This window comes from Capsicum annuum, chromosome 1 (genome assembly GCF_002878395.1).
Source record: "Capsicum annuum cultivar UCD-10X-F1 chromosome 1, UCD10Xv1.1, whole genome shotgun sequence".
NCBI lineage: Eukaryota > Viridiplantae > Streptophyta > Magnoliopsida > Solanales > Solanaceae > Capsicum > Capsicum annuum.
Genome location: NC_061111.1, coordinates 695,826 through 760,829, shown reverse-complemented (window position 1 = coordinate 760,829; position 65,004 = coordinate 695,826). Strand labels below are relative to the sequence as shown.

Here is a 65,004-nt window from a genome sequence, read left to right as displayed (position 1 = left end):
CAATTTTATTTGAAATGATTCAAATTAAGATATTATTAGTAATATCTTAATTTGAATCATTTCAAATAAAATTGGTCAATTAACACTTTACTCAAGACGAATACACTTAGATGATCATGTAATTACTAACTATGAGATTAATTGAAATTGTAATTAAAATTATCAATTTATCTTTAATTTTAGTTAAATTAATTTAATTATTACTAATAATTGCTTGATTTTAATTATTTCAAATAAAATTGGTCAATTGATCATTCTACTTAAGACGAAACACTTAATTGATTATGTAATTACTATAAAATTAATTAAAATTATAAGTCAACTTACTAATTCATCTTTAATTTTAGTTAAATCAATGTAGTTATTTCTAATTATGGTTTGGTTATAATCATTTCAAATAAAATTGGTCAATTGATCACTCTACTCAGGACGAACACACTTAGTTGATAGTGTAATTACCATGAGATTAATTGAAACTGTAATTGAACTTATTAATTCATGTTTAATTCTAGTTAAATAAATTTAGTTATTACTAATATAATGGCTTAATATGAATCAATAGATGACTAACATATTGCAAAAGATGAGTAATCTGTTGAAAATGACTAAACAGATAAAGACATCTGTTGGAAATGACCAAACAGATAAAGACATTTGTTGGAAATGACCAAAAAAATATAGATATATGTTGCAATATTTGACTAAAATATTGCAATAAATGACTCATCTATTGACAATTATCAAACAAATATAGACATCTGTTACAATAGAGGACTAAGTTATTGCAACGGATGACTCATTTATTGAAAATTATCAAACATATAGGATATATGTTGGAAAATAATTTAAAATACTGAAGTTCAGATGTTTTTAAGAAAACTCAAATGTTTGTCCCCTTGTCTAAGGTCTTGTCTTTAATTTTAGTTAAATTAATTTAGTTATTACTAATAATTGCTTAATTTGAATCATTTTAAATAAAATTTATCAATTGATTATTCTATTAAAGACGAATACATTAATTGAAATTGTAAATGGACTTATCAATTCATCTTTAATTTAGTCAAAATCAATTTATTTATTACTAATAATAGCTTAATTTGAATCATTTGAAATAAAATTAGTCGATTGATCACTCTTCTCGAGACGAATACACATAGTTGATCATGTAATTACTATAAGATTAATTGAAATTATAAGCGAACTTATCAATTCTTCTTTAATTTTAGTTATATCAATTTAGTTATTACAAATAATGACTTAATTTGATTCATTTCAAATAAAATTGGTCAATTGATCACTCTAATCATGACGAATACACTTAGTTGATAATTTAATTACTATGAGATTAATTGAAATTGTAAGTTTATCTTTAATTTCAGTTAAATCAATTTAGTTATTACTAATAATATCTTAATTTGAATTATTTCATATAAAATTGGTCGATTGATCACTCTATTCGGGACGAATACACTTAGTTAATCATGTAATTACGATGAGATTAATTGAAATTGTAAGTAAACTCATTAATTCATGTTTAATTTTAGTTAAATCAACATAGTTATTACTAATAATGGCTTAATTTGAATCATTTAAAATAAAATTGGTCAATTAATTATTCTACTAAGGATGAAACACTTAATTGATCATTTAATTACTAAGATTAATTGAAATCGTAATTTAATTTACTAATTCATCTTTAATTTTAGTTAAATCAATGTAGTTATTTCTAATAATGGTTTAATTTGAATTATTTCACATAAAATTTGTCAATTAATCATTCTACTCAGTAAAAAAAACTTAATTGATCATGTAATTACTATGAAATTAATTAAAATCGTAATTGAACTTACTAATTCACCTTTAGTTTTAGTTGAATCAATATAGTTATTTCTAATGATGACTTAGTTTGAATCATTTGAAAGAAAATTGGTCAATTGACCACTCTACTCAGGACGAACATACTTTGTTGATCGTGTAATTACCATGAGATTAATTGAAACTGTAATTGAACTTATTAATTCATATTTTATTTTAGTAATCAATTTAGTTATTACTAATAATGACTTAATGTGAATCAATAGATGACTAACATGTTACAACAGATGAGTAATCTGTTGGAAATGACCAAACAAATAAAAATATCTATTGAAAATGATCAAATAGATATAGACATCTGTTGCAACAAATGACTCACTTGGTGCAACAACTAATTCATCTATTGAAAATTATCAAACAGATATAGACATCTATTGCAACAGATGACTAAGTTATTGCAACATATGACTCATCTGTTGAAAATTACTAAGTAGACAAAATATGTGTTGAAAAGCAATTTAAAATACTAAAGCTCAAATGTTTTTTAGAAGAACTCAAACGTTTTCCCTCCTGTCTAAGGTCTTGTCTTCAATTTTAGTTAAATCAATTTAATTATTATTAATAATTGCTTAATTTGAATTAACAAATGACTAACCTGTTATAAACATTTATTGTAACGGATGACTAACTTGTTGCAACAAATAGGTGATCTGTTGGAAAATAATTAAAATACTAGGAAACTCAAATGTTTGTCCCATTGTCTTAAAGACTTGTCTTTAATTTTAGCTAAATCAAATTTAGTTATTACTAATAATTGCTTAATTTGAATCAACAGATGACTAACATGTTGCAGCAGATGATTCATCTGTTGGAAATTATCAAATAGATAGAAAATTTGTTATAATAGATGGGTTATTCATTAGAAAGCAATTAAAATACTATGAACTTAAATGTTTTTATGAGAACTCAAACGTTTGTCCCATCGATCCTTTTGCATTTGATGTATGATACGCTATTTTTGTCTTCTTTACTTGTTTCATGAAATTTTTCATGTGTTTCACTTATCTGTTGTGCCCTTGTTGAAATTTTTAAAAATTTTTTAGGTCAAATTTTGTTCGTGTATCACTTGGACATTACTTCATAGGTGATTTTGTAAGTATAATTATGGTTTTTGTTGATTTTTTTATTTAGTATATTTGCTATTACTACAATGGATAAAACCTGCAACATGAATCCAATTTATGAGTCATTTATTGCAACGAGTGAATAATCTGTTGCAACATATGACTAATCTGTTACAATAGATCACCCATATGTTGAATTCATGTTACAACACTATAATACAAATTCAACAGATGAATAATCTGTTGCAACAGATTAGTCATATATGTTGCAACAGATTAGTCAATATGTTACTCATCTGTTAGATTCACGTGACATGTTTTATCTATTGTTGAAAAACAGCAGTAGCAGATACACCCAGATGAGAAATTCAACTAAAAATTATAATTTTACTTACTAAAATCACCTATAAGTAATTCCCAAGTGATATACGAATAAAATTTGACCTAAAAAAATTTGATTAAGTAGCAATAGTAGCGGTAACAACAATATTCAACAACAAGAAGATGATGATGATGAAAAAGAAGAGATGATAATGAAGAATAAGATGATGATAATGAAGAAGATGATGAATAAAGCAACAACAACAATGAACAACAAAAATCACGAAGAGAGAAAACTCCAATAAATGAGAAGAGAGAGAAACGTGCCTTTTTCCCTCCATTTCTAATTATATTAGGTTTTACATTGAATCAAAGTGTAAATTAAAAAATTTGTGGGTTATTTTCAAACTTTTTTTACTTTCTTAATCCTAACTGTCACCCCCACTCAATTATCAAGACTTGTGTCACCCACACTTCATTTTAAAATTCTTTTGTCACCTAAAGCCCAAAGCCCCAAGATATTCTTATTAATGCAATTTATGATTTATACTTAATTACAAAATCTACCATTAAAAACATTTATGCATTTGCACCACTTAATTAGATTATTAATCAACTTAATAGAGAAAAAGAACCTCTCTTCACAATTTAGATTTATTTTTCCATCTTTTGTAAATTTTGTCAAAATAATTTATCCTATCCAAATAAAAAAATATACATATTAATTTCACCTTCTTATTAAAAAAATAAATAAATTAAAATGTATAATTTAAATGTTTTTAAAAAAATAAGTTTTAGGAGTATTTTTTAGGAGGGGCTCTAACACTACAAATATAACCAATATTTCAAGCAGTGGTTTCTCAATATATGCATTATTTCTAAAAATAAAATATAATCTTCATATTGTTGTTCTATTTACAAGCAATGAACAAATTCAATGCATAACATTTTGAAGATCTATTTCTGTTGTGGTTTTTTCTTGACTCTCTAAATAACTCTTATTATGAAAAGATTTGAGATGATGTTTGTGATAAGTTGTTGGTGAATTTAGAGTAGTAATTAATTTGTCTAATGTAAAAAAAAGGATAAAAAACAGCTCGTGCATTAAAGCTATTGTTATCTATAGAAAGGAAACATATCCTTTTTATCTTCATTCGAACCACTGTTGGTCATATTGCTCTTTATCGAGAAATCGAAGAAGCTATACAGGAGTTTTCTCGGGCCTATTCATATGATACCTAACGTAAATCTATGACACCGTGGGACTTCGGGGCTCTCCGGTTCAGCTAGGTACATAGTTTCGGAATTTATACGCGAATCAAGATCAATAAAAGGAAGTTTTACGATCACCGACTCAAACCCATTGTCGAAACCTACTCAGCGGAATATGGAGGTACTTATGGCAGAACGGGTTAGTCAATCTGGTCTTTCACGAATCACAAGAGTCTACGCAGTCTTACTCTACATTTCTGTTGTACTATTTCCACAGCTTGAACCCGTGAGCTCGTAATCACATGACAACTTTACCTATTACACCAAAACTCCCTTTGTATAAAAGATGAATACAAAAAGACAGTTGAGTGCACTAAAACTCTAACTATGCGCGTATTTTGGAAAAGAGTTGAACCACGTATAAGAATCTATTGACACGACCCTACTTTGTTTCTAATCTATTTTTGTAGCTTGATTCGGTGAGCTCATAATCATCTGACAATAACTTTACATGGAGTCCAGAGTGCAGAAGAAGAAAAAAAAAAAAGTAGAAAAGACAAAACAAAAGCAAACATAGTAAATGCTTAGCAATAAAAAGGAATGTGTGTGTTCCTTTGTATCTTCAAATAGTTTCTAATTTGGTCTCTTTATATTTACACTTTTTGCATAGACAAGAGTCAAGATTAGTCCCCTCTTTGCCCCCTCAACCACCTTCTTCTTCTCTCCAATTTTCTATTAAACTAAAAATATATAGTAGTACTATAACAACAAACCCCAACTATCTTACTATCTCATTAGTCCCACCACAATTCTTCTCTTTTAGCTCCAAGATTGCTACTTTTTTGCTGTTTAAAATTGAAAAAAATAATACCCAAAATTTGTTTTTGCTGCAAAGCTGCATTCTTGGAGTTCTTTTTTTGGCTTCAAGATTGTTGCTTTTTTGCTAGAGAATGAAGTTTTTGCTGTTTAAATAGTGAAAAAACACACACCCAAGATTTGCTTTTGTTGCAAAGTTGCATTCTTGGAGTTATATTTGGCTTCAAGATTGTTGCTTTTTTGCTGTTTATATAGTGAAAAAAAAAGAACACCCAAGATTTGTTTTTGCAGCAAAGTTGAATTTTTGGTTTTGCTTTTTTGTGTTTGAAGAAGTAAAATGTGTGATACTATGGTAAAAGAGACACTTAAGAGTCTTTGTAGAAGCCATGGATGGTCTTATGGAGCTTTATGGGGTTTTGATCAGACAAATTCTTTGTGAGTTTTTGTTTTTTACTTTATCTTTGTGTCATAGTTTTTCTTTTTTACTTTTTTTTTCCCTTCTATATTGTTGTGATGAAGTTCGTTTTTCCTCACTCTTTTACCTTTAAAGGATTAAGTAGTGAAAGTACTTTTTTTTTGTTTTTCCAAAGGGAGCTTTTTATATGTGTGTGAAATTTTTGATTTTTTTTATCATGTCATGTTTATATGTTATACAAATACTACATTATGGTACTACTCACCTCCTGTTTGGCCCTAGATTTTGAAGTTGAAACTTGAAAAATTGAGTTTTTGAAGATGTAATTGTTGGAATTTATAGTTTTGTTTGAACGTGCAGTTTACTTGAATTTTTTTGAAGTTTCATAAATGAAAGTCTAAAAATCCAAAAACTAGTTCGAGTTGTTTTTGATAACTTGAAAATATTTGAAAAAAAAAATTGTATTCAAAATTGATACTATGGCCAAACAGATATTTGAAGATAACTTTTTTAGAATTAGTTTCAAAATCTATGGTCAAACGCTAGCTTTGTTTTCCGTTCACTATTTTTTTTTAATTTCCAAATAGAAAATGACATGAATGTCTTGGATCAAAAGATTTAATATTTAATTCTTGATCCTCTTTTTGACTATATTCCCTTTTATTGTCCTTGTTCATATGTTGAGGAAATTATATTATCTCAAATTCAAACTGATTTTGTGATGTTCAGCAGATTTGATGAAATTACATCAATATAACTTCATTTCCATATGTTAAATTGAACAAAAAAAAAAGAATCTTGAAAGCAAAAAAAAGTTTACTTTGTTCCTTTAATTGGTGTATTGTAACTTCTTTTGAATATGGTTGTTATACTTTCTATTTCTATTTGATGTTCTTGAATATATTTTAAGGAAAAAAAAGGAACTTCCATTTGCAAAAGTTCTAATGAAATCTTCTGCATGACAGATTATTAACTTTGCAAGATGCATACTATGAGGAACAAATGGGATCTGTGATTGATGAAATGCTTCTGCAAGTCCATATTCTTGGTGGAGGGTATGATGCTAAATGAAATCTTTCTTGAGAAAATTCAGTTAGTATATTTGTAGTACTCCCTCCGTTTCAATATGTTTGTCTTGTTTTGACTTGACACGGGCTTTAAGAAAGTAAAGACGATTTTGAATCACGTGGTCTTAAACTATATATATGCCAAATTTACCAAAATATCTTTTAATTTTGTGGTCTCGAAAGAGTAGCTATACGAACTTAAAAAGAAATTAAGACAAACAAATTGAAAGAAAGGGAGTAATTCTTTTGTGATATATTTCAATGGCTTAAAGAATCTTTACAAGTTTTCAATTATGATGTTGATGATATGATTTTTTTACAGGATAATTGGCCAAACAGCATTTAATAAGAAGCACAAATGGATGTTTTCAGAAGCTAATCATGAAAAGCAGATGCCCATTGGATCCTCTAATAATTCCAACTTATTCCTGGTAATAATTTGTTTCCTTGCTTCCACAGCAGACTTGTTGGAACTTTTTATTGAGGAAAGTTGTGAGTTAATAAGAGGTTTTACTAACTTTAAACCTGGCAATTGCATCTTCATTTTGTAGGATGATAATGAGTTTCAACAACAATTTTCAACTGGGATAAAGGTACTTTCTTGTAGTTCTTAGCTCGCCTTTTTTCGATTCCACCACCTGCTAATGTTGGTTTCACTCTGTAACAAATGATTTTCTTATTGTTTTGCAGACAATTGCTGTAATCTCTGTCGAACCATTGGGTGTTCTGCAATTTGGTTCTACTAATAAGGTTAGCAATAATTTCTATATTTGAATAACCCGAGCATATAACACAATAAAAAATGTTCATATTAAGGCCCTCTCTTCTTTGTGAGACGCGTTTGACACATTCTTTCACTGATTTGTTAGTCTTGTGAAGGGAAAACTACTTAGAAAATTACAGTATATAGTTGTAGGCATTTACTATTATCGTAAGCTCACCGATCTGTGCTAATTTAGTCAACTTTTGAAACTTAAGCTTATATTTTCTTGAATCGGATAGTTCCTAATCATGTTCATCCACGTACTGATGTATATATAAAGTAACTGAATGCTCAAGATGTTGGCAGAGCATCTCGAGTACTCCTTTACTGATCTGACGACCAGATCACATCATCAGACTTTGATTGCTTCAAGTCCATGTTCAAACAGTTTTTGTATGTGTACTTATTTCTTTATGTTTCTGCAGCTTCAAGAGAGGACGTGTTTTGTGGATCAAGCAAGAAAACTTTTCCAGGGGATAGGAGGATCACCGACTTCATCTATCTGCGAGAATCTGCATTTTGTGAATTCCAAAGTTTTGCCAACTGCAAACAATGAAAGTTTAATGAAGGAATCTTGTTTTCTAGAAGATCTCATTCAGTCGGTAACATGCAATGCGGAAAATCAGATTATGGCTTCTGATGTAGCTATAACGTTTTTGAGTGAAAACCAGTTTGAGAATGTGAATCAGTTCAATTATTGCAGCAGCCAATTTGATACTCAACTACAGCAAGGAATGTTCCCATCTGCTGATTTCTTTACCGGCTCCCACGGCTTCCAAGATTCCTTTCTTACATCAACGTGGGAAGATCTACCATCAGATATGAGCATACAAGATTTCAATTATGTCCTTCCCACGGTGCCAAACCTTTTTGAATATGGCACAGGGGCAGCTCAAAGCTTTCATGAGGGCACAGCATTCGGTTCCTTAGGTGGATTTGGAGTATTTGCTAATGAGGATAAGACAACCGAGCAGTATTGCACAACGTTGCTGAACCAGGATACTACTGGCCCTCTAAATGGATATATAGTTCAATGTCCTGTCAACCAGAGGAATGATGGAGCAGTTAGTACTATCAACGATAACTTCTTAGATACGATGGGGATCTTCTCAGCCTCTGCTAGTCTAAATGAGCAGCTTAGGTTTAATGCAGACAGTGATGCTTCTGTTTCAATTCAAAGTTCGATCACCAATGCCTTTGAAACTGTTGAAAAAGCGAACTGTTCAAACATGTCTCCCCTTGAGAAAATGACTAATTTAGTTGGTGTAAAGCATGAATCTAAAAATCCATGTAACTGGGGTGATCTTTTGAACCCTGTTATAAGCACTTCCAACTCTGGATTGACCTATAGTAATGCTAGTGAATTCAGATCTAGGCCAGCTAACAGGTTATTCTCCAAACTGGGATTAGACCAGCTTCTGGATGGCACCTTGAGCGGCTCTTGTTCGTTTGCTGGATCTGTTTCCAATGATCAGTTGTCAGAAACAAGTAAGAGAAGAAGAGTAGGAAGTTCTTCGGGATGCAACTATCTTCCAAAGGCCCTTGGTTTTTCTAGCTTTGATAGAAATACAAAGTTGGTGCAGCCTGAATGTGATCTAGATAGGACAAGCAACCTCGAAACCAAGAGTGAGGTCATCACAAAATTGGATGCAAGTACATTAATTGGAGATAGATGCAGCATCAATGCCCGCAATACCATTTTACCAGTTAAGGGCAATGAAAAAACCTCAAAGCCTACCAAGAAGAAAGCTAAACCAGGAACTCGGCCTATTCCTAAGGATCGGCAGCTGATCTATGAACGTCTTTCAGAGTTGCGAGGGCTCATCCCCAATGGCGAGAAGGTATTGTCTCCAAACTCCCTATGTTTCGCTTAGTGGACTAAAAAAGAAATAAATTTGAAAGAGTGCTTCTACTCTTAATAATTCTACAAAGAACTCATGTTTCAGTTGTTTCTTTGACAGATGAGCATTGATCGCTTATTACACAGAACTGTAAAGCACTTGCTTTTCTTGCAAGGCGTCACTAAACATGCTGAAGGACTCAAAAAGACTGAAGGTTTGAAGGTAATAATCAATCACTTTGATTTATTTGATATCTTTGAGTAGTTAAAAAGATAGACATGCTTCTCAGTACTAATTAACAAGTTTATCAACCAGCAGGATTCAAAAACTCCGTTCAACTCCAAGGCTAATGGCACTGGAGTTACATGGGCATGTGAAATTGGCGAGCAAACAATGGTTTGTCCACTGATAGTTGAGGACCTTAGTACACCTGGTCAAATGCTTATAGAAGTAAGTAATGGTTTTTTTGTTACCTATAAACCTAGTCATTTAGCCGAGTCTTGATAAAACCTTTATCTAACATATGATTAACCTTGTGCTATATGTACTCTTTTGCTCAGATACTCTGCAATGAACAAGGTTTCTTTCTGGAGATGGTCGATATAATCCGAGGCTTTGGCTTGAACATATTGAAGGGAGTGATGGAGTCTCGTGAGACAAAGATGTGGGCGCACTTTGTTGTTGAGGCCGAGGTACATACTTAACTGGAAAATGGCAGCAACAAATAAAACCACTTTACTTTTCCTTTGAGCTGTTTTCATCAATTAAACTTCCGATTTTCTTGCAGGGTAACAGGCTAGTAACAAGACACGAGCTTTTTTCATCCCTTGTTCAGTTTTTACAATTGACGAGTGCAAATGAAGTCGGTATGAATAATCAGCTTCAGAATGTATCCGGTCCAAGGAATGCTCTAATAAACGATTGCCCAAATTCTTCTGCACCCATGTCTGGCATCTTACCTGAAACAGTTCGTTGTGTAAGATAGCGAACACTGCAATTACTATTCTTTCTAAAAAGGCAACAAGCCGACACTTCCAGACAAGGAAATGTGCACAAGTAGATGCCATTTTCTGATTTCATCTTCGATGCATAGTGAAGTAAAAACTTGTTCGGGTGCATCGGTGTTTGTGCAAACAACTTAAGGGATGTTGAGAAGGAGCATACTGAGAAGAAGGTGTCTCAAAGAGTTTTTCCCTTCTCAAGATTGCTCCTTTTTCCCTTTAGGATTATCTTCTTTTTTCTCTCTTGTCAGAGTTTGTTTATATGTTGAAGCTGACTGACTAGCTAGGTAGTTAAGGGTTACTTTCTGATTTTACTTTTTCAATTTCTGTTGTTTCTTCTGTAACTAACTATGAAACATGAATTACTGAGAAATGTTATTAGTCTTTGCTTCTGAGTTCTGAACATCCATCATGATCTTTGTTTTGCATTTTTCTATCTTTCTAGTTCTTCAAACATGAAGTACTGAGAAATAGTTCATGGTTATGTTCCACTAATGAAATAGTGACACATCTACAACTCTTTTTTCTCAAATAAGAGCAATAATAGTGGAGATAACTGATGTTCCATTTCAAAGTTAAAGCAGAAAAAAACAATTAAAACCTGCATTATAAAATTATAAGTTATTAACTTAACTAACATACATAAGTCATTCATGGCCTAATTTTGACCCAACTTTGGTAGAACCCCCAATACCAAAAGAGTTTTTGATTCACTATAGAATATTCTATAATGTAAATATATTAGTGATGCCAGGTCAACTTATATGCACCTCAACCATTCCATTAAATACCCACTACCTACCACCAGCACAAGCATCGGATAACTCAGTGCGTCTAGACTTAGACAGATGGCAAGAAGTAACCCTAGTATTTTTTGTCTTCTATGATTTTAACTCATTTTATTGACCGCTAGTCCACCCGTTAGATGCTATAATGTCAATAGAAAAATGACTTTGCTAGGTAAGTTTAATGTAAAAAACTGATAGAAGAGGATTCTGATGAGAGAAGCACTAATCAGAAAGGATTACTATAATTAGACAATGAGATGACCTAAACCATACTCTAAAGTAAGGATTAGTTAGTGACAACCAGCTGTTATGATAAAAACCAAACTGATGACACTTAGTTTGTTTATGAAATTTAATTTTTAATTTGGACCACTTATCAGCCAAACTGTAGTGGTACTTGTGGTTTTCTTTAGACCTGATATGTTGGAAGAAATTTATTATTAAATACTCACTGGTTTATGAATATGTGATTGATTAGTTTATTGGCATAATAAATAAATCCTTAGCTGACATCTATGCCCTCCGATTTTGGGTATGCACTTGTACGAACTTAAACTATCATACAGTTTAACAAGTAGACAGACACACACGTAGAATGCGTGTGTCTACTTGTTCAACTTTATGATAGCTAGTTTAAGTGCCTAATCGTGTACACTCAGAGTTGGAGGGTATACATGTCAGCCGAGATCTAGTTAAATGACACGTTTATATATTATGCCTAGTTTATTCATGTGCAATATGAGTGACATAGAAATTTGCAACTGAGTCATGACTAGGGGTGGACATCTTTTGGTTTAAACCGAAAAAACCGAGAAACCAAACTGAAATTTAATTTTGGTTTCGTTTTTTCTGATTGGATTCGATTTGTAATTTTAAAATTTTGATTTTTCGGTTCGGTTTTCTGTTTAAAAAAAATAAAATTGATTAAACTGAAAAACCAAAAACCGAAATTTTATAAATAAATAATATATATATATATATATGATATTTAGTAATTCGTATTCACAATTAACATTTAACAGCAAATTCGCATACGCCGCAGGCTGTTTATGAATTGTTTTAGTAACTTAAATATTTTATGGACTATTTTGGTGACTTTGGACTTATATATATATAAAATATTATATTATATATATATAATATATGAATGTGAATGATATTTAGTAATTCACATTCACAATTAACATTTAACAGCAAATTCGCATACGCCGTAGGCTGTTTATGAATTATTTTAGTGATTAAATATATTATGGACTATTTTGGTGACTTTGGACTGTTTTATGGACTATTTATGCAGAAAGTATATTGTTTCATGGACTATTTTTATGAGTTTTGTGTTGTTTTGTAGATTATTTATGCAAAGTTATATTATATGTAATGATTAATGACGTTATGTATTATGTTAAACTTATGATTATTTCATTTCGTTTCATCCATGTTGAGTTATTTATATTTGGGAATGAAAAACAGGTTTGAAAAAAATATTTTTTATAAAAAATCCATCAATTTTAAATGCTCAGTTATGAAAAAAAGAGGCTAACTACTTTAATATTTCAAACCGAAATAAAAATCCGAAATAACCTAACCGAATTTGTAAAAATCGAACCAAACCGAATTTATTTTTGTTTGGTTACGGATGTCATTTTTGTCAATCCGAAAACCGATAAACCGAACCGATATTAAACAATCAGACCGAACCAACGAAACGCCCACCCTACTCAAATAAATGAATTATGTGGCCTAAGTTTTACATCTTTATATACAAGTGATTGACAAAGTTGAGGTCAATTCTTAGTAGTGCATGGCATTAAGCTCTTAAAGAAGTAACATTCACAGTATTTTGTACCTATATACTTGTTTTTTTTCTAACATGAATGCCATCAACAGTGCTGCTGGTGCAGTAGAGTGGAGGATCAGGATGGCTGATGGCTCGTCCGAAAATTTGGCACCAGAATCAATTTTTGTCACAAGAATGTACCTTTCATTCGAACGATTCTTGAAAAATATAATCTTGTTAGTTCGGAGATTCTTCGAGAAAGCCTGGAACATAGGGAGGAATGATCCAAGAAAGGTGATCCACGGTCTTAAAGTCGGAATAGCGCTAAGCGTTGTGTCGTTGTTTTATTATATGAGACCTCTGTATAATGGTGTTGGAGGTACTGCAATGTGGGCTGTTATGACTGTTGTGGTTGTTTTTGAGTACACTGTAGGTAGGTACTTTTCGATCCCAGTAAGAAAAGTTCATTCCTTTTTACAGGCTGAAAATTTGAAGAAAATTGCAGGTGCAACACTCTACAAGTGCTTAAACAGAGCTACTGGTACTTTTTGTGCTGGATTTCTTGCAATAGGGATCCATTGGATTGCTAATCAATCAAGCAAAAAGTTTGAGCCTGTAATTATGGGAGTTTCCATTTTCATATTAGGTGAGTGATGTTTGTAACTAAAGATTACTATTTGCATATGGGATATGGCCGTGTTGTTTGGACTCTCCAAAAATACTACTGGTGCACTACTTTGGGAGGATCCGACATGCACACGTCCACATTATTTAAGACTCCGAACAGCATAGGGATATGAATCATCTGTTCTAACTTTTTTTTTCTTAATTTCTTCACTTAATTTAGCCTCAGCAGCAACCTTTACAAGGTTCATTCCAGCAGTGAAAGCGCGGTTTGATTATGGCACTATGATCTTCATCCTAACTTTCACTTTGGTTTCAATATCTGGATATCGCGTTGCAAATTTGTTGAACATGGCTCACGAGAGAGTATCAACGATCATCATCGGTGCTTCCTTGTGCGTTATTACAAGCATTCTCATATTTCCTATATGGGCTGGTGAAGAACTTCATAAACTTGTCATTAGTAACCTGGAAAAGCTAGCAGAGTCCTTAGATTGTAAGTATTTTTTTTTTCCCTAAACTTTAGATATAAGTACTAAAATTTCATTATATATTGTCTTTAAAGTTGATCCTCAATTGTCCTTTTAGGTTGTGTAGCTGAATATTTTAGTGACAGTGAAGACACAACAGCAAATACTAAGAAAATGCTATCTTTCAAGTGTGTGTTGAATTCAAAGGCCTCAGAAGAAGCAATGGTAAGTTTTCGTCAGGAGTTCTGGTCAAATCCTGATCGATCACCACAATTTTTTCAGCATTTGTGGTTAAAATCCTGGCGATCCATCAGGATTTGAGTCACTGACTCGTTTTTGGCTTCAAAAGATTGATCCGAATTCAACTCAATACGACTTCAACTTTTACTGATATAACATGGAATGATCTGCTAGGCAAACTTTGCTCGATGGGAGCCAGCACATGGACTGTTCAACTTTCAACATCCATGGGGAAAGTACCTTAAGATCAGCGCGTCAATGCGCAGTTGTGCCTGCTGCATTGAGGCACTAACAAGCTGCATCAGTCAAAAAGATCAGGTCATCTAAATTCTACTAAACTTTTATCAAACTCTACAACCATTATCGTTCATCTAGATAACTAAAAGGCGAAAATTTTCATCGTGTTGTAGGCTTCCGAGCTCTTGAAGAATCAACTTACTAACACTTGCCAACAAGTAAGTTCGAGTACAACTGAGATACTGAAAGAGTTAGCATTAAACATGAAGACAATGAGGAAATCCTCCAGGACGGATATGTTAATCCAAGAAAAGAACAGTGCGATTCAAGAACTAGAAACTCTGATGGAACAACTTTCAGGATTACTTATTCAGCCAAAAGTGGCTGAGAATGAGAAGGATGATCAAGAAAAGTCAGTTATAAGAACAAGTAGTAATGTTATAGCTCTGGCTGAACTCATACCAACTGCTACATTTGCTTCATTAGTGATCGAAATTGCTACGAGGATCGAAGGGGTTGTTGATGCTGTTGAGGAATTATCCAAAATGGCAAAATTCAAAGCTGAGGATGCTGAGATGATCAAACAAAACAAACCAGTTGCTAGTTCATGATTTCATATGTCTTGGAAACAGCCTCTGGCAGAAATGCAAGTTAAGGCTGCGTACAATACATCCTTGTGGTGTGGTGGGGCCTTCTCGAACCCTTCGCATAGCGGGAGCTTTAATGCACCGGGCTGCCGCGTTTTTTTTTAGTTATGTTCAGGTGACCAAATGCTTTTGTTGTACTATAATGAATGGTACCATTTGACTAAGAAAGTATAAAATATCTCCAATTTGCTAATTATCCATTTTTACATAATTCCTACATTCATATTTTCATTATATTTTAACTTCGTTCGCTAAAATACATAAATAAATGTATCTCATTTATAAAACTTTTAGACGAAAGAGTCACACACTTTGCTAGATAAAGATAAGTAAACAGCTAGCAAGAACCCTATTTATAGTAGTGCAAAACCTATTTTAGTTAAGAAATAGAAAACTTATTTCTGATTTATTTTACACTAAAAATGAATTAAATAAATATCAAATCTTACACAAATTTGATTTTCTACCCCAACTCCTTAAAATAAATAAAAGAAAAATAACATAAACATACACATTAACTTACCATATTTACACAAATTCTCATTCTTGCAAAATAATTACAAAAATCCTAGCTACTTATGCATCTTCGTTGGATGTATCAGAGAGCTAATTATGTATCCCGACAAACCTAAAATCGGAAAAAAATATATCGGAAGCTACTTATTTATCGTTTACAAGGAAAAAATATATCTCCGTTGGATGTATTATGTATCTCGACAGACCCAAAATTAAAAAACATATATCACGAGCTAATTATGTATCTATACAAATAAAAAAAGTATCTTCGTTAGACGTATCAGAAACTAATTATGTGTCTCGACAGATCCAAAATTGAGATTTTCAATAGTTATGTAAAATGTCAATTTTTTCTGTAATTAAGCTCCAAACTGTAGGGGCGTGCAAAAATCGAATTGACCGATAAACCGAACCGATAAAAATATTATTGGTTTATTGTTATTGGGTTAACGATTTGTTAATGGTTTTATAAAAAAAATTATTGGGTTATTGATTCGGTTTTTTCTTATTAGGTTATTGGGTAAACCCAATTATTTTGTTGTTGTTGTATGTAGGATTTTTGGTTGAAACTAAGATTCGTTTTTTTTCTTTTCATGTTAGTTACTACTATTTCTATTTTATGAGTATTTTCTTATCAGTTAAACTGAAAACCGAACAGTTAAGGACTAAAAACCGATAAATTGAAAACCGATAAAAAATATCTTATTGGTTTGGTTATTGATTTAGCATATTTAAAAAACTGAAAATCGATTAATCGAACCGATAATATATAAAACCGAACCGAACCGATCGATGCACACCCCTACCAAACTATTGGGAATTATGTTTTTTTTTTTTCCCAAGGTATCCCCACAGCCGGCAGCCGTGAGACTAATCCTCCGTTCCTCTGTCAGTACACTAAGCGGTAGGAAATTGGCCACAGAATTTGGCCCATTCGCGAGAGGCGGGGAATTATGTTGTTAGGCCAATAAATAAATTATAGGAACAAGAATGAAAATAGGAACAAAGCCATTTGCGTAAATGTTTACCCAACTATTTCGTGGCCCAACCCAATTAAACTTTGAGCCCGTTTTGCATACTTGGAGCTCCGGGAACGTAAAAGAAAGCCCGTTGCCCGTCGTCCTCTTCCTTGTATGAAAAAGAAAACTTCGCGGGGTTTCCAGAGTGAAACTTTTTGCTCCCAAGTAAAAGTTTTCTTTTCTTTTTTTTGATTAATTAATTGCTTCAGTATTTTTGTATGGACGAGACGATTATAACATCGGAGGCAGCTTCAGGTTCCTCTCAGCTCAACTTCTCATCCCGTATAATATGTCGAGTGTAAGTATTTTAAATAAATTTTAGTTTTTATTTTAATTTATATATATATATATATATATATAAGTGCACCGACCCTTACATAGCAGGAGCTTTAATGCATCAGGCCGCCCTTTATATATATAAGTTTTTTTCTTGTTTTAATAACCGTGGTGTACAGTACAGGCCAGCTTTCTTGCACCTCAGACTAAATCCGGGGAATAATGTATATATATATGTATAGTGTTTCTTATGCTTGCTTTGGTTGATTTACTTTTTCAGTTTTTCAGTAATTTGTGATTTTGCCTGTTCATCCCTCAATTTGGGTGTTTCTGATTCTGTTTGCGTTGTCTAGTTTTTTTTTCTTATTTTTTTTAAAAAGGAAATGGCGATTTTGTTACAAGTTATTAGCTTTTGTAATTAAATGGACGAATAGAGATGAATGGATGAAAAATATTCATATAGCTGAACCTGTAATGGTGGCTGAGTTGGTTGAGCAAGGATTTCCTTGGGGGTGGGGGTGGGTGGGGGGTGTTCTGAGATTTGAAACCTGGTACATGCTTTCTCAGTCGAGCTAGTCGCACGGGGCTTGCTTAGTGTGGTTTTCAGGCTATTACATTGGAGCAGGTTTACACTGTTTGCACTGGAAGGTAGTGGTTGCGGGTTCCCTTGTCTTAAAAAATAGAATTCATATAGTTGAACCAAACTAATTTAGGATTGAGAGGCAGTTGCTTAATTTCTTTGTTGATTTTCACTTTTTTGTTCAGTTTTAGTTTGTTGAGTGTATGCCACTTTGAATCCAGTGATTGGGCTGATTGTATAAATTAGTAATAGTAATATAATGCTTTGACAACAGTGTGGAGTTCATTTCAATAAGAAAATAATTTTTTTGAGATAATACATTGGTAAAGTTTCATTGCACTAAAAGCACACATTCTAGGATCAGTGTAATGATACCAAATTCTCAACTCGACAATCAATACACAGAGTGAACGGAACTAATAAACTTTGATTAATATGGAAAGGAGAAATTACAATATGAAGAAGAGGAACAGTAGTAGAAGGGGATGAGAGGACTAGAGAGAATTGGGGATGAGAAGCAAAGCTTTTGCCTAAGCAATTATTACAATTTTCATAACTTATTTTGCTTCCACAAGTGTTATTTATCAACCCGGATCCCACACATAGCCACTTAATATGCTCTTGGGCTGTTTTGCCAGTGCGGGTCTAGGCCCATTCATAACAATCAGAATGGACGCTGGTAATTACGGTTACCTGCTGGGTTCAAAAGATGATTTTTCTTATTGTTAACCTGTGTGAACGTTCACTGAGAGGAACTTATCCCGAAGGATCTTAGATGAACTTCCTGTTGTGCCGAAGCAGCTTGTTTCATGGTAGTTCTCCATTCTAGGATATTAGAGCACCGACACGATGGCTATCTTAGATACGTATTATGTTTGCACAATCATGGACGGAGACAGACTTGATGTATGAGACAGTATGAGCAGTCGAAGTGACAATCAGACATGTTACAGAATAGTCTAGCTGAAAGTTAACCAAGGTACCGGTACTTTCCCTACAAAGAATAGTCTCTCCTCACAGCCGGGGTATTCAAATCTCTCCTTACAAAGAATTAAAAACTTCATTTCAGGATATATGAAGGTTGAAAAGGTTTTCAGGTGGGAACGACTTCAACGTTATGCTTGAAGAATCAATCCCTGGAATTGAACTCACTTAAATGGAAGTTTTACCTACATATTTCTTCTATTCTGTAGTTCCTACCTATTCTACATTCTGGACATATGAGAAGCTTTTCACCAAGACGAATATGTTAACTCCATCATCGTTTATGATCTTGGCCTGCCTATTTTGCATTCTACCAATGCTAATTGCTAGGCACGTGAGAAGTCTAGGTTTATGTGAGGTCATCTCTTTTTTAATTATTTGATGAGTAAGGGTTACATTTTAAAGATGAATATGAATAGCAGTAAGATAGTACATCAAAAGTTACAGATTCTGCAAATTTCGGATCATTTCTATCATAGAATCTACATCACTTACGATTACCAGGTTGCACCAAAAAGCTAGCAAAAAAATACAGATGGGCTTAAGGTTTCTAAATTAGACTTGGTAAGACCAAAAGAAAAGTTGTATTTAGATGGTTGAAACCATAGTGAGTTCATGTATACATGTGGTTGCATTGATTCCTACACTATATATCCTGCCCCTTAATCAATATAATGAAGAAACTGAAAATCTTATAATTTCTTGTTTGCAAGTTGCTTTGTCTATAAAATTGTGAGTGGAATGTGGCTAAAATAATAGCAATGCTTGTTTTTTGTGCAGTTGTCAAAAGCAATTTTCACAGTATACCTGCCCTCGATGTAATACCCGTTATTGCTCTCTTCCTTGCTACAAGGTGAGTGAAAAATCCGTTCCTTGTGTATAAGCTCAAAAAAGATGATCTTTTGTAGTTCCTTGTTCCTTTTCTAGTCTGCCTATGCTTATAGTCGTTATTATTAGCCTCAGGTGGCTATAAGTCCAATATATTGTGGAGAATCTTTTGATCCATGTTACTGATTTTCTTAATGGTATTGGTGGCAGTCTCATAGTCTTCGTTGCACTGAATCCTTTATGAAAGAGAATGTCATGGCGGAACTACAACATTTGCGACCAGATGAAGGAAGTAAACAAAAAATGTTGGACATACTCAAACGCTTGCACTCAGAAGATGAAGCAGACATCATGGATGAAGATGGTAACCATTACTTTGTTGTCTGCAATAATGAATTTATTCCTACTTGATGCATTACCTACTTGTGTGATATCTCGTGACTTGAGCCGGGGGTCTTTCGGAAACAGCCTTTCTACTTCATCAGAGGTAGAGGTATGGACTGCGTACATCTTACCCCCCCCAGACCCCACTAAGTGGGAATACACTGGGTTTGTTGTTGTTGTTGTTGTTGATGCATTACCTAAGAATGACAGTTCATTAATTATTAGTTGTTGAGAGTAGTAATATGAATCTTGTTTTGGTTTCTAACAATAAAAGAAGAAATTTTATTGATACAATTTTTGTTGTACTTTACCATAAGGATGTTTGATTTGCTCAACAAGTTTTGTTTCATGGGATTCTTGTTTGTATCCATGTATCATGTTGCTTTGAGATGTGGTTGTTCGAATGAATCCTATATAATACTCACTCTACCTTATCATATTTCCACAAAATTAGTAAAATTGTTGAACTGACATAACATGCTACTGTAGAAGACAAAATGAGTTACATTTTTTTATTGCTACAATTCTTAACCATAACTTCCTCTGATTGATCTCGTTGCATCAGATTCCCTGTTGTCTGAGGAAACTCTTCAAAAAGTTCTATCTGGTATGTTCCTGAAATTTCAGATTTTGATGCTATTTTTCTCCTTTCATTTTGGGCTGGGGGATAGGACGTAGCTTGGTTCTAAGCTAATTTTTTTTTTGTTTTGGTTTGCGAGTTGGTTATCGTGTTGGCTTTCTTTTGTAAACAGGAAACCAGATAAGTTTCGAAGATTTATCTGCTGAAGAAAAGAAACACTTTCAAAGGGCTGTTGCCTCAGGTGAGTTGAGCAAATTGATTAAGCCCTGGGAGCCATGGTGGTTGAAGACTTCTGCCAAGGACATATCTCTTGGTCAGGATGGAAGTCAGCTAATCCATCCACTTGTGAGGGAAGATACAGCTGTGTCATCGGAAGATGGAATTGAAGTTGACCCTTTGCACGACATTCCACTTGGCCCCGACTCTCCATTACCCTCAGTTAGTAAGCTCAGAGCATCAGGGCCATCCCCTTTATTGGCTGTTCACCTTGTTGACATCATATACAGTTATTGCTTTACTCTTCGCCTCTATAACGGTGACTGGCAATCAGATCCCATAGGATCAGCCACGGTTTTGTTGAGCATCTCTTCTGTTCTTGGTCAAGGGGGGCAGCCACAGACGGTGCTGGAAGCTCTATCGTTTTGCATGGAGCAAACATGTTCACCAACCTTCAGACACATGGGTGGCCTGCAATTCGCATTGGGGCTAATTAACGACACAATAGCCCTTCTTCATCTTGGAGGTCCAGCCTTAGTTTGCTTGCTTTGTGATCTTAGGAAGCTAATCCAACTCGCGGAGAAGGATTTGAAGTCAGAGAAGCCCCGCAAGTCCAAAAGTTCTGAAATCAAAACAAAGCTCAAGTCTGCTGAAAGGAAGATTTATTTTATGATGTGTTGGGCTCACGAGCAGCTACGAGAAGCATGGTCTTCCTTAGCAGCCATTGTCGAGGCAGAGAAGAACCGACTAGTGGACTTTATAGGGAGTAAGACGAGTATTCCGGAAATGAAGAAAGTACAGAATGAGGGTAAGCCTCTAATTAAGGAGGTTGAATAACTGTCTGTTCCTTCTGAATGACAAGCTGCAGCAAGAAACACTAGAATCAGTGATGCTTGTAAAGATGTTAAGCTCAGATCATTGAGTGTTTAAGACTTTTTCTCACTGCCTGAATATTTATATTTACTTTCTCCTTGGAACTTCATTCATGAGTACCTGAAACAATTTAAGAAAAAAAGAAAAGCTTTATATTACTGGTGATTTTTCTAGTGTACACACTCTAGTCCATATCGTTTTTAGTTGTTTATCTGGTTTTTAAAAACATAAGAGGCAAGGCAAGTTTTGACTTATTAGTTTTTAATTTATTCTTTTTATTAACTATAATCATGTTTCAAAATATTGAATTTATATATTGAAGGAGCCATGCAAGTAGTGTGTCAAGTTAAAAATGGATAAATAAAATAGCGTGAAAAATGAATGTTCTTTTTGATGTGTATGTTATTGTTTTTTTCTTTGTATCTGAATTTGCTGCACTTGAGTCGAGAGTCATTCGAAAGCGACTCTCTATTTTTTTGAGGTAGTGATGCGGTATGCATGTATACTTTATCCTTTTTCAGATCTCACTTATGGGATTTCAATTGGTATGTTATTGTTATTGGTTACGTGGCTTTGTGAGATTAACTCTCAAGTAGTGTTATACTTTGCTCACTTTGATTTGTCATATATCACTTTCTGAGTGTCGGTTCAATCAATTTTTAGAATTAGATTCATGTAGTATGTTAAATTAGAATTTAAATATTTAAAATTTTCATAATAAAATAATACTATTACAAGATATTAATATGTCGAAAATCATAATTTTAAAATAGTGATCAAATTAAATGTAGTTTGACACTCCAAATGCTTAACAAGTGGCAGATTTGTAATTTGGAGGTAATGAGAGTCCCATTTCTGGCAATAAAATAGAATCAATGATTCACACGTTTATCTTCTATCGACTCGACGTCACGTAAAACTGATAAATCCCAACAACCCATAAAGTCCATTTTAAACTACAAGAAGTTTCTGGATTTGTTTCGTTGGCATTTCATCAAACACTTTCTAAGCAATCATCTATGAACGTATATTGAGCAAAAAATCGAAGAGAAATGGGCGATGTAGCTGATAAAATAGCGTATTTTCAAGCGATAACAGGTGTAGAAGACGCCGATTTATGTACTGAAATCCTCGCCGCACATGGTTGGGATCTCGAACTTGCGATCTCTGTTTTCACCTCACAAAATGACCATTCTGCCCCTGATAATCCCGCCTTCGAACCCCCTACCACCTCCAATCTTACGCCGCCGGTAGAAACAACTGGTCTAATTGCCGGCGGTAACGGCGGAGCTGCTGCTGCCACCGGACCGCCGGGGATAGCGTGGAAGATTATTACGCTTCCGTTTTCGATTATCTCCGGTGGTCTAGGGTTAATTTCAGGTGCGGTAGGGTTGGGTGTATGGGCAGCAGGTGGTGTACTTTCGTATTCGATGAGAATGATAGGTCTGAATTCGGGGCGTAATGGTGAATCCTCTTCGGCTTTGGTATCTGTATCTGCAGCAACAGCGGAGGCGATGAGTTTCGTGGATGGTTTTGATAGGGATTTTGGGAGTATAAGGCCACATTTTACTGCTGAAGGTTTTATGGATGCTTTACAGAGGTCTAAGCATGAATTTAAGCTGCTTTTCGTGTATTTACATTCGCCTGAACATCCTGATACGCCTATCTTTTGTGAAAGGACTTTGTGTAATGAAGCATTAGTAGCGTTTATTAACGAGAATTTTGTTGCTTGGGGAGGGAGTATTAGAGCTAGTGAAGGTTTTAAGATGAGTAATAGCTTGAAGGCGTCAAAGTTTCCTTTTTGTGCTGTTGTAATGGCTGCGACGAACCAAAGGATTGCTCTGCTTCAGCAGGTAAACAAAGTGTTATATGATTGTTTTGTTTGTTCACTAGTTAGAGTCTTAGTGTAGTTTATATCTCGAAAGGGGGTGTGTATGCTGTATATAATATGGTGCAGGAACTATTTTGGTTGAAGCAGATGCGATACTAAATCCAGGCCTAATGGTTGCTCTATTTAGTTAAAAACTAGCTTTATGTTATGCGCTAAGAGACTATGATTCTAGATTGAATATGGATCACTAACTCAAAGCAGCCAGCATAATCTTTTGGACAAACTTGGGATCGCATGAGAAATAAATAATTGAAGCTTGTGCTTTTAACATGTTCAAGCATATGCATCTTTTTAGTGTGATAGAGCCCTCTATAACGTATTAACAGTCTTTTATATTGGTTAGCCCTGTATAGAAGTATCCTGTATGATATGTTAGTAGGAGGCTATGCATCTCAAAATACGATTTTGTTATGGATTGTAATTTTATCTAAGCTCTTCGGTTGATATTATTGGATTGTGACAAAGCAGTGATGACATTAAACAGTTTGTTGACCTATCTAATTAAGAAAGAAACACTCTTGAATATGTCAAGCACTCAAGCCTCTATCATGAGGCCTGCTCTTTGTTTTGTTATCTACTTAAAAGAAAATAGTAGCACGCGTCTATAATGGATTGGCTAGAATGTATTTGCTTACTCACAGTGCGTATGCGCTGTTTCTCATGTCACTAACGAAGTATTAGCATATGAGACTTTTTGTAGTAGAAACATTAGTTCAAGAGGATCAAATTGATTATGGGATATAAGATGAGGTGGTTGCTTATCTAACTCCAAGTAGGTTTGTCTGGCTATTTATTTTAACTTGGTCATATGGTTATACTAGTAAGTATCTGGAAGTTACTTTTGAATTACGTATTATAGTGTATCTTGAGTATTGTTGTATTCTTAACTAAGATGATGTTCTGAGATTTGGATATTATGATGGCTTATGGATGGCGTGTCCCTCTTTTTGTTACTTAATGGTAACCTTGGATGAAATAGAGAGAAATATGGCTGATCCTATGACCCTGTCACCTTGTCTCTACCCAGAGTTAAACCTTGTGCTTCCTGCATAGATCTCATATCAGTGGATATATACTTCAACGACAACAACATACCGTGTAGTCCCACAAAGTGGGGTCTGGGGAGTATGCAAACCATACCTCTACCTCAGAGGTGAGGTTAGAGAGGCTGTTTCTGAAAAATCCTCGGCTTAAGACAAAAACTGTCTAAAGAAAGATGTAATGGAAGTACAAGAGACAATAGATAGTAAACGGAAATGACAGATAATAGCAGAAGAGTACTACGACAAAATAATACTGCAACCAAACTACACGAAACAATAGATTGTACGAGAAATCGAAGAGTAAGAAACTACAAGAGTAGTCCTACGACTACTAGTAAAGGCAACAAGACCATGCACTCGTACCTACTAGTATGGACGCACTCCTACCTACTCCTAACAGAAATCATTGCATATATACTTAAAACTAAAAAATTAAAATCGGGGCATATATGTATCGAGAAGTAATCTGTTTTATATCTTGCTGGTTTCTACAAATTTGACACCTTAAAGAAAAGAGAAAAAGAAACTGTCACAAAATTTTCATTATTTTGGAACCAAGTTCTAGTATTTTTTGATAACTAAAAAGAGTGAGCGCTTGGTATGACTAATATGATTGTCTTTAGAAGCAGAGTGATTACCTCTTTTGCAGACTACATTGTCCCCAATTTTCTTTTTTTCTTTTTGGTCGACCCCTAATTATCTTTTATGCTTCATTGTTTCTTGCAAGCTCAAAGTTTATTTGGCCTCCTTGTTCTCTGTTAATTGGTATATGTTCATGATGTTAGAACTTATAGTTTTGAAACCAAACACCCCTTTGGGGTGTGGTCTGGGCATCTCTGTTTCTGTCTCTTGTAAGTGTCTTAAAAGACATTTCATTGATTAGTACTGGCTATCTTTCAAGCCTTGCTTTATTTTGTGTTTAACGGTTTGGCCTAGTCAATTCGATTTAATAGGAAATTTTTGTGATGTTGTCATTCAATGGGTACATATCACGTGCAGAGTTTCGTGTTGTTTTATGTTAGATCTGTCCTTTCTATTGTCTTAATCCTTCTTAGCTATCTACTCTAAGGGAGGCTTTTGGCTTTTGTTGCCAAAAGCTAATTAAATGTTTTTTTGCCTCGTTATATATCAAAGGAACTGCAAATTCATACCGGATACTATCTGATGTTTTAGTGTAGCAGCAAAGGACTGGCTTTTTCTATCAAGAGCTGCTTCATTGACGATTGACCTCGCCTTTACTTTGATGTCTTCTTGTATATCATAGTCTGATGAGTACTTTGCAGGTTGAGGGGCCAAAATCTCCTGAAGAACTGCTAACTGCACTGCAAAGGGTGCTCGAGGAAAGTGCACCTGTGCTTGTTTCTGCCAGGCTTGAAGCAGAAGAAAGAAGAAATAACATCCGATTAAGGGAGGAACAGGATGCCGCTTATCGTGCTGCATTAGAGGCTGATCAGGTATGTACTTTAGGTTTTAAAATATCCTTTATAAGTTCAATTTTGAGAGAGCGTAATTTGTGTGTTGCTGAACTGTTTATCCTATACCAGGCTAGAGAGCGCCAGAGAATAGAAGAGCAAGAGCGGCAGGAAAGAGAAGCTGCTGAAGCTGAAAGGAAAAGAAAGGAAGAAGAAGAGGCACGTGAAAGAGCAGCCCGTGAAGCTGCTGAAAGAGAAGCTGCATTGGCTAAATCGCGCGAGGAGAAATTGCAGTCGCTGGGCCCTGAACCTGAAAAGGGTCCTGATGTTACACAAGTAATCATCTTGTTCTTGATTCCTTTATTTTAATGTGCATTTCTTTGTCATAACTGTAGAAACATGGTTGTTTCTTTTGGTTTTGAGGAAGCAACAAGGACAACTCAGAGCACAATGCACATATTAAATGCAGTACTTCTACTTTTCAAATGATTAAATTCTTTGTTGGTTTCTTGTATCCCCTGCAGGTTTTGGTTAGGTTTCCTACTGGTGAGCGCAAAGAGAGAAGATTTCAATGTAGTACTACTATACAATCTCTGTATGACTATGTTGATTCTCTTGGATGCCTGGAGGTTGAAAAGTACAGCCTCGTGTCCAACTTCCCTCGCACCGTCTATGGCTCAGAGAAGCTCGCTCTGTCCCTTAAAGATACTGGATTACACCCTCAGGCCAGTCTTTTCGTTGAGTTGAACTCATGAGAACGACTTGCTGAACGATGGGATGTCTTGAGCTTGAGATAATAACTTTTGTTGAAAATGTTTGCATGTCAACTAGAATTGGGAAATGAATTCAATAGATGCACTTTTGTCTGTTGTACCCTAGTTAATTTTCTATTACTTTCTCGTTAAGTTTCTGCGAATAGATAATTGAATACCATGATATATAGTTCACAAGTGCAAAAGCTAAGGCCATTGACATCTTAGAGTTTCTCTCTTGAAGTTGTTATCATTCTTAGCTCATCAAATATATATTTTCTGATATGCCAAAGATCCATATATGTGAATATGAATGAATTGGTGAAGGTGAAAGAATGATGTTCTCTTATTTGTTCACCATTATCTTTATGCAGTCCAGTGGCAGGCACAGTGTCTACACCAACCTATGAAATACATGACGCATGTCTCAGCGTACACTCTTGTCACTAAAATGTACATTCTCACCTTAATTTATGACTTACCATGGTAAGTTAGCATGGTTTGACGTAAACGACAAGTGCAGATAAGTATTTATCAAACAGAGACTCCATCGAGTCAAGTGGGATTGTAAATCTTGGAGTGAATCACAGAGAAATGTTTTCAAATCTTACTCACCATAAAGGTGCTCAGCACCCAACCACTTGCTGACAGTACTCTTGAAATATTGAAAAGGAGAAAAGTATACTAAATCACTTGGAAGGTCCCCAAATCTTTAATCATGAACAGACATCAAACAAGCGAGCAGTGAAATTGGTCATGGCTGAAAGTTCATCCAAACAATATTGCCATAAAAGAATGATGCAAAATTATGTACCAATGAAATTAGTCAAGACACATACAAGCTCGTTTGGACATCGCTATCATGAAAAAAAAAAAAAATAGTCATGCCAAAGGACAAAAGCGCAATATAGGATGTACGCCCAAACCTTAACACACATAAAAAAATGGCTTCGCCCGGACTCGAACCGGAGACCTTCAGTGTGTTAGACTGACGTGATAACCAACTACACCACGAAACCCCGCTGTCAAACCTACAAAATTGAATATACATAACCATAAATATTTCATCCATTAATTACGTTTTAGATTTCATACGTTCCTAATTACACGTTAAATCAACGGCAATTAGCAGCTTAATTATCTAAAAAGCAAATTATTAGTTGTCGAAAAAGTCGACTTAATCATCAACCCTTAATTCGAACTCCCATTTTCCAGCTGCTTTTTTTTCTCCTCCTTCTAACCTCTTCAATTACAATCTTCCCATTAAGCTTTCCCTAAATTCCCAATTAACAAATTACGATTTTGGTATTTTAGGGATTTTCCGATTTAGGGTTTTAAATCTGTCTGCCCTATATGCATTTCAATACCGGGATTTTCTTGTTTGTGTGGTTAATTACTTGAATTTTGCAAATGGGGTTGCTCATTTTTTCTTTAATTTTGCTGAAAGTTGAGTTCTTTCAACTCCAATTCAGATTTGGAAGGGTTATTGATTCCTATTCCGTTGCTTGTGAAGCTTTTTCTGAACCCTTTCTTTGATTTTTGACAATTTCTTTCTTTTCTAGGATTTAGGGTTTAGTTGATTTTTTTCTTCTTTTTTATTGTTTGGTTGTGGAGAGATGAATTGTGCAATTGAACAAGTGAGATCGAAAGGTAAATTTGATGATCCTGAGGTTGTTGAAGAATCACCAGACAACAGATATATTCGGGTACAATGTTTTTGTCTTTTTGTTGTCTGTGTATATTTGCCAAGTTTCTATTTTTAGGATTATCTGATTGACCAACTGATGAGTCTGCTTGTTGTACTTTGTTCATTTCATTCATTTTATAAGTTAATGCTAATGAAGGGGAGCCTTGGAGTCAGTGGCGGAGCCAAGATATTAAGGGGTTCATAAGTGAACATACGAACTAACCGAAGGGAGTTCAACATCTAATATATATGCATAAAAAATAATTTTAACCAGGCATATATAGCATAATTTTTCGCTGAAGCGGGTTCGGATGAACCCCCTCGGCAAAGGGCAGCTCCGCCCCTGCTTGGAGTAACGGGTAAAGTTGTTGCCATGTGACCAGGAGGTCATGGGTTCAAGCTGCGGAAACAGCCCCTTTGAGAAATGTAAGGTGAGGCTGCGTACAATAGATCCTTGTGGTCCGGCTCTTCTTAGGACCCCACATGTAGCGGGAGTTTTAGTGCACCAGGCTGCGCTTTATAAGTTACTGCCAATAAATTGTGGTGTATGTATGCACCCTAGGGCGTGGCCTAGTGGTCAATAAAGTGGGTTGAGGACTATGAGGTCTCACGTTCAAATTCCAGCATCCGACCGAAAAAAAATCTAGGTGATTTCTTCCTCTGTCTTAGCCTGGACAAAGTTACCTAGTAGGTGTTCGGGTACTTTCTGTTTTTCTCTTTATGTATGTTTGTTAAGTTTCTATTTTTAGGATTATCTGATTAACCAACTAACATCTACTTGTTTTTACTTTTCCATGTATTCCTGCTTGTTGTACTTTGTTCATTTCATTGATTTTATAAGTTACAGTGACAACCGGAGTTACCTAGTACCTATTGTTGGTGGGAGGTGACAGGTATCCCATGGAATTAGTCGAGGTGTGCACAAGCTGGCCCGGACACCATGGTTATAAAAAAAATAATGGAAAAAAAAAGTTACAACAACAACATACCCGGTATAAACCTTACCCCTACCTCATAGGCTGTTTCCTATCAACCCTCAGGTCAAGATTCATTTTATAAGTTAATAAATGTTAATAATTTGAACTAAAGAGGATTCTCTATCTTGAGCCAGGGGTCTATCGGAAACAGCCTCTCTACTTCTTTGGTGGTAGCGGTATGGACTGCGTACATTCTACCCTCCCCAGACCCCACTTTGTGGGAATACACTGGGTTTGTTGTTGTTGTTGTTGTAATTTGAACTAAAGAGGGGCTTTCTGTTGATGCAATAGTGTAATGGGAAGAGATATTGAGTTGGGGTTTCAGTTTCATTATGATTTTATTTTGCTCTTATGCAGTATTATATTTTGTGTTGAAAAATGATGATTTGTGATATTAATTTTTTTTTCTTTCATTTATGTAATTTTGTGGGTTTTGGTGGTATTATCACCTTCTTTTTGTTTCTCTTCTTCCAGTATAATGAAATCTTGGGAAGGGGAGCATTTAAGACTGTGTATGGCTCTTACACCCATCTCATTTTTATTTTCTTGCACTTTAAGTATTACGTCATAATCATTTTTCATTTTCAAATTTTTAGTGATTTTCACGTTTTCACATGTAGCTATAAGGCGTTTGACAAAATTGACGGAACAGAAGTTGCTTGGAATCAAATTTGCATAGATGATGCTGTGCAATCACCTGAATATTTGGAGAGGATACATTCAGAGGTTCATTTGTTGAGGATGTTGAAGCATGAAAACATTATGAAATTATATTCTTCGTGGGTGGATTATGTGAACAAAAGTATTAATATGATCACTGAATTATTTAGTTCAGGGAGCTTAAGACGGTGAGTTCTAATTTTCTTGCATATTTCCTCTTCTTATTTGCCTTCCATGCAACCTCCGGATCCTTTTAATCTCATACATCTTTTGCCTCCTATACCTTTTAGATATCGAAGAAAGCACAAGACAGTTGACACAAAAGCTATTAAACATTGGTCTAGACAAATTCTCCAAGGTTTACATTATCTCCATAGTCATAATCCACCTGTTATACATAGAGACTTGAAATGTGACAATATATTCATCAATGGAAACCACGGAGAAGTTAAACTTGGAGATTTTGGATTGGCGACAATTATGTGGCAGTCTACAGCTCATAGTGTTATTGGTAGTTATTTGACTTGGACTGGCTGTTTCTTGGCTCCATCGAAACTAATATAATATATAAACCCCTCGTATCATATTTTCTTTGTGTTTTCTCTTCTTTAGGTACCCCTGAATTTATGGCACCAGAGCTATATGATGAAGAATATAATGAACTTGTTGACATTTATTCTTTTGGCATGTGTATCTTGGAGCTAATAACGTGTGAATATCCGTATAATGAGTGTAGAAATCAAGCACAAATTTATAAAAAAGTCACGTCGGTGAGTTTTAGTTGTTTTAAGCTTTACAACTATTACTTTATTTTACTTGAAGTAATTGCAATGATTAGGAAAAATGCTTGATTTCAGGGAATAAAGCCAGCGTCTTTAGCGAAAGTTACAGATGCTCATGTGAAGGAATTTGTGGAGAAATGTTTGGCTCCAGCATCCATTAGATTAAGTGCAGCTGAACTTTTGGAAGACCCATTTCTTTCTTCTGAAAGCTTGAAAAGCCCCCCATGTGATCATTTGCCGCTCTCAAATTTTGTGTCTGAAGCACAAAGCTTGCCAAAGTCAATTGTCATGGATGTAGGCCTGGCACAGAAGTTACATAGTGATATGTGCATAGAAAGCAAGATTGGATCTCATTTTTCCAATTTAGATTTTGTGAGACGAAATGAGAGAAACGAATTTAGCTTACAAGGTGCCAAGAAAGATGATCGTTCAATTGCCTTTTCACTGCGAATTGCTGAGTTTACTGGTATTTGATCATTCTAATGGAATAATACATGGAGTATCTGCTAGCAAATATTTGACTCTTTTCTTTGTTCTTAACAGGTCGGGTCAGGCATGTGCACTTTGCATTTTGTATTGATGTTGATACTGTGATGTCAATAGCTAGTGAGATGGCAGGGGAACTTGAGCTGTCGAACAATGATGCGGCAACAATAGCTGAATTGATTGCCGACTTTATTTTCAAACTTTCAATAAGCCAGAAATATTCTTTTGGGAGTTCCGCTGCACTGAATGACTCATCCAATGATACAGCTTTAATGGTAGAAGATCATATTCCTGCTGAAGGCAGTACATCTTTGAATCAAGGGAGAACATCAGCCTCAGATGTGGAGTATAACAACGTTTTAAGAACGCTTGGCAATGAGTCCGAATGCGTCAAAGGCCCCAATATCCATACTCTAAGCAACAATAAGGCTAGTGTTGGTGATGTTGTAATGAGTGATTGTACCAAAAAATCAGGGATCTCCTTTGACAGCTTGCGGAATGTTGTATCTAATGATTTCTTTACTAAATTCTCTTCTCTGTCTCTTACCAACGCGGCAAATGACAAAAATCAGTTGCAGGATCTCAAAGTGGAGCTTGATGCCATCAATGTGCAGTATCAACAATCTTGCCGAGAACTCTTGAGAATGAGAGTGGAGGCAATTGAAAATGCTAGAAAGAAGTGGACCGCCAAAAAGAGAATGTGTACATAGCTTATCAACAGAAGTTCCACTCTTTTTTTTTTTTTGTGGATGATGTGTGTGAAGGGGGTTGTTTAGGGAATGGTTTGTTCTCGATTTTGGTTTTATTTCCTTATCAAACTGCCTGGCAGTGTTAGTGAAATGAATTGTTTGGATACATGCTCCTAGTTGGTGCCTCTGCAAGCTTAGTTTTTGCTTTTGGCTTGTGAGTTGCTCACCGGAACATGGTGTCTTTTAACTTCTTACTTATTGCGATTCTGTTCTGGGACATTCATTTTCTTGCATGTTCTTCTTAATGTTATTTCTTCTTCTTGGATTGTTGATTGAAGCTTGAGTGACTATATAGTCATCGCAAACACATGAGAATGAGATTGTGTTCCTTGGTGTGATTTTGTTGATTTGCTAGTGTGTATCCTCTTTGGCTGTAATCAGCAAATTTCCATGAGTTGAAGTGGTGATCAAGGCTATTGGCATCATTGAATTTCCATACACTTTGGTTACTACGTGGTGGGCTACTAGTTTTCCATGACAATCTTGGACTTGTCAAGTATGAATTTGCCTGCCTGCTACTCGTGTCTCTCCTCATGAGCTCATTCGTATTTCCACCCCATAAGTGAGGTCTAGGTAGGGTAGTGTGATACAGGCAGGATCAAGTGTAGCATTCAATGTCCCAGATCATATTCCAAAGGAAACAGAAGAAAGAGCCAGTTTTACTCACTTGAAATGCTTTAGAAACAACATCATTCCTACAATTGCAGCAACCATATAATCTTGGACAGTAGGATCATAGCAAACAGAATTTCATCGGACAAAACCGAATAAATCACAACTACAAAAAATAACGAACAAAGCTTCTTTGTGTTAAGATTCACTGAGTAAGTAAAGATGATTCAATCGAGAAACCAATAAGCCTTTTTTAGACTTCAGAATCCATGAACTCAAAATTCTGGCGGAAAACACCACGTGTACGCGGCTTAAACAGTGAATAACCAAAAGATTGCACCTCAAACATCTAACACTCCACAATCTCTACAATATTTTAATCTATATAGTCTTTTTCCTTGCACCTGATATGAGACACTGTTCAATACTTCAACATATATAACCATTTTGCACCGATCTTCTATAAGCTAAGATGCCAAGGGAATAGAAGAGATTTAACAGGAAACTTATATGAGGGACCTGCTACCTTCCACGTACAGGTACTCAAACATTATCCACCACTAGGCCATACTCATAGGTGCAACCGTGCAAGAAGGCAACTACATTTTTAACAGAAAAAAAAAAAAAAAAGGAAAGAACTTTTCACCTCACCTCAACTCAAGAAGTTAGCTAGAAATGAAATTTTGCTGGCAATCAAAAGTTAAAAAAAAAAAAAAAAAAAAAAAAAAAAAAAAAAAAAAAAAAAAAAAAGCAAAAGAACTAAGCTGAACTGAAAGTATGAGGATTAGAAAATGACATCATATTATTGAGTACATTATCAGAGCTTAGCTATCTTTTCCTGAATGTGGAGCATACACGTACCAAAAATTCCGCGGCCGCTATCTTTCGGATACACATTAGGTAAAATATTTTTATGTAAATTGTAATAGCTTGTAAATCACACGATAAAAATGCAAATTGTACTATGTAAGTTTGGCGCGACGAACTCGACTTAGAAGATGTTGGTGGAGGTGGTGGATCATGTTACACCAACTAGTCACCTTTATTAATTATCCTGGATCTCAATTTATGTATCATTGTTTGGACTAGACATGTTTTCTTTTCAAAAATTAAAAATAAATTTAATCTAAAATAAGCATGTTTTTTAACCCTCTCATATTTTTGCTTTCTTAAAAATAAAGTGTGTGGACAAAAGGCCAAAATTCCCAAAAACAATACGTTTGCTTAAGAAAGGAGTATCCAAATAGTATACAACTTTTTAGTCAATATTGTATATCACTACACACATTAGACGATAATCTAATAATATTTTGTCAATAAAGTTTGAATAATATATATATATGAGAACATATTAGCCTTGAGTGTAATGTCGATCGAAAACATAATTTTTCACCGATTTAGGAAGTGAAATTTATGTAAATCAATGACATGTTCCTCAGAGTTTGATCGTTGTTGAATGATTATATTTTTGAAAATCCGTCTTGAATTTTGTCATGAAATTCAAAGCTAATTTATAATTGTTGGTGGGACTTGTTTCTTCCATTGTGTATAAACTTTTAATGACGTTGTTTGATCTGGCACGACTTTTAAATATTAAAGAATATTATGTGACATGCAAAAGATACATAATATTATTTTCCAATAGTAACGATAAGAGTTTAACTCTTTTTTAAAAAAAGAATGATGGTAAAGATCTCAACAAATCATATCAAAATTAAATAATTTAAATACTGGAATATTTTTTAAAAAACTAGAATAAAAAGTAAAGCATGTCTTCACGTTGGGATGATGGAAGAAGCTAGAAGAAATTTTGAATATTTAAATATAGACTATTCTACACCTTAAGGCTTAATTATTGACAAAATATTCTGCCTAATTCCCACTGTGAATGCATTTGCAGTTTCAATTAATTAGCACATGATTAAGATTGCAATAAGTTTGACTTTCAACATAACATAATTATTACTCCATCTAATTCGAGATTGAGAAATACTATATAACTCTTCTTGAATTTTATTTCTTAATAGATCGTAAAATAAGAATATTCATTTAGTCGATCCGTTTAATTCAAGATTGAGAAATATATAACTCTTCATGCACTGCGTTTTTTCAGGACGTTTCAGCCTTTCTTTCTTTTTTCTGATTAGTCTTTTTAAAATAACTTCAATGACAAAATTGACTTGTAATCAACAAATAACCTTGTTTAGGTTCATACAATTAAAATTTCAGGATATTAATTATCATGACTTTTATTTGTGGAATTTGAAATTCCATAATATATAGTACTTGTTTTCAAATTAGGAGACTAAAAAATGGCTAGTTCTTTGAGTATACACATTTCCTAATATAGAATACTATTCTATGCTTTTTATATACGTTCGTTAAGTCTGTTTTTTTTCTTTTGCTAAATAGGGTGCACTTAAATAGACATAAGGTATTTAGAAATTTACATAGTCAGGGTCAGTTAGCCTGAATTAATTACAAAAGAGGAATAGTTTTGCTCAGTTAGTGATTGAGCATTTGCTTTAATGGATCTTTCAAAAAAAGTTCCTCGCATGTCTGCTTCCAATTTTTGAAGAGCATACACAGGTGGAACTTGCAAAAGATGAGTTTCCTCGAAGATGTTTGAGGTTGCTACATGCTTGGCTAATTTATCAGCAACTTGGTTTTGTTCCCTAAAGCAATGTTGGACTATTGGAGACCCTGCTTCAGCTTTGACCTGCACAGATTAACAATGCCATCAAGTTATCTTTATACATAGACATATTAATATATCGTTGTAAGAAATTTTATGTAAGTCGTCGTTTTCACCTAGAGATAGTCGTCGTTTTCACCTAGAGATTCATGTCACTATATAATACAAACTACAAGTTGTTTAAGTTATTATGATGGACCACATCAGTCACTATTCACATGCATGGGGGACTAATAGATGCGAATTCATAATTTAAATTAGATGAATTTAATTTTTAAAGTTCTTATATATATTAGACTGTTTGCAATTATAATAAGAATATGAGTTCAGATTTATTATTTATTGTAATTTTAGTAAATTTTTATATGTGATAATGTTCTTTGCGGTATAAATATTGAATTCAGATGAATTTGATGTCACGTTACATCCGCCGCCGGCTGTGTCAGATATATTTTAAAGATAATGAAGAGAAATTGGACGTGGATGTTTTCGAATTCTGTTGAATAATTATGACGTGGCACAACTTGATCCAAAAATACAATATTCTTGAATCTATTATCTACTCACAATTTTTTACTTTTAGTTGACGAAAAATTCATGCATCTTTTCAAAGAAAAGGATAGGACTCTTCTTGTATTATCAATAATCAATCTACTATATAACAATGTAAATAAACTTTTTACGCTATCAACGTACTTTATATGTTATTTGATTTTCTATGAAATAATCGATAATTAAAAGTTATGTCATTTTCAAAATTCAAACTCAAAACATTTTGATAAAAAGGAGGAGTACCAAATTCAACCACAATATTTGATGGTTGTAATTTACTATGTTATAAAAAATCGCTCGTCTTTATATTTTCGAAGTTACTAATTAATTATCTTTAATTACTTTTACTGTGACCTAATAATATAAGAAAAAAACTTTTGTACGTGATTATAACTTTTCTGGTATATATACGTTGTTAGGTGGAAAGATTCCTCCATGTTTAAATGAAGTATAGGCCATAGGGTTCTAAAGAATCTAAAACACCATTGGACGTCCATATATTGGCTCCTCTCTCTTTCCTATTTTCCCTTTTTACTACGTAAAAATTTCACCTAATCCAAAAATATAGAAGGAGGAAAACATATAGGTAGAGGTAATAATAATACACAGCCATACCATAAAAGTAGCTCAAAAATACAGAAACAAATTCAACCAATAATGGTAGAATCTTCAGCTGAAATCAAGACTCCTCTTTGTAAGTACCTCTCCAACTCAATTCAAAAAAGTGTACTCATTTTTTAAGGATCCGGTACGTAAGCATGACATTTCTGAAGGATCCGAGCAACATAACTTAGTTATTATAGATCTTGAAACTTTCTCTCTATTTTGCAGTATCCAATCTTGATCATCATGGCAATATTGCATCAAGTTCAGAATCGAAAGTCAACTATGTAGAAGAGATAGAAGAAGAAAATTCACCTGTTGAACAAGTGGCTGTTACAGTTCCAATAACAGATGATCCTTCCTTACCAGTTCTCACATTTCGAATGTGGTTTTTAGGGACACTTTCATGTGCTCTTTTATCATTTTTGAACCAATTTTTTTGGTACAGAACTGAGCCATTAACAATTACAGCAATTTCAGCTCAAATTGCTGTGGTTCCTTTGGGTCAACTCATGGCTGCAAAGATAACAAAGAGGGTATTCTTTCAAGGTTCTAAATGGGAATTCACTTTGAATCCAGGACCTTTTAATGTCAAAGAACATGTTCTCATCACCATTTTTGCAAACTCTGGTGCTGGCACTGTTTATGCAATTCATATTGTCACTGCTGTGAAAGTCTTCTACAAGAAAGACATTACTTTCTTTGTTTCTCTTATCGTCGTTATCACAACACAGGTAATTTTCAAAGCTTGTATACATCGTCACGATATAAATATTTTTGTATACTTACGAACTGTGTATATAACTTTTAACTGTAATTGGTGGATAAGATAATTTGAGATATTTGAATGGTAGGTGCTGGGATTTGGATGGGCAGGAATTTTCAGAAAGTACTTGGTTGAACCAGCAGCCATGTGGTGGCCTTCCAATCTTGTTCAAGTTTCATTATTCAGGCAAGTTTCTTAATTACTGTATAAAATAATTTTTACACTATTAAATTAAACGTTCATATTAGTAACATAGAAAACAAGTTATCACATTACATGTTAAAATCTCTTGGTAAAATTTTTTACTTCGCTGTCAATGAAAAGAACCATTACAGGTCGAAGTATTTATATATAGTTAAATTTTAATAATATTTTCACATGAAATCTGCATTGCCATGATTATAGATTTTTGATTGATTTTTTTGTCCCCCCAAGCCCTCATTATTCTTTTGGGTAGGTGGGGCTGATGAATAGTAAGTATGACAGTTCCACTTGGACCCACACAAGCTTTTTTTTTTTTATGAAAATAATATATTTCTGAATTAAGAAGAAAATAAAATACATTTAGAAGAGATTATACTCCCTCCGTTTAAAAATAATGAGCTTTTTTTTTTAAAGAAAAAAAATCCATTTTAAAATTTAAGATTATTAGAAGATATTTTAATATATTTGATATAATTTTAATTTAAGATCACAAAATTCAAGAATTTCTTTATTTTTTTAACCATGCAACGTCAAAATAGTTTTTTTTTTTACATAGAGGGAGTACAGGAATATCAAATACAAGTTTCATTATGTTAGTTAGATAAAGATATCAATTTCCTTTCTCTTGAAAAAAAATATATTTAATTACTTATAAACGTAACTGCAGCTTAGATTTCTAAAAAAAAAAAAAAAGATCCATTTACCGATAGGATTTCACCTATTTATTCTATAATGTATAATAATTCACCTCAAGTGTAAAGTTTTTTCCACGTTCTTCACGCAGTCAAAGGATAGCGAGGTACTCTTATATTAAAAAATAATTGTTCAAACTTTTACTTATACGATTTGAAAAATTAATTAGAGATAATATTGTATTTTGTGTTTATTTTATTTTTGTTACTAAGTACTACATTCATCTTTCAATATTTAATTTAGATGACTTATACTTAGTAGGGGTGATGTAGTAAAATTATATATCCTTTTATTTATTAGCATTTGTTAAGAGGTGTGTCAAGTCAAGCATGAATAAGAAAAGATAAACTGATCGGGAGTAACTTTAATCTTTAGGAGAAGTCTTTGTATTTGAACTAGAAAGAGTGCTTAATTAATATATTTTTGCAGCAACACTTTAAACGTATTAATGAGCCATACACTAATTCTCTTTTGCTCTATTAGGAACAATCTAGTTAGTATTGGTTGAGTTTAATACATGATTTAAATTTGATGAGTCCAACATATCGAGTTCTTTGAAAACATAGTTCAATAGTTCACTCTTCTTTAATTTAACTATTTCACCTATTTAAAGCAACTTCCTTTCATATTATTGCCAAATATTAGAGAATGTTGCGAACTAACTGATCAATAGTAAGATTCAAACTCGTAACACTATGATTCAAATTATAACCTGAGGAAGACCTCCCTGATTCACTGCCTATTTTTTCTAGTTAGTATTCAAAGACCATACACATATTTTTTTGGTGATCAGATTATACATATATTATACATTCGACAGCTATTTTTAGTTTAACATAGTGTTTCATCTTCAGGGCTTTACACGAGAAAGAAGAACGTCCAAAGGGAGGGCTAACGCGTACTCAGTTCTTCGTAGTAGCCTTCATCTGCAGTTTCGCGTACTATGTTTTCCCAGGCTATCTCTTCTCAATGTTGACATCTTTGTCATGGATATGTTGGATCTTTCCCAAATCAGTGCTAGCCCAGCAACTCGGTTCGGGTCTAAAGGGGCTTGGCATTGGAGCTATAGGACTTGACTGGTCCTCAGTTTCGTCTTACCTTGGAAGCCCATTAGCTAGCCCGTGGTTTGCTACAGCTAATGTTGCTGCTGGATTCATATTTGTTATGTATGTTGTGACTCCAATATGTTACTGGCTAGATTTATTCAAAGCCAAAACATTCCCTATTTTCTCTTCTGGGATGTTCACTTCGACTGGCCAAGTTTACAATATATCAAGTATCGTTGACTCTAATTTCCATCTCGACATTGATGCATACGAGCGACAAGGACATCTTTATCTTAGTACTTTTTTCGTGATGACTTATGGAGTTGGCTTCGCTGCTCTCAGTGCTACTGTCATGCACGTTCTCTTATTTCACGGAAGGTATGAAACAATGTTTGATTTATTAGTTGTTGTACTAATTCAATGTTGCACTGTCTCTTCCAATCCAATCAAACATAGAAAAGCAATGTTTATGCCGGAGATTATATGCCAAGCAAAAATGGTGAACTTCTGATACTTTTTTCATGTTGTAGAACACTTGGTTTGAAGCGTGCTTAACTAGAGGATATGGGACACCAACTTGCTTGGAACTGAAGCGCAATTGTTGTTATTTTACTAATTCGACATGCTATATATACGTGTTTAGAAACCGATGCCATGTCTATATAGTAGGAGCACAACGGGAATTGTTGTCTGTTTTAGGTCCTATGTGTCTTTTAGTCCTCATTTTATAGAATATTGGGTTTGAGACGAGCTTAAATAGAGGATATGGGACCCCAACTTGCTTGGAACTGAAGCGTAGTTATACTTATAGTTGTTGTTGTGTTAATTCGACATGCTATACATCAAGAGGGAAATTTGTTACAATGAAGTTTTTCAATTGCAGGGAGATATGGGAGCAGAGCAAATCAAGCTTCCAAGATAAGAAAATGGACATACACACTAAACTAATGAGCAAGTATAACGAAGTACCTGAGTGGTGGTTTTGGTGCATTCTTGTCGCAAACATTACACTCACTGTATTTGCCTGTGAATATTACAACGAGCAACTTCAGTTACCTTGGTGGGGAGTTATTCTAGCTTGTGTCATTGCCATTTTCTTTACCCTTCCTATAGGAATCATCACCGCCATTACCAACCAGGTAAATATGCATGGACTTGGACATACATCTATCGTTTTGTGTATGCCAGTGGCGGAGCCAGGAATTCAAACAAGGGGATTCCGAAAAAAAAAAATATATGTTCTTATTCAACAACTTATATATATGCCAAAACAAAACATCTTTTTTGCCTATATACATAGTATAAATTTCCAACTACGGGTTCAACTGAACCCCCTTGCACCCCTCTTCCTCTGCCCTCGTATAATGCTAATAATCTAATTTCCATTTGTTTTGGACACTGTAGACACCAGGGTTGAATGTTATTACGGAATATATCATAGGATATCTTTATCCAGGATATCCGGTCGCTAACATGTGCTTCAAGGTTTATGGTTACATTAGTATGAACCAAGCTATAACTTTCCTCCAAGATTTCAAGCTCGGCCATTACATGAAAATTCCTCCAAGAACAATGTTTATGGCTCAGGTAAGCTACTCAGTGCGTTGTTTTTTTTAGTATAGTATACTGGATATTCATGTAGCCGATCCATATACTAACTCTGCCTAATTGATTAATTAACTTCACGTTCGTTGCACATTAAGCGTCTTTATATATGCTTACCATCATAGAAAATGGACAATGCAGATTGTAGGGACTCTAATAGCAGGGTTCGTGTATTTGGGAACAGCGTGGTGGTTAATGGAATCGATTCCAGACATATGCAACAAAACATTGTCCAACACTGTGTGGACTTGTCCTTCGGATCGTGTGTTCTATGATGCATCAGTGATTTGGGGTTTGATTGCACCAAGAAGGATTTTCGGAGATTTAGGACTTTACGGGATGGTTAACTGGTTCTTCTTATTTGGCGCGATAGCGCCAGTACTTGTGTGGTTAGCAGCGAGGGCTTTCCCTAAGCAAGAATGGATCAAACTCATCAACATGCCAGTTTTAATAGGAGCCACAGGGATGATGCCACCTGCCACGGCTGTGAACTACACGACCTGGATCATCGTAGGGTTCTTGTCGGGCTTTGTTGTTTATCGATATAGGCCAGATTGGTGGCAGCGTCATAACTACGTTCTTTCGGGTGCACTTGATGCTGGTTTGGCATTTATGGCAGTTCTTATTTATTTGTGCTTGGGCTTGGAGAACGTAACAGTTAACTGGTGGGGAAATGATCTCGATGGATGTCCTTATGCTTCATGTCCAACAGCTAGAGGGATTTTTAAAGAGGGTTGCCCTGTTGTTTATTAAATTGTGTTGTGGTATGAAGAAGAACCACAAATTTGCTTGAACTATTTTTTATTTATTAATGTGAATTTCTGTAAATCATGCTACAATATCTTTCTTTCTTTTTTTTTTTTTTTTTAACATGATATCCATATTATTCGATGGCTTACTCATACTCATATAGGGACAGGTCGTGTATCTTTTCCATTTTCACCTTACTCAAAAGGGTAACTGGCTTTCGCCTCAAGATTTGGCAACAAAGATTCAACTGTTGCAATTCAAATGCGTCCTCACACTGTCAATTTGCAACTAAATGTTCATCGCCTCGTCTCGTATGATGTAAGGACACAGAAAACGAGGTATCATGGATTTCATCACCCCGGCCCGACACAGACGGTGGCTATTTGGCTCATTATTATAAAGAGAGATTAGTGACAACTAAAGGAGGGAATAGAGAGCTAGACCCTTGCAGTTTAGCTGACATATATTGGTACAATTTGGAATTTATCATATATATATACATACACACACATTGTCCATTGGCTTTTCTCTCTCGTTCTCCTACTTGACCTTTTTACTGTTCACAAGAGTTCGCATAATCCAAAAATGTAGAAAAGAAAAAACAAGAAATAAAAAGTTGTTGACATTTAAGTGCAAAAATATAGGTAGAGGTAATAATATCACAAGAGTAACTCAATAAAATATTCAACCAATGGAAGAATCTACAGCTGAAATCAAGACTCCTCTTTGTAAGCATCTATCTCTTTCTCCAACTCAATTCCTCTGTTATTCGGATCCTCCAAAAATGTCCGTTCACCAGTATCATCGAAATCTAAGACAAAATAAACAACACGACATTTCTGAAGGATTCGAGCAACATAGCTTAATTATATTTCAGATGTTGGAATCTTGAGCTGTCCGTTTTGCAGTATCCAATCTTGATCATCATGGCAATATTGCATCAAGTTCAGAATCGAAAGTCAACTATGTAGAAGAGATAGAAGAAGAAAATTCACCTGTTGAACAAGTGGCTGTTACAGTTCCAATAACAGATGATCCTTCCTTACCAGTTCTCACATTTCGAATGTGGTTTTTAGGGACACTTTCATGTGCTCTTTTATCATTTTTGAACCAATTTTTTTGGTACAGAACTGAGCCATTAACAATTACAGCAATTTCAGCTCAAATTGCTGTGGTTCCTTTGGGTCAACTCATGGCTGCAAAGATAACAAAGAGGGTATTCTTTCAAGGTTCTAAATGGGAATTCACTTTGAATCCAGGACCTTTTAATGTCAAAGAACATGTTCTCATCACCATTTTTGCAAACTCTGGTGCTGGCAGTGTTGAGGCAATTCATCTTGTCACTGCTGTTAAAGTCTTCTATAAGAAAGACATCACTTTCTTTGTTTCTCTTATCGTCGTTATCACTACACAGGTAATATTTTTTTTCTATACTGACGATGTATGTAATTTAAACTGTAATTGGTTATTGAGATTTTGAACGGTAGGTGCTCGGGTTTGGATGGGCTGGAATTTTCAGAAAGTACTTGGTTGAGCCAGCAGCTATGTGGTGGCCTGCCAATCTTGTTCAAGTCTCATTATTCAGGCAAGTTTACACTATTAAAAGATACAACAAAATTACACTATTAAAAGATTTTTTACACTATGAAATCATTTAATTAACAACGAGAGGTAACCATTCATATGAGTAACATACAGAATAAGTTACGTTATGTTAAAATTGAAAGGATTTTTATGACGAAAAATTACATGGTACAATTGATATTACAACAAAGTATAAATTGGACATCACAAGTTACTTTTGGGTATTTGAGATGTGGCACCGTAACTTGGACTTCACAAGTTGCTTTTGGTGAAAATAATATCTTTGGGAATTAGGAAGAAAATGAAGTACTTTTAGAAGATACCTATTTATATTATCTCTCTCCATTTTTATTTGCTTATTATGCTAAATATAGATATTCATTTTTATTTTACTAGTTTAAAAATTAACAGGTAATTTAATATTTAGTTCTTAATTTATCTTTATTAGTAACTATAGTTATTTTTTAAAATATTAAACTTATTATATTCTTAATATATTAATATTGTTTGTGGTAAATCAAACTTTGATAAGTAAAAATATCAAATGCAATTTTCATAATGTTAGGTAACCAGAGATATCAATTTTCTTTTTCTTGAAAAAAAAAACAATTATTTAGCGTTAATTGACATACCTACCCAAAAAAAACTCATACAGACATGATTGCTGATTTCAGCAATTTGTTCTTTACACTTTTACCCTTTTCCCCCTTTAAATTGTGTACTACTTATATTATTACTAGAAGTGCAAGGCCCGTGTCAGCACGGACCCAACAATAAAACATGTGGATTATAATTTTTAAATTTTAGAATTTATGTTGGAGTAGGAAGTTTGAGCAGTAGAATGTTTTCATTGATACGATAAAATATACTTATAAAATATACTTCTGTAAATTTTTTATCAAACTTTTCTTTTGTATATATTCCTTCCATTGAAACGTAGGAGTCGTTTGTTATAGTGTATAAATTTTTTTTTTGAATAAAATATATTAGTAATGTTTGTATTAGTAATGCTTCTATTAGTAAATGCTGATATTATTTATGTTAACATTAGTTCTATACATTGTTTAACTGTTGCATTAAAATTTACCTTTTCGATTTTGATATATTTAAATAAAAGTTTTTTTTAAAAAAAAAATAATTGCATATACATTTTAAGATTCACTCGAGATCTAGCACGGGTTCAATATATTAATTTTTATCTTAATTTATGTGACACAAATAGATTTTAAATAATCAATCATACTTTTAATAGGTATTTAGATAATTTAATTTGTTAACTATTGTAGTTTATAATATTTTTTATGTAATTTTCAAATAATATGTATTATTTTTCTTGTCCAAACTTTTGTAGCATGGATAGTCAATTATATTTTAAAAATAATTTAAGTTTTTAATTATTGTGATTTATAATACTTTTCTTCTATTCCAATTTCAGTGACACTAATATAATTTCAAGAGTCGACCAAATATTTTATATCTTTTAAATCTTTTAAGTGGTTAATTATTGTGATTTCTAGTATTTTTCATGTAATTTTTTTGAAATGTATAACATATTAAATTATTTTTAGATATTTTAAGTTGTTAACTATTGTGATTTATAATAATTTTTATATAATTTTTTTTAATAATATATGCTGCTCTCCTTGTCCAAAGTTTTGTGTCGACGATAGCCAATTATATTTTTTAAATAATTTAAAATTTTTATCATTGTAATTTATAATATTTTTTTATTTCAACTTATATGGCGCAATGCTTAAATGACCATAATAATTAATTAGGGGTGATATAGTAAAATATAATTATTATTATTTATTATTTTTATTATGTATATGTGTTGATTCAAGAAGAATTTGAAAACATTTAGAAATGTGTTGAATGTTACAAATGTTAATAATCCATTTGGTGCTTCTTGATTTCTCTACATTTATCTCTTGTGTATTTTTATTCTTTTGCCCTTTAAATACGGTACTCTTCTTGTCCAAATTTCTGTGGCATTGATAGTCAGTTATATTTTAAATATAATTTAAATTTTTAATTATTGTGATTTATAATACTTTTCTTTTATTCCAATTTCAGTGACACTAATGTAATTTTAAGAGTCGACCAAATATTTTATATCTTTTAAATCTTTTAAGTTGTTAATTATTGTGATTTCTAGTATTTTTTATGTAATTTTTTTGAAATATATAACATATTAAATTGTTTTTAGATATTTTAAGTTGTTAACTATTGTAATTTATAATATTTTTTATATAGTTTTTTTTGAATAATATATGCTACTCTCCTTGTCCAGAGTTTTGTGTCGACGATAGCCAGTTATATCTTTTAAATAATTTAAATTTTTAATCATTGTAATTTATAATTTTTTTTCTATTTCAATTATGTGGCACAATAATTAAATGACCATAATAATTAATTAGGGGTGATATAGTAAAATGTAATTATTATTTATTATGTGTATATGTTGATTCAAGAAGAATTTGGAAATATTTAGAAATGTGTTGAATGTTACAAATGTTAATAATCCATTTGTAACATTTGGTGCTTCTTGATTTCTCTACATTTACCTCTTATGTGTTTTTACTCTTTTACCCTTTGAGTATATGTAGCAATTTTTATTTTTTTAAAAAAATATCATGAACATTTTATTCTTTTGCCCTTTGAATACGTTACTCTTCTTATCCAAATTTTTGTGGCATTGATAGTTAATTATATTTAAAAATAATTTAAGTTTTTAATTATTGTGATTTATAATACTTTTCTTCTATTCCAATTTCAGTGAAACTAATATAATTTCAAGAGTCGATCGAATATTTTATATCTTTTAAATCTTTTAAATTGTTAATTATTGTGATTTCTAGTATTTTTCATGTAATTTTTTTGAAATATATAACATATTAATTTTTTTTTTCTATTTCAACTTATTTCGGACAATACTTAAATGACCATAAATAATTAATTAGGGGTGATATAGTAAAATTACGATTGAAGAAGAAATGTCATAAATGTCTATTTTATTTTTTACTTAAATATTATTAATTTTTTAATGTATAAATAACTTATAATAATTAATTAGGAGCAGTATAATAATTAATTAGGAGTAATATGGTACAATTACGATTGAATCGGACATGTCATAAATATCTATTGTATTTTTAAATTAAATATTATTAAATTTTTAATATATAAATAACTTATAATAATTAATTAGGTGTGATATAATAATTAATTATGGGTAATATAGTACAATTACGGTTGAAGCATACATGTCATAAATATTTATTTAATTTTTAAATTAAATATTAATTTTTCATATATAAATAATTTATATTAATTAATTATATGTGGGCCCCATTATATTCAATAGGAGTAGCATCAATGGCAAAGTGGTAATTTATTGAAATGGCATGAGTTGTAATTAATTCAAAATGAAAGGACTTTTCTTATATTTGTTGATAAGGTCCAAACATTAAAACACAAAATACAATAATTAATTATTGCAATTTATAATACTTTTTATGAATAATATATCTTACTCTCCTTATTTTATAATACTTATAATAATTAATCAGGGGTGATATAATAAAATCACGATTGACCAGCGAAGCATAAATGTCTTAAATGATTTACAACGACTAATTAGAAGTGACATAGCAAAATTACTATAAAAATACCCATGAATTTTTTTTAAGTGGATTTCATATAAGACGTTAAGTTAATTAAAAACATCAAGAGTTAATTTGTCATTTTTATATCTATTTTACCTTTTTATTAGATATTATTAATTTTTGAATATTTAAATGACTTATAATAATTAATTTGGGGTAAACAGATATGTTATAAATGTTTATTTTACCTTTTATAATTAAATATTACTCCCTCCGTTTCAAAAAGAATGACCTATTTTGACTTGATGCAGAGTTTAAGAAAATAAAAAAGACTTTTAAATCGTGTGGCCCTAAATTAAAGTTGAGTCAAATATACCAAAATGTCGTTTAATCTTGTGGTCTTAAACATGTTATATGGAAAGTTGAAATTAAAGTATTATCAAAAAAAGGAAAGGGATCATTTTTTCTAACAGGCTAAAAAGGAAAACAAGTCATTCCTTTTTAAATAAAGAGAGCACTAATTTTTTTAATACATAAATGACTTATAATAATTAATTAGGGATGATATAATAAAATTATGAATTGGATATTATTAATTTTTTAATATATAAATGATTTATAATAATTAATTAGAGGTTATACTGTAAAATTACGATTGAACCAAACATGTCATAAATGTCTATTTTATTTTTAATTAAATATTATTAATTTTTAAATATATAAATGAATTATAATAATTAATCAATGATGATATAGGAATATTGGTGAATTTTTAAAAATCAAAAAAACACTAATTATTAGATTTATTTAGTTAAAATCATAATTCGGCAGGTTTTAGATAAATCGAGAAAATATCAATTTAATCAAATAAGTTATATGAGTAAAATATATTTTATATATTAATTTTAGAAATAAAATATTAAAACTTTTGGTTTGAGTTTGAGGTGATTAAAATAACTATAATTCAACAAGTAATTAATGTTCAAAGTTTTAATTAAAAAATTCATTAACTCGTAGGAGTAGTATGCTTAATCCAATACGGATAATATGATTTGGATATATAAAAACAAATAATAATAATAATAATTATTTAGTAACAAATTATGTTTAATCTTATATAAGTCAAATCTTGTTAGGTATTTTTCTTTAATTTCTTTTTGTTGGTATATATTGACTTGACACAAATCTTAAAAAAATATTTATTAAAAAATTATTTTATTAAATTAGCTTTATTAATGATACATTAAAAATTTAAATTAGGCAAACTTGTATTTCATGTAACAAATAAGGAAGAAAGCAAATTATATGTTTGATATGGAATGTAAATAAAGAATAAAATGTATTAAATTATATTTATCATATTAATTATTACAATAAATTATGATCATATTAATCAATTTATTTAAACATAATATATTTGAAATAATTTTATATTATTTAACCTAAATAAAAGTAGCATGTAGGTACTCACATTCATCCTAAATATAATGAGAAATACAATTCATAAAATAATTATAATTTTTCAGAAAAAAAAAAGATAAATAAAAATAAAAAATAGATGACAAATAGAGGGCCCACATGTGGAAATGAATGGAAAGGCTAAAGAGCCACATGTGATGGCATTTATGTAAATTTCTTGAATGGCATTATGTGTAATTAATGAGAAAAAAGTGGGCTTTGTTTTACAGATTTTTGATAGGTCCACAATAAGAAGCTCAAAAATTTTTCAACATGAGCTTACAATTTTCTTTAAAGACTTTAATACCCTTATTTTTGAATTTAATGTCAAAATGCTATCATGTTGAAATCAATGCTTAGAAAATAAAATAAAATATCTCCACCGAGGTCTACTTAGTGGTACAATTTAATTTAATTTTTTTTTTTTTAAAACATGATTTCAGTTCTTTATTTTCAATAATATAATAATTCGCCACAAGATTAAAGTATTTTCCACGTTTTTCACGCAGTCGAAGGATAGCTAATTGCTAAGTTGCGCGACACTTCATATTTCATGCCGCCGTATGGGTATCGGCTTCTTAAAAAATACACTATTTTTGAAGAATTCAACATGCAGCCATTGATCTTTTTGAAGAGTCCGAATAACCGAGTGTATTCCCATAAAGTAGGTTGTGGGAGGGTAAAGTGTACGCAGTCAATACTTCAGAAGATGAAGTAGATAGGCTGTTTCCGATAGAACTCCGATAGTGACAGATAACAGTATAACAAATAGAAAATATAAAAGCACACAATAAGCCACACACTCATCTTTACTATCGGATACAGATGTCTTTGTATCGGAAAGTGTTTACTTTGGGCAGCAGTGTAACATTTCAAACGAGTTTACACTATTTTTTTCTTTTTTGCATTATTGAATTCATGATTTAAATTTAATGGTCCAACATCCCTAGTTCTTTAGAAAATATGGTTCAATGCTTGAACTATTTCACTTTTTAAAGCAATTTCCTTTCATATAATTGCCAAAAGTTAGAGAATATTGTGAAGTGAACAGTAGTAAGATTCAAACCCGTAACACTATGATTCAAATTGGGTTTCACGTGAATATGTAATCGGGAACTTTACATGACAAATAAAATGCGGGATTCACTACTCACTTTTCCAAGCCAGTACTCGTAGATGATACACATATTATATATCCGCTGGCTATTTTCAGTTTTAACAAAAGAGTTTCACTTGCAGGGCATTACACGAGAAAGAAGAACGTCCAAAGGGAGGGCTAACGCGTACTCAGTTCTTCATAGTAGCCTTCATCTGCAGTTTCGCGTACTATGTTTTCCCAGGCTATCTCTTCTCAATGTTGACATCTTTGTCATGGATATGTTGGATCTTTCCCAAATCAGTGCTAGCCCAGCAACTCGGTTCGGGGCTAAAGGGGCTCGGCATTGGAGCTATAGGACTCGACTGGTCCTCAGTTTCGTCTTACCTTGGAAGCCCATTAGCTAGCCCATGGTTTGCTACAGCTAATGTTGCTGTTGGATTCATATTTATTGTGTATGTCTTGACTCCAATATGTTACTGGCTAGATGTCTTCAAAGCCAAAACATTCCCTATTTTCTCTACCGGATTGTTCACTTCCAATGGCCAAGTTTACAGCATATCAAGTATCATTGACTCTAATTTCCACCTTGACATTGCTGCTTACGAGCGACAAGGACATCTTTATCTTAGTACTTTTTTCGTGATAAGTTATGGAGTTGGCTTCGCTGCTCTCAGTGCTACTGCCATGCACGTTCTCTTGTTTCACGGAAGGTATGAAACAATGTTTGATACATTAGATATTGTTTTATTCCAATGTTGTATTGTCTCTTCCAATCCAATCAAACATAAGAGGCACAATGTTTTTGTGAGTATTTCAGTCATACGCCAAAAGAAAAATGTACTGAACTTCTAGTACTACTTTTTCATTTTGCAGAACATTTGAGTTTTGAGGTGAGCATAAATGGAGGATATGGTATACGGAACTGAAGCGTAATTGTAGCTGTTGTACTAATCAACACGCTATATATACTAGTTTAGAAATCGATAGCATGAATACATAGGGGCACAATGGGAGTATGTTGTCTATTTTTAGTCATGTTGGAGATTTATATGCCAGAAGAAAATGCAGTGAACTTCTACTACTTCCTTATTTAGTAGAATCTTGGATAGAGACGAGCTTAAATAGAGGATATGGTACCCCAACTTGCTTGGAACGGAAGCTTAGTTGTAGTTTTTGTTGTGCTAATTTGACATGCTATACATGAAAGGGGAAAGTTATGTTATAACAATTTCTCTCGATTGCAGGGAGATATGGGAGCAGAGAAAATCAAGCTTCCAAGATAAGAAAATGGACATACACACTAAACTAATGAGCAAGTATAACCAAGTACCTGAGTGGTGGTTTTGGTGCATTCTTGTCTCGAACATTTCACTCACCGTCTTTGCCTGTGAATATTACAACGAGCAACTTCAGTTACCTTGGTGGGGAGTTATTCTAGCTTGTGTTATTGCCATTTTCTTTACCCTTCCTATAGGGATCATCACCGCCATTACCAACCAGGTAAATATGCTTGGACTTGGACATACAGCTATGGTTTTGTGTATGATGCTAGTTACGAAGCCAGAAATTCTAAAGAAAAATAAAACAGTTCTCATACCAAGGAGATTCAACAAATTATATGTAAGCCAAAATAAAAATCATTTTCGCCTTATTTACATAGTTAATTTTCAATAATGGGATTCAACAAAACCCCGTTGCACCCCTCTGCCCCGGCACTTAGCTAATAGTCTAATATCCATTTTTTGGACATTGCAGACACCGGGGTTGAATATTATCACGGAGTATATCATAGGATATCTTTATCCAGGATATCCGGTCGCCAACATGTGCTTCAAGGTATGTGGTTACATTAGTATGAACCAAGCTATAACTTTCCTCCAAGACTTCAAGCTCGGCCATTACATGAAAATTCCTCCAAGAACAATGTTTATGGCTCAGGTAAGCCACTCGCTCTGTCGTTTTCTCCCCCAAAAATATAGTAGAATTGAATAATTCAGATAATTCATGCAGCCGGTCCCCTATACTAACTCTGTATTGAGGTTAATTGATTAATTAATTCTACCTTTGTTGCACGTTAAGTGTCTTTATCTATGTTTATAGTGGCGGAGCAAGGAATTCATCAAAAAAAATATTATGCCAAACCTTATTTACATAGTATAATTTTCTCTGCCACTGCTCCTGTATGTTTACAGTCATAGAAAATGGACAACACGAATTGTAGGAAATCTGAGCTTAGTTGATTGATTAATTTTATTCTCGTTGCATGCTAAGTGTCTTTATATGTACATCTATATGCTTACAGTCATAGAAAATGGACAATGCAGATAGTAGGGGCTCTAATAGCAGGATTCGTGTATTTGGGAACAGCGTGGTGGTTAATGGAAACAATACCAGACATATGCAACAAAACATTGTCCAACACTGTGTGGACTTGTCCTTTGGATAATGTGTTCTACGATGCATCAGTGATTTGGGGTTTGATTGCACCAAGAAGGATTTTCGGAGATTTAGGACTTTACGGGATGGTTAACTGGTTCTTCTTATTTGGTGCGATAGCGCCAGTACTTGTGTGGTTAGCAGCGAGGGCTTTCCCTAAGCAAGAATGGATCAAACTCATCAACATGCCAGTTTTAATAGGAGCCACAGGGATGATGCCACCTGCCACGGCTGTGAACTACACGACCTGGATCATCGTAGGGTTCTTGTCGGGCTTTGTGGTTTATCGATATAGGCCAGATTGGTGGCAGCGTCATAACTACGTTCTTTCGGGTGCACTTGATGCTGGTTTGGCATTTATGGCAGTTCTTATATATTTGTGCTTGGGCTTGGAGAACGTAACAGTTAACTGGTGGGGAAATGATCTTGATGGATGTCCTTATGCTTCCTGTCCAACAGCTAGAGGGATTTTTAAAGAGGGTTGCCCTGTTGTTTTGTGAAGAAGAAGAACCACAAATACTCCATAAGAATCCCTTGGTACAGCTTATCCGAATGTATCTTATTACCGGCTTCTAACACACTCCTTTTTGCAGCCACACGCTCTCGCCTGTTCTCCTGTGACATTAGGACCCAGAAGACGATGTCATCTGGCCCTGGGGAGATACTACACACATGGTGGTTGTTCAGTTCATTAGTATAAGTAGAGATCAGTGACAGTTAAAGAGGGAATAGAGAGCTGGGACCTTGCAATTTATCTGACATATTTGACTCCGCGATTATGCTTTGAACAAAAGTTGTTAGTATTGCTGTGGCGTTGGTTTGAACAAAAGTTGAGATATAATCTCCTTTTAATTAAATATTTGTTCTATTTGTGTGCGATCTCTTCATAATTGAGGTAGATGTAGTTTTCAGGAATAATTACTAGTAAAAATTGAAAAAAAAAAATCATATTTTGATTTTCTAAAAATACAATTATTGGGGACCATCTATTTTTTTTTAGCAAAGAAGACGAGTAAAATTGTTGGGAGAAAGTGTAATTTTGGATATATTATTAGCTCAACACTAATATAAGTATGGAATTAACATATTAGCTCATATTAAGCAGGTAGACAGCACACCGATTTGGCCCGAAAACGTCCCGTTCATGCCGTTTTGTCCGTTTGTACATCCAAATGGGCATGAAAAATTAAACGGACCACGCTGGGACGATCCCTAACCTCCCTGGCACGGCCTGAATGATTTTCGGCCAACAGCACGCCCAGACCCCGAGCCCACCCCCAAAACCGTGAGCTTTACTACACCGATTTGGCCCTAAAACACCCTATTCGCGCCGTTTCTTCCGTTTGTCCACCCAAATGGCCATGAAAATTTAAATGGACCACACTGGGATGATCCTGAATCTTCCTGGCACGCCCCGTTCGATTTTTTGACCACAGCATACCCGGACCCTGGGGCCACCCCGAAATGATGAGCTATAGCACACTGATTTAGCCTGAAAATGCCCCGTTCGCGCCGTTTCGCCCATTTGTCCACCAAAATGGCCACAAAAAATTAAACGGACCATACTGGAATGATCCCCAACCTCCCTGGCATGCCCCGATCGATTTTCGGCCCACAACATGCCTGGACCCCGGGCCTACCCTCGAAATCGTGGGCTATAGCACACCAATTTGGCCCGAAAATGCCCCGGTCGCGTCGTTTTGCCCATTTCTCCGCCCAGATGGCCATGAAAATTTAAACGGACCACACTGGGACAATCCCCAACATCCTAGACACGCTCCGATCAATTTTCGGCCCACAGTATGCCCGAATCCCCGGTACACTCCCAAAACCGTGGGCTATAGGACACCGATTTGGCCTGAAAATGTCCCGTTTACGCCGTTTTGCCCGTTTGGCACCCAAATGGCCATGAAAGTTTAAACGGACCACACTGGGACGATCCCCAACCTCCTTAGCACGCCCCGAACGATTTTCGGCCCACAGCACGCCCAGACCCCGAGCCCACCCCCAAAACCGTAGGCTATAGCACATCGATTTGCTCCGAACACATCCCGTTCGCGCCGTTTTATCCGTTTGTACACCCAAATAACCATGAAAAATTAAACGGATGACGCTGGGACGATCCCTAACCTCCCTGACACGCCCCGAACGATTTTTGGCCTACAGCACGCCCAGACCTCGAGCCTACCCCCAAAACCGTGAGCTATAGCACATCGATTTGGCCCAAAAATGTCCTGTTCGTGCCGTTTTGCCCGTTTGTCCACTCAAATGGCCACGAAAATTTAAATGGACCACACTGGGATGATCCTAAACCTCCCTGGCACACCCCGTTCGATTTTTTGAGTACAGCACACCCGGACCCCGGGCTCACCCCAAAATCATGGGCTATAGCACACCGATTTGGCCTGAAAATGCCCTGTTCGCGCCGTTTCGCCCGTTTGTCCACCAAAATGGCCATAAAAAATTAAACGGACCACACTGAGACGATCCCCAACCTCCCTAGCTCGCCCAGTTCGATTTTTGGCCTACAGCACGCCCAGTACCCCGGGCCTACCCCCCAAAATCATGGGCTATAGCACACCGATTTGGCCCAGAAATGCGCCGTTTGTGCCATTTCACCCGTTTGTCCACCCAAATGGCCATGAAAATTTAAACGGACCACACTGGGATGATCCCCAACCTCCCTGGCATGCCCCGATCGATTTTTGGCCCACAGCATGCCCGGACCCTGTGCCAACCCTTAAAACCATGGGCTATAACACACCGATTTCTTGAAAATGCCCCGTTCGCGTCGTTTCGCCCGTTTGTCAACCCAAATGGCTACAAAAATTTAAACGGACAACACTGGGATGATCCCCAACCACCCTGGCACGCCCCAATCAATTTTTGGCCCTCAGCACATCCGGAGCCCGGGCCTACCCCCAAAACCGTGGGCTATAGCACACCAATTTGGCCCAAAAATGTCCCGTTCACGCCGTATAGCCCGTTTGTCCACCCAAATGGCCACGAAAATTTAAACGGGCCACACTGGGAGGATCCCCAACCTCCCTGGCAAGCCTGATTGATTTTCGGCCTACAACACGTTTGGACCCCGGGCCCACCCCCAAAATCGTGGGCTATAGCACACCGATTTGGCCCGAAGATGTCCCGTTCACGCCGTTTCGATCGTTTGTCCACCTGAATGGCCATGAAAATTTAAATGGACTACACTAGGATGATCCTAAACCTTCCTGGCACACCCCAATCAATTTTTGGCCCATAGCACGCCCGCACCCCGGGCCACTCCCGAAACCGTGGGCTATATCCCACCAATTTGGCCAGAAAATGCCCTGTTCACATCGTTTTGACCATTTATCTACCAAAATGACAACAAAAAATTAAACAGACCACACTAGGACGATCCCCAACCTTGCTGGCATGCCCGGGTTGATTTTTGGCCCATAGTACTCCCAAACCCTGGGCCCACTCCCGAAACCGTGGGTTATAGCACACTAATTTAGCCCGAAAATGCCCCGTTCATGTCGTTTCGCCCGTTTGTCCACCCAAATGGCCACGAAAATTTAAACGAACCACACTGGGATAATTCACAATCACCCTAGCATGCCCCGGTCAATTTTCGGCCCACAACACGCCTGGACACCGGGCTCACCCCCAAAACCGTGGCCTATAACACACCGATTTGGCCTGAAAATGCCCCGTTTGTGCCGTTTCACCGGTTTGTCCACTCAAATGGCCACGAAAATTTAAACAAATCACAATGAAGTGATCCCCAACCTCCCTGACATGTCGCGGTCTATTTTCAGCCCACAACACGTCTGGACCACAGGCAATTTGGCCCGAAAATACCCCGTTTGCGCCGTTTCGCCTGTTTGTCCACCAAAATGGCCATAAAAATTTAAACGGACCACACTGGGATGATCCCCAACCTCCCTGGCACGCCCCAATCAATTTTTGGCCAACAGCACGCCCGGGATGACCCCCAAAACTATGGGCTATAGCTTACCGATTTGGCCCGAAATGGCCTTGTTCGCACCGTTTCGCCCATTTGTCTACCCATATAGCTATGAAAATTTAAACGGACCACACTGGGACGATCCCCAACCTTCCTGACACGCCCCGGTTAATTTTCATCCATAGCACGCCTGGGCCCCATGCCCACCCCCAAAACTGTGGGCTATAGCAGACCGATTTGGTCTGAAAATGCCCCGTTCGTGTTGTTTCTCCCATCTGTCCACCCTAATGGTCACAAAAATTTAAATGGACCACACTAGGATAATTCCCAATCTCCTTGGTATGCCCCGATCAATTTTTGACCCACAACACGCCCGGACCCTGGGCCCACCCCCATAACCGTGGGCTATAGCATACCGATAACGCTGAAAATACCTCATTTGCACCGATTCACCCATTTGTCCTCCCAAATTCCCACAAAAATTTAAACGGACCACACTAGGACGATCCCCAACCTCCCTGGCACTCCCCGATCTATTTTAGACCCACAGCACGCCCGAACCCCTGGCCCACACCTGAAATCGTGAGCTATAGCACACTGATTTGGCCCAAAAATGCCCGATTCATGCCGTTTCACCCGTTTGTACACCCAAATGGCCACAAAAATTTAAACAAACCACACTAGGATGATCCCTAACCTCCCTAACATTCCTCGATAGATTTTTTGCCCACAGCACCCCCGAACCCAGGTCCCACCCCCAATACCGTGGGCTACAACCCATCGATTGGGCACGAAAAGGCCTCGTTCACGCCATTTCGCTCGTTTATCCACCCAAATAGCCGCGAAAATTTAAACAGACCATACTGGAACGAACACCTACCTCCCTAGCATGCCCCGATCGATTTTTGGCTTACAGCACACCCGAACCCTGGGTTCAACCCTAAAACTGTGGGCTATAGCATATCGATTAGGCCCAAAAATGCCCCGTTCGCGCCGTTTCGCCCGTATGTCAACCCAAATGGCCACGAAAATCTAAACGTACCATACTGGAATGATCCCCAGTCTCCCTGGCACACCCCAATCAATTTTTAGCCCATAGCAAACCTGGACCGCAGGCCCACCCCCAAAATCGTGGTCCATAGCACTCCGATTTATTCCGAAAATGCCCTCTTCGTGTTGTTTTGATCGTTTGTGCACATAAATAACGATGAAAAATTAAACGGACCATACTGGGACAATCCCCAACCTCTATGGCATGCCCCGATCAATTTTTGGCCCACAGCAGGCCCGGACCCCGAGCCCACCCCCGAAACCGTGGGATATAGCCCATCGATTTGGCCCAAAAATGCCCTGTTCACCCCGTTTTGCCATTTTATCCACCCAAATAGCCATGAAAATTTAAACGGACCACACTGGGATGATCCCCTACCTCCCTGGCATGCCTCAATCGGTTTTGACCCACAACACGCCCAGAACCTGGCCCACCCCCAAAACCATAGGCTATAGCACACCAATTTGGTCCGAAAATATCCCGTTCCCGTCATTTCGCCTGTTTGTCCACCCAAATGGTGACAAAAATATCAAAGGACCATACTGGGACTATCCTCAACCTCCCCGACACGCCCAACCAATTTTTGACCCACAGCAAGCTCGGACCCCAAGCCCACCCCCAAAATCGTGGGCAATAGCACATTAATTTGGCTAAAAAACGCTCAGTTCGCGTCGTTTTTTCCAGTTTGTCAACCCAAATGGCCACAAAAATTTAAAAGGACCACACAGGGATGATCTCCAACTTCCCTGGCACACCCCGATCAATTTTTGGCCTACAGCACGCCTAGTACCCCGGGCCTACCCCCGAAATCATGGGCTATAGCACACCAATTTGGCCCAGAAATGCCCCGTTCGTGCCATTTCGCCCGTTTGTCCACCCAAATGGCCATGAAAATTTAAACGGACCACACTGGGATGATCCCCAACCTCCCTGGCATGCCCCGATCGATTTTTGGCCCACAGCACGCCCGGACCCTGTGCCAACCCCTAAAACCATGGGCTATAGCACACCGATTTCCTGAAAATGCCCCGTTCGCGTCGTTTCGCCCGTTTGTCAACCCAAATGGCTACAAAAATTTAAACGGACCACACTGGGACGATCCCCAACCACCCTGGCACGCCCCAATCAATTTTTGGCCCTCAGCACATCCGGAGCCCGGGCCCAAAAATATCCCGTTCACGCCGTATAGCCCGTTTGTCCACCCAAATGGCCACGAAAATTTAAACGGACCACACTGGGATAATTCACAATCACCCTGGCATGCCCCGATCAATTTTCGGCCCACAACACGCCTGGACACCAGGTTCACCCCCAAAACCGTGGCCTATAACACACTGATTTGGCCTGAAAATGCCCCTTTGTGCCGTTTCACCGGTTTGTCCACTCAAATGGCCACGAAAATTTAAATAGACCACAATGAAGTGATCCCCAACCTCCCTGGCATGTCACGGTCTATTTTCAGCCCACAACACGTCCGGACCACAGGTGATTTGGCCCAAAAATGCCCCATTTGCGCTGTTTCGCCTGTTTGTCCACCAAAATGGCCATAAAAATTTAAACGGACCACACTGGGATGATCCCCAACCTCCCTGGCACGCCCCGATCAATTTTTGGCCAACAGCACGCCCAGGATGACCCCCAAAACTATGGGCTATAGCCTACCGATTTGGCTCGAAATGGCCTTGTTCGCGCCGTTTCGCCCATTTGTCTACCCAAATAGCTACTAAAATTTAAACGAACCACACTGGGACGATCCCCAACCTTCCTGACACGCCCCGGTCAATTTTCATCCATAGTACGCCTGGGGCCCAGGCCCACCCCCAAAACTGTGGGCTGTCGCAGACCGATTTGGTCTGAAAATGCCCCGTTCGTGTCGTTTCTCCCATCTGTCCACCCTAATGGTCACAAAAATTTAAATGGACCACACTAGGATAATCCCCAATCTCCTTGGTATGCCCCGGTCAATTTTTGACCCACAACATGCCCGGACCCTGGGCCCACCCCCATAACCGTGGGCTATAGCATACCGATAACGCTGAAAATACCTCGTTTGCACCGATTCACCCGTTTGTCCTCCCAAATTCCCACAAAAATTTAAACGGACCACACTAGGACGATCCCCAACCTCCCTGGCACTCCCCGATCTATTTTAGACCCACAGCACGCCCGAACCCCTGGCCCACACCTGAAATCGTGAGCTATAGCACACTGATTTGGCCCAAAAATGCCCGATTCATGCCGTTTCACCCGTTTGTACACCCAAATGGCCACAAAAATTTAAACAAACCACACTAGGATGATCCCTAACCTCCCTAACATTCCTCGATAGATTTTTTGCCCACAGCACCCCCGAACCCAGGGCCCACCCCCAATACCGTGGGCTACAACCCATCGATTGGGCACGAAAAGGCCTCGTTCAAGCCATTTCGCTCGTTTATCCACCCAGATGGCCACGAAAATTTAAACAGACCATACTGGAACGATCACCTACCTCCCTAGCATGCCCCGATCGAGTTTTGGCTTACAGCACACCCGAACCCTGGGTTCAGCCCTAAAACTGTGGGCTATAGCATATCGATTAGGCCCAAAAATGCCCCGTTCGCGCCGTTTCGCCCGTATGTCAACCCAAATGGCCACGAAAATCTAAACGGACCACACTGGAACGATCCCCAATCTCCCTGGCACACCCCAATCAATTTTTAGCCCGTAGCAAACCTGGACCGCAGGCCCACCCCCAAAATCGTGGTCCATAGCACTCCGATTTAGTCCGAAAATGCCCTGTTTGTGTTGTTTTGATCGTTTGTGCACATAAATGACGATGAAAAATTAAACGGACCATACTGGGACAATCCCCAACCTCTATGGAATGCCCCGATCAATTTTTGGCCCACAGCAGGCCCGGACCCCGAGCCCACCCCCGAAACCGTGGGATATAGCCCATCGATTTGGCCCAAAAATGCCCTGTTCACCCCGTTTTGCCATTTTATCCACCCAAATAGCCATGAAAATTTAAACGGACCACACTGGGATGATCCCCTACCTCCCTGACATGCCTCAATCGGTTTTGACCCACAGCACGCCCAGAACCTGGGCCCACCCCCAAAACCGTGGGCTATAGCACACCGATTTGGCCCGAAAATATCCCGTTCCCGTCGTTTCACCTGTTTGTCTACCCAAATGGCCACAAAAATATAAAAGGACCATACTGGGACTATCCTCAACCTCCCCGACACGCCCAACCAATTTTTGACCCACAGCAAGCTCGGACCCCAAGCCCACCCCCAAAATCGTGGGCAATAGCACATTGATTTGGCTAAAAAACACTCAGTTCGCGTCGTTTATCCAGTTTGTCAACCCACATGGCCACAAAAATTTAAAAGGACCACGCAGGGATGATCTCCAACTTCCCTGGCACACCCCGATCAATTTTTGGCCTACAACACATCCGGACCCCGGGCCTACTCCCAAAACCATGGGCTATAGCACACGAATTTGCCTAAGAAATGTCCTGTTCGCCTCGTTTCGCTTGTTTGTCCACCCAAATGGCAACAAAAATTTAAACAGACCACACTAGGACGATCCTCGACCCCCTGGCACGCCCCGATCAATTTTTAGCCCACAGCATACCCAGACACCGACCCACCCCTAAAATCGTGGGCTATAGCACACCGATTTGGCCTGAAAATGCCCCGTTCGCGCCGTTTCGCCCGTTTGTCCATCCAAATTTCCATAAAAATTTAAACGGACCATACTGGGACGAACTCTAACCTCCCTGGCATGTCTCGATCGATTTTTGACTAACAGCACGCACGTACCCCGTGCCCACCCCCAAAACCGTGGGCTATATGCCATCGAATTGGCCCAAAAATGCCCTATTCGCCCTGTTTCACCTATTTTCCACCCAAATGGACACGAAAAATGAAATGAACCACACTTGGATGATCCCCAACTTCCCTGGCACGCCCGATCAATTTTTTTCCCATAACACACCCGGACCCCGTGCCCACCCCCGAAATCGTGAGCAATAGCCTACCGATTTTGCCCAAAAATGCCCCCTTTGCGCCATTTCACCCGTTGTCCACCCAAATGGCCACGAAAATTTAAATGAACCACACTAGGATGATCCATAACGTCCCTGGCCCACCCCGGTCGATTTTCAGCCCATAGCACGCCCGAACCCCGGGTCTAGCTCTAAAACCGTGGGCTATAGCACACCGATTTGGCCCTAAAACGCCCAGTTCGTGCCGTTTCATCCATTTGTCCACCCAAATAGCCACAAAAATTTAAACAGATCACGCTGGGATGATCCTCAACCTCCCTGGCATGCCTCTATCAATTTTTGGCCCACATCACGCCCAGACCCCGAGCATACCCCCAAAACCATAGGGTATAGCACACGATTTGGCCCAAAAATGCTCTATTCGTGCCATTTTTGCACATTTGTCCACCCAAATAGCCACGAAAAATAAAATGGACCATATTGGGAGGATCCCCAACCTCCCTGGTATGCCCCGATCAAGTTTTGACCCGTAGCACGCCCAAACCCCGGGCCTAACCCCAAAATCGTGGGCTATAGCAACCGATTTGGCTCGAAAATGCCCCGTTCGTGCTGTTTCACCCGTTTGTCTACCCAATTAGCCATAAAAATTTAAACGGATCACTTTGGGACAATCCCCAACTTTCCTGTACACCCAGATCGATTTTCGACCCTCAACACACCTGGACCCTGGGCCCACCCCCAAAACTATGGGCTATAACATACCAATTTGGCCCAAAAATAATCCGTTTGTGATATTTCGCCTGTTTTTCCACCTAAATACCCATGAAAAATTAAATGGACCTCACTGGGATGATCCCCAACCTCCCTGGTACGCCCCAGTCAATTTTTGGTCCATAACACACCCGGACCCCAGGCCCACCCCCCGAATCCGTGAGCTATAGCATATCGATTTGGCCTGAAAAGTCCCCGTTCGCGTCGTTTTGCTCGTTTGTCCACACAAATGGCCACAAAAAATTAAACGGACCACACTGGGATGATCCCCAACCCCCTTGACATATCCTGGTTAATTTTTGACCCATAGCACGCCCGGACCTCGGGTCCACCCCCAAAACCGTGGGCTATAGCACACTCATTTAGCTCAAAAATGCCCCAGTCGATCCGTTTCGCCCATTTGTCCATCCAAATGACCATGAAAATTTAGACGACCCATATTCGAACGATCCCCAACCTCCCTGGCACACCCCGGTTGATTTTCATCTCACAGAACACCCGGACTCCGGGACCACCATCGAAATCGTGGGCTATAGCATACCGATTTGGCTCAAAAATGCCCAATCCGCACTGTTTCGCCCGTTTGTCTACCCAAATGGCCACAAAAATTTAAACGGACCATAATGGGATGATCCCCAACCTCCTTGGCACATCTCGGTCGATTTTTGGCCCACAACACACCCAGACCCTGGACCCATGTCACGCCCTAAAATCTCATCGGATCGGACTGGCACCCGAAGTCGAGAAGGCCCGGGAGAACCCGTTCAAATACCTGTACTTTCACTTACATGTCACCAAAAATTTGGACAGCACTTTGTTGCATATAGAAGGGTCTAACTACCTTTATCAGCACAACACGTACAAATATATATATATATATATATATATATAATACTTGGCCGTCGGGGCCACCACATATACAAATATAACATCACTATATAAACTTCCATAACTTTACCCTTTCTTATGTCTACAAAGCCTCTAGGATATACATGACATAACTAGGGTCGGGACAAACCCCCGCCCACACATGACTCCTGTACAATAACAAAACATAAGGGACCGACTCGGAAAGCTCCGAAGCAAACTGGAGCTCACCAACAATAGTTGTATGACCTGACTCCTATTTATACTGTGAATGAGGTGAAGCACCTATGCCTGCAGCATGAAATGCAGGTCCACCGTGAGGGACGTCAGTACAAAATATGTACTGAGTATGTAAAGCTGTAAATAATCATATGTGGTGTGGGGGTTCAAGAAAATCAGACGCAAGTGAATAAATCATAATAGAAGTGAACCATACTTCATAAACACTTTTAGGATCATGTACATTATCTTATCATTAATCTGAATTGGGTTCTTGAATTCAAACATATTTGTGGAACGGTATACATTCGTTCATTTCATTCTTTAAAATTATCATTCGCCATTACTTCCTCCCTCCCGAACCTCCAACCACCTAACAATAATCAATATTGTACCGTACTGTGACCATTAGGCTGCCCCCAGTACATATCAACTGTAATCATATCAAATATCGGGATCGGCCCATGCTAGGCTTAAGCCCCTGAGCTACCACCCACACGTATATCAAGTAACACACATAAGAGATCTTTTCAATAACTTAGTTCAAAAGCTTTTGAGATTATTACATTAGTGTTCATGCCAATATAGTACCTTTGGAATAATGATACATCAATAGGAACCAAGTAATAGACTTTCTATACAATAATGATGTAATAAAGACTCATTGGTACATCAACAATATGTTTCGAAATCATCAATATCACAACAATGAAATAGGAGCCTTTCGGTATATCAATGAAACATTTTGACACTTTATAGAATGGAAATAACTTCGTTGGTAATGTAGAACAATACATGTTTTTGGACAACCTCGGAATCTTACTTGATGGAACATTGGTGTTTTCATGCCAAAGAACATCGTTAGAGTATGCTTTACATACCTCGTTGTAGATTCGGATACCAATTCAACACAACTTCCCGCCTTTACAAATCACTTATCTACAATAAAATGTTTGGCATCTAGTATTAGCAACCCAACACCACAATTCTCTTCCATAATTCTATACAACCAATATTTGCAAAGCATTCCAAAAACCAACTTGAACAATCGGTTTATGTGTATATATATATATAATCATCATTTCAATACCACATCATCACACCAAATCCCTTCACAATTCAACATAATTCAACTATGCACAAGAATAATCCAACATCATTTCCAATCATCTTTCAACAACAATCAAATAACATACTTCTTATGCTCACATGCATATATATATATACATATCCATATAAATAACACCAACATAATTTACATCCTTACCATAAAATGACCCTTTTGATTTTGAAGTCCTGTTGGCACAAATAAGGGGTGCTTCTTGAAGCCCTCGAGACGGTGAACACAACTACGGAATCAATTTGGATTTTCTACGGTTGAATCACAAGATAATTGGAGTTGAACTTAGGCTAGGATTTCTTATTCTTCAATAATTTGGATGATAAATGATGGATATGAGGCTAAGTATATGTATATAATGACCAATTTTCGTCCATGAGGTGATGGAAAATGACCATATTGCCCTTAAAATTTAAGTAAATCCGAATTTGTCCATGGTGGACTGTTTTGATAGGCTAAAGTAAATCGACCATAACCCTTTACTCCGATATCGGATTTGGGTGAAATTGGTATCGTTGGAAAGATAATTCAAAGGGATTTCATTTAATATAAAATAGGCCACCCAGTTCGTCCTGTACAAGGAGTTATGATCGTTTGAAGTTGACCCTAAAAATCTATTTTGAGAGGCTGAAGTAAAACGAGTATAACTCATTACTCAGATGTCGGATTTGGATGAAACCAATTGAATTAGAAAGAAGAATCTCAGGTATTCTCATCGATATAAATCAGCTCACACAGTTCATTTTTTACAAGGAGTTATGATCGTTTAAAGTCGACCCAAAAATCTGTTTGGCTGCAGTACTTTTGTGTGCAGAAAATTTCTGCACATTTACTGTTCATTGCGTCCACCGTTTTCAAGTTTCGAACATGCTCGCTTATATCCGATACTCATCTGTTTTCAGAAATCTTTATATTGTTGGAAATCTAACTTGATAAACTTCGCATAGGAACTTCGACGAGCAAATTCCGGTATAAATAAAGTCGATTCCTATACACATATAATCAAACTATACACTTGAAACCATCTCAAAATAATCAACACTCATACTTAAACTCATATATACCTAACTTATGATCAATACATATACTCCAACACATATAACCATGGCTAATGCACGTAATTAAGTACGGGGTGTTACAACCCACCCCTGAAATCGTGGGCTATAGCACACCAATTTGGCCGAAAATACCCCGTTTGAGCCGTTTGAGCCGTTTGAACCGTTTGTCCGCACAAATGGCCACAAAAATTTAAACGGACAATACTGGTTCGATCCTCATCCGCCCTGGCACGCTTCGGTTGATTTTTGGAGCACAGCATGCCCGGACCCACCCCAAGACCACCCCCTAAACCGTGGGCTATAGCATATCGATTTGGCACGAAAATACCCCATTTACATCATTTCGCCCGTTTATTCACCCAAATGGCCACGAAAAATTAAACAAACCACACTGGGATGATC

The 65,004-nt window shown here is 36.2% G+C and overlaps 7 protein-coding genes and 1 non-coding gene across 12 annotated transcripts; 7 read left to right on the top strand and 1 right to left on the bottom strand.

Moving 5' to 3' along the window:
* The first annotated feature begins 5,096 nt into the window (after positions 1-5,096).
* Positions 5,097-10,774, top strand: LOC107863779 (transcription factor EMB1444). 3 transcript variants are annotated; one of them, XM_016709921.2, is made up of 10 exons: positions 5,097-5,723; positions 6,669-6,758; positions 7,093-7,201; positions 7,322-7,363; positions 7,461-7,520; positions 7,959-9,374; positions 9,495-9,596; positions 9,693-9,824; positions 9,935-10,066; positions 10,162-10,774. In XM_016709921.2, exons 1-10 carry the CDS (start codon positions 5,626-5,628, stop codon positions 10,357-10,359), a joined length of 2,379 nt encoding a protein of 792 aa, XP_016565407.1. In that variant the 5' UTR covers positions 5,097-5,625; the 3' UTR covers positions 10,360-10,774. The 3 variants fall into 3 exon arrangements, with proteins under 3 accessions (XP_016565407.1, XP_016565401.1, XP_016565415.1); XM_016709915.2 differs by having other exon boundaries at positions 9,690-9,824; XM_016709929.2 differs by lacking the exon at positions 5,097-5,723 and adding an exon at positions 6,323-6,565 and having other exon boundaries at positions 9,690-9,824.
* A 2,171-nt stretch (positions 10,775-12,945) lies between these two features.
* Positions 12,946-15,690, top strand: LOC107852025 (aluminum-activated malate transporter 10). Its single transcript, XM_016697077.2, has 6 exons — positions 12,946-13,373; positions 13,446-13,586; positions 13,788-14,060; positions 14,153-14,259; positions 14,449-14,592; positions 14,685-15,690. The coding sequence occupies exons 1-6, from the start codon at positions 13,034-13,036 to the stop codon at positions 15,120-15,122; spliced, it is 1,443 nt and encodes a 480-aa protein (XP_016552563.1). The 5' UTR covers positions 12,946-13,033; the 3' UTR covers positions 15,123-15,690.
* A 983-nt stretch (positions 15,691-16,673) lies between these two features.
* Positions 16,674-21,579, top strand: LOC107863769 (zinc finger HIT domain-containing protein 2). Its single transcript, XM_016709903.2, has 5 exons — positions 16,674-16,991; positions 19,314-19,386; positions 19,572-19,725; positions 20,311-20,352; positions 20,498-21,579. Exons 1-5 carry the CDS (start codon positions 16,912-16,914, stop codon positions 21,376-21,378), a joined length of 1,230 nt encoding a protein of 409 aa, XP_016565389.2. The 5' UTR covers positions 16,674-16,911; the 3' UTR covers positions 21,379-21,579.
* Positions 21,580-22,305: 726 nt separating this feature from the next.
* LOC107863762 (plant UBX domain-containing protein 10) lies at positions 22,306-26,625 on the top strand. Its single transcript, NM_001324872.1, is given in 6 exon segments — positions 22,306-22,790; positions 22,793-22,807; positions 22,809-23,267; positions 25,632-25,802; positions 25,893-26,096; positions 26,285-26,625. Coding segments are annotated over 6 exon segments (1,404 nt in total). The 5' UTR covers positions 22,306-22,466; the 3' UTR covers positions 26,516-26,625.
* Positions 26,626-27,457: 832 nt separating this feature from the next.
* On the bottom strand, positions 27,458-27,531 carry TRNAV-AAC. Its single transcript has one exon. It is a non-coding gene; the product is annotated as a tRNA-Val (tRNA).
* Positions 27,532-27,656: 125 nt separating this feature from the next.
* LOC107863757 (probable serine/threonine-protein kinase WNK10) lies at positions 27,657-32,130 on the top strand. 2 transcript variants are annotated; one of them, XM_047413716.1, is made up of 7 exons: positions 27,657-28,218; positions 29,651-29,688; positions 29,797-30,024; positions 30,127-30,347; positions 30,449-30,606; positions 30,694-31,084; positions 31,162-32,130. In XM_047413716.1, the coding sequence occupies exons 1-7, from the start codon at positions 28,129-28,131 to the stop codon at positions 31,812-31,814; spliced, it is 1,779 nt and encodes a 592-aa protein (XP_047269672.1). In that variant the 5' UTR covers positions 27,657-28,128; the 3' UTR covers positions 31,815-32,130. The 2 variants fall into 2 exon arrangements, with proteins under 2 accessions (XP_047269672.1, XP_047269674.1); XM_047413718.1 differs by lacking the exon at positions 29,651-29,688 and having other exon boundaries at positions 27,673-28,218.
* A 4,021-nt stretch (positions 32,131-36,151) lies between these two features.
* On the top strand, positions 36,152-41,468 carry LOC107863744 (oligopeptide transporter 7). The gene is made up of 7 exons (XM_016709860.2): positions 36,152-36,406; positions 36,544-37,049; positions 37,170-37,267; positions 38,833-39,402; positions 39,908-40,163; positions 40,429-40,611; positions 40,771-41,468. Exons 1-7 carry the CDS (start codon positions 36,370-36,372, stop codon positions 41,380-41,382), a joined length of 2,262 nt encoding a protein of 753 aa, XP_016565346.2. The 5' UTR covers positions 36,152-36,369; the 3' UTR covers positions 41,383-41,468.
* A 147-nt stretch (positions 41,469-41,615) lies between these two features.
* Positions 41,616-52,438, top strand: LOC107863750 (oligopeptide transporter 7). Of its 2 annotated transcripts, none has more exons than XM_016709873.2 (7): positions 41,616-42,107; positions 42,288-42,793; positions 42,867-42,964; positions 49,269-49,838; positions 50,373-50,628; positions 50,884-51,066; positions 51,453-52,438. In XM_016709873.2, the coding sequence occupies exons 1-7, from the start codon at positions 42,071-42,073 to the stop codon at positions 52,062-52,064; spliced, it is 2,262 nt and encodes a 753-aa protein (XP_016565359.2). In that variant the 5' UTR covers positions 41,616-42,070; the 3' UTR covers positions 52,065-52,438. The 2 variants fall into 2 exon arrangements, with proteins under 2 accessions (XP_016565359.2, XP_047269659.1); XM_047413703.1 differs by having other exon boundaries at positions 50,373-50,748.
* Positions 52,439-65,004: the final 12,566 nt, after the last annotated feature.

Bases quoted from the DNA above. Each gene is read 5' to 3' on its own strand.
- LOC107863744 (XM_016709860.2), top strand. From the start codon at position 36,370: ATGGTAGAATCTTCAGCTGAAATCAAGACTCCTCTTT. The intron at 37,050-37,169 runs GTAATTTTCAAA...TTTGAATGGTAG, and splicing joins TCGTCGTTATCACAACACAG to GTGCTGGGATTTGGATGGGC. The intron at 39,403-39,907 runs GTATGAAACAAT...TTTCAATTGCAG, and splicing joins GTTCTCTTATTTCACGGAAG to GGAGATATGGGAGCAGAGCA.
- LOC107852025 (XM_016697077.2), top strand. From the start codon at position 13,034: ATGAATGCCATCAACAGTGCTGCTGGTGCAGTAGAGTGGAGGATCAGG. The intron at 13,374-13,445 runs GTAGGTACTTTT...AGAAAATTGCAG, and splicing joins TGTTTTTGAGTACACTGTAG to GTGCAACACTCTACAAGTGC. The intron at 13,587-13,787 runs GTGAGTGATGTT...CACTTAATTTAG, and splicing joins AGTTTCCATTTTCATATTAG to CCTCAGCAGCAACCTTTACA.
- LOC107863757 (XM_047413716.1), top strand. From the start codon at position 28,129: ATGAATTGTGCAATTGAACAAGTGAGATCGAAAGGTAAATTTGATGAT. The intron at 28,219-29,650 runs GTACAATGTTTT...CTCTTCTTCCAG, and splicing joins CAGACAACAGATATATTCGG to TATAATGAAATCTTGGGAAG. The intron at 31,085-31,161 runs GTATTTGATCAT...TGTTCTTAACAG, and splicing joins GCGAATTGCTGAGTTTACTG to GTCGGGTCAGGCATGTGCAC.
- LOC107863750 (XM_047413703.1), top strand. From the start codon at position 42,071: ATGGAAGAATCTACAGCTGAAATCAAGACTCCTCTTT. The intron at 42,965-49,268 runs GCAAGTTTACAC...TTTCACTTGCAG, and splicing joins GTTCAAGTCTCATTATTCAG to GGCATTACACGAGAAAGAAG. The intron at 49,839-50,372 runs GTATGAAACAAT...TCTCGATTGCAG, and splicing joins GTTCTCTTGTTTCACGGAAG to GGAGATATGGGAGCAGAGAA.
- LOC107863769 (XM_016709903.2), top strand. From the start codon at position 16,912: ATGGACGAGACGATTATAACATCGGAGGCAGCTTCAGGTTCCTCTCAG. The intron at 16,992-19,313 runs GTAAGTATTTTA...TTTTTTGTGCAG, and splicing joins TCCCGTATAATATGTCGAGT to TTGTCAAAAGCAATTTTCAC. The intron at 19,726-20,310 runs GTAACCATTACT...TCGTTGCATCAG, and splicing joins AGACATCATGGATGAAGATG to ATTCCCTGTTGTCTGAGGAA.
- LOC107863779 (XM_016709915.2), top strand. From the start codon at position 5,626: ATGTGTGATACTATGGTAAAAGAGACACTTAAGAGTCTTTGTAGAAGC. The intron at 7,521-7,958 runs GTTAGCAATAAT...ATGTTTCTGCAG, and splicing joins AATTTGGTTCTACTAATAAG to CTTCAAGAGAGGACGTGTTT. The intron at 10,067-10,161 runs GTACATACTTAA...ATTTTCTTGCAG, and splicing joins ACTTTGTTGTTGAGGCCGAG to GGTAACAGGCTAGTAACAAG.